The following is a 60,948-nucleotide window of genomic DNA, read 5'->3' on the forward strand; positions in this document are numbered from 1 at the left end:
AAATTTTAAGTAAATATGTTGAAAACTGCTTAAAAATAGGATATTGTTTAAGGACATACATACATCCTTAGGACTAGATTGTAGAGATGCTTCGCTTACAACATTGCACCTTGTTGTCCTAGGAAAAGTTAAAATAAACATGTTTAAAATGGACGTATAAACATTTTGGTAACGAATATATAGTTGCTACGCTCATAAACGGATTAGGTCTGAATAATATCAATTGTTAAAATTTCTTTCGATTTTGCTTGCAATGAATTTATTCCTCCTTGAATATAAATGCAGTTTTAACCGTCTTTAATAATTGCAAAACACACATGCCATTGAATGCATTATTGAGTTGCATCAATAATTAATGCCAAGACATCTGTATATTGTTTATTTTCATTATATTGTTATTGTAATTTAAATACAAAGATAGTACATGCATTGCATAAGGCAAATATTTTTTTAAAAAGTTGTAAAATTCATAATTCTTAAATTTATTTTTGAAGTTTAATACCATAACCATAATTGTGCCTTTTGTATTAACAATCTAACATTTAAATATTTCCCATTTTTACTCTTTGAAATTTTTATTCTAGATAAGAAATTAGTTTTAAAAAGTTAAGATTGTGCATCAGCAAGTTTCATGCATATTAAGAGATATAAGTTTTCCAGAATTTTAATGTAGGGAGGAGATTTGAAATCTGCATCAAAATTTAAGGATTTTTTTATAAAATTAGTTTTTTGTATAATTCTTTATCTAAAAGCGGAAATACATATTAGTTAATTAATTTTGACCAATTGGATAGGTGGATTTTAAACTACCTGCGCTCTAATTGGTTGAATGATGTACGACATCCAATCAGAGCGCTGATTTTTTAAATCCACCAATCACGGATGCCAAAATTAATTAACTTAATTTGTATTTCCGCTTTTAGATAAAGAATTATACAAAAAACGAATTTTATAAAAAAACCTTAAAATTTGATGCAGATTTCAAATCTCCTCCCTACATTAAAATTCCGGAAAACTTATATCTCTTAATGCATATTAAGAAATTTTAATGCAAGATCTTTATGGAACTTTGTAAAATCATTTGTTTTGTAACTTTTATCATTTTGTACAGCAAAAAAACTTTTAGGAGTTATAAAAATTGTTTTTATTTGCAATTTTAGCAATCTTTGCATGACATGGCTATTTGTGGTCTTGTAACTTGAATAATAAGCTTGTGTATACACTATAGTGGAAAAGTTGTGAAGGGAATTTTAATAAATATAATATATCTAGATAATCCCATTATTCCAGTGAATTTTATTTAGTATACATGCATTATAGTACACAATTAATTAAAAAAGCAATAGATTTAAGCTTTGTATAATGTATTCTTTAGATAAATTTGACTATGTGTAGACTTTGGGCACCGTCACCCTCAGAGATGTAGGGCTAACATGGCAAGATTACATCGTCAGGTTAGTTAAAAATTGGCTGGTTTGGGTACAGGGTAGCTTTACAGTGATAGGGCTGCCAACAAGAAATAGCAAAAAGAAAAATCAAAATCTCTTATTTTTAAAAAAGAAATGTGGGAGAAAAAAGTGCTCTTCAGGGACTTTAAGGGAAAGATTTTTTATCTTGTGAATTCAGAAAATTATTTGGGGAAAAAAATCTCACCCTCTACAAGCAATTACTGTTAGAAGGTAAACTCTAAAAAAAAGGGGACAATGTTTATTCGTAAAAGAAACAAGGATCTAAATATAAATATTATATGAATATTTTTAAAGAAAACCTGAACACGCCCTCGTCTAGCTAATTGTATGTAATTAAGTAATTAAACTAAAGGTAATAATATCTAAAATGTTTTTAATAATTAATATGTTATTAGCATACAAAGAAAAATACTAAATAATTGAATCTATATAAAATGAGCTTATTGTTAATTTTCAAATAGTTTCTGTGCAGCATTTGAACATTAAACAATGGGTTTCAAAGGAATTATCTTAGCTGTAAGTAATTTTGAACAAATTTTGACCCAATCCTCTCAACCTATTTCTAATTAAAACAGCGATGTCTGAATTCTATTCTCGAATGCGGCTTATTGTATTGTAGGTAACTGGGGCTTATTGTATTGTAACCATGCTGGCTGCGGCTGATTTGAAATTTTATGGCTAAGGCTAGGGGTGGCTCACATAGTGTGGCTGAATGTGGGTTAGGCTGTTCTTCATCCAAGCTGCCCAGCTTTCCAAATTCCATAAGTTGTGTTTAAGCTGTTTTATTGAGTTTTTCAGCAGATACAGCCGCTAAAAGGCCACTATATTGAGCGGCTTAAACTGATTAAGTAATTTAAAAAAAAAAAATTGATATAAACATATTTTTACAAAATAAATATAATAAAACAAAAAATAATCAGATTTTAGTAAAATATTGTAAAAATTGAAATTTTGGCGTTGCTACAAAAGGTCTACCCCAATTTTAGATCTAATCCTACAAAAGGTCTACTATAAAGAAGGTCTACCCCTACAAAAGGTCTACTATACAAAAGGTTTACCCCTTCAAAAGGTCTCTTTTGTAGCAACGCCGAAATTTGTAAAGGAAGATATTACAATTGAAATATACAAACCCTAATTTTATTTCCTTTCTTTGTGCATTTGTTCTTGAGTCTTAAGTTTGCCAGTGTGATATTTTGTGTACTTATATAATTTAGGTTAATTGGACGACAAGGATAGTATTTTTTATCAAATCTTATTATAATTCTTTCTTTCATAATTTACATCCTTAGCAATATTAATCTGATTAAAAACAAAACATTAATTGTTTAAAATTTTAGGAACGTTACAGGAAGAATCCCACAGCCCAATGAAATGGATTACTGCGTATCTTATTCTTAAATTATGTTTTAAAAAATTGTAGACGGAAGTAAAATGTTTAATTTATTTTTATTACTTATGAATTGGAATAAATATTTTGGCTAATCAGGTCTTCTTTCATTTAATCACTCTATCTCATTTCGGAGGGGTGAAGTGCTAGCCCTTCCGGCTAATGATTTTATCGCACCGTTATTAACCATTAATTAAAAACATTGATAACGGTAGAAAATCAGTAAATGTTATAGAAGTGCATAATTTGCAAGTTACTAAATTAACTATCCTTAAAATAGTTTTAAACACTCAAATCAATCCTATTTTCATTAAATTCTTTACTAAGATCATGAAAATTCAGCTTTCAATAAATATTAGTTAATGCTAGGATTTAAACATTTATTCTATTTAGAACAATTTTTTTATAATTTTTCGTCAGTACCAATTGGCAATTTTATAATAATATTTTCTCACCACCCCCCCCCCCCCCCAACAATCTACCAATTTGCCTCCATCTTCTAAGCCTCCTTGAGTCCTGGTTCAAAGTTAAATCGTAGATATCATGGTGACTGACTAGCATTGTGGCGCTGCCAGTTTTGTTGTGGCTGCATTTTATGCTTCAACTCCAACTATCAATGGATATAGAATACATGGATATATTGACAGAGAAGAATTAGCATCAATTTAGATTGCTAATATGAACCTCATTTATTGTTATTTCCTTAATCCAGTAGGAAGGGAGGGGATGCGGTAAAGGGGGTGGATGGGAGTATCATTATTTTAGCCAGCTGTAAGTATTACTTCATTACATGAAAATCTAGTGCAACATCCAAGAAATTATATATAAATTCCAATATCTTACGGGCCAAAAAAAATAACAATAACTGATGACCATTTTTCAAGGAAAAAAACTTACACACAATATTTATTACATTAGAATATAAAAATAAAATCACGAAACTAATCAAAATATTGAGTAGAAAATTAAATATAAAAATGTTGTACATATAAAATAGTCCGCCATTACAAAATTAAATACATCATTGATGATTAAAAGTCCGCCAAGACATGAAATATAATCAAGTATTCAATAGTTCCAATTGAGAAATTCACTGATCAATCAAAGAAACCTAAAAAAGATAAATATGATCAACAATGTAAAAACAAAATCTATTTTTTATTAAAAAATTTAGATATAAATTAAACTTAATGTAATAAATATTACCTTTAACTTTCTCCAGTTAGATGCATGCATGGTATTAGCTGATGAGGGAAGAAGATAGGGGCTGGGTAAGGGATCGTCCTTGTTCATTGGTAGATAAGTTACCCTAAAATTACGTGTAAATATTGGATTTTTCTTAATCCTATTATTTAAAGTAGTAAATGTTGTTTGTCTGTAGCTTAATTTTTCAAAAACTACTGAACTGAATGAGTTATCAATTTTTAAAGGCAACTTCACATGGTTTAGGATAATTTGATTTTTTAAAAATTTAAACCTTGGGATGGGTTTAGGCTATATTTCTGCCTATCCTTTCCTTTTGAGTACTGTGACCCTATATGCTAGGGGTACCGCTTATCTTGAAATTAATCTTAAATGGAATGGAAGGGGTGGGGAGTTAATTTACTAGCTACTACATGAGATTTTTACAAATTTTTGTGAAGTTTCCCTAGATCTAAGAGCATTGCATCTACACAATAATTTACTTTATCCGTCTGTACCTACCTTGAAATTATTTGCTTGATGGATGATGGAATAGTTTCTTCATTAGAGACCAACTTTACTATTATTACGTTCCCCGCCTCATTCTATAACAATATATTAAAGAAATCAGTGGCGCAGCTCTAATTTAGACTAGAGGCTACACTCATATAGGCCTCTATATTTTTTCGCCGCTTTATGGGATAAGTTATGTTTTTTGCGATTTCTCTTGGAAGGGTGGTGGTACCCTCCCCCAAAATAGCTATGAAGCTTCCCATGACTTATGAAAAGCTACCCTGTAAAGGAGAACCATATTGGATCATTGGTTAGTGAGATACTTCGGTACACACAGATAGAGATTCTGTTACTTTATTATAAGGATGAAAAAAAGATTGATTGTATTTGTAAAAATTAAATAAATTAGATTTAGATTAAAAACAATTTTTTATACTTTCTTAACACACTTTAAAATATAGCTCAGATGGCAATTTTAGTCGGATAATTGTGCTTAATATTAGGTCTAGTAAGTATAAGTAGAGATATGCAAGTTTTTAACTCCTCCAAAAAAATAGAACCTTAATATAAATCATACCATAAGTCTGTGCTGAGTAAGCTGGGATTCGAACATACACCATGAACTGAAAAGAATTAATTAAAAAATAAACAATATTTTATTCAATATTTCTTTCCCTGTCTGCCTAATATATTAAAAAAAACTGGGTTTCTTATTTTCTTGGTCTACGCTATGAAGCTCTTCATAGTGCCTTCAAAATGAATAACGTCATACAATACAAATGACAAATGAGGCCAAAACACAGACTTCATTACCAATGGCAGTCCAGTACACATTATAATTGACCAATGTTAGACCAGTATGACGTCATTTCTATAGGCACTTTAAAAAGCTTCCTTTGCTATATAACGTTTTTTCTCACTCTGTAACTATGAAAGTACTAAACTGTTGTTTTATATCCTTCCAATTCTTGGTCACTTTTATGAAACTCTTGTTTTGGCATATTTTACTTGACTTTTCATGACCATTTTGATAAATCTTATTGTACAAAGTATTCAATTTAACTTTTTGGATTAATATATCACTATCCACTGAACCGATTTGATTCTCAATTTTCAAGAAGATTAACAAATATTGGGACGGTTTAACGCTATCTTGTTTTTCTATATTAGTCTTGGGGTGGTTTAGGCAATTTTTATAAACCCCTTCTATGCTAGGGGCGCAGCAGTTTGTATGATGTAATTACTTTATTTGTTACTAGCGGCTACGCCCCTAGAGGCCTCTAGGGGCACTTGAGGAGGAGAAAGTCGAAGTTGATAATTTAATTTCTTATTTTAGATTTCAAAAGAAAAAGTAAAAAAAAAATTTAAGGGGGCGAAATTTTTTTTTTGTGGGGGGGAATGCCCCCCCCCCTCCTTATTTTTAATTATAGTTTTGAAAAAAAAATTTTGGGGGGGGAGGGATGATTTTTCATTTTTGGGGGGGTTGGGGGTGTCCCACCCCCCAAGAAAATAGTTATAAACCTTCCCGGGACCTATGAGAAGCTACCCTGTTAAGGAGAACCCGATCGGTTCAGCGGTTAGCGAGATCCTTTGGTACACACAAACATCCTGTTACTTTAGTATAAGGATTTATAATACCTGTTCATATAAGATTTAGTTAGCACAATAATAACTTTTCTTGATGAATCAATAGCTTCAACAATATTTTCCACTATTGTATTTCCAACCTACATAAAAATTATGACCAGAAGAAGCGCACAAATAGCAAATAGGAAATCAATTTAGAGCGTTTATACGAGCATGGGCAGTTGTGCTGTTAGCCAATCCCTGATGGTCAAAAGATAAATCAATCTACCAAAAACCATTTTCTTCTTCTAAATTTGGGTACCTTTCCAAGCACCTTGATACATACTCCGCGTCTTATAATTGCGATGTAAAGCATCCATTCGCCTGATGAGTATTAGATTACACAATAGACAACAATGAACAAACTCTTAGATTGTAAAGCCTTGTCTGGAAGTCCTAAGTGTGCATGGTAATGAGTTGCTTTCTGTTGATATAACGCGCCTGACATAGCAGCAGTATGTAGCATTTTGAATGACTCTTGTACGTCGCAGTGTGGTCCAGAATCAAAACCGACACCTCCCAGAAATACAGCCGACACGTTACTAATTACGCTAATGGCGCAGGTTTAACTAAATGTGTTGTTACCTTAAAATCTCTTTGGTGAATACAGAGTCTTAATCTTGGTTCAGATTCCTCCAGAAATGTTACAAGCTTCTCATTTACCCAATTTTCTAGAAAAAAAAGGATAACAAGATCCATAAAGATTAAAGACGAAAGATTTTAATTATTACGCAACTTAGACATTAGGCAAAAGAATTACTCATAAAATCTAGTATAATGGTAATGGAATTATTTACTTTCCTAAATATAAAAAGTACTATCAAATATTTTCGCTTCAGAGGTTCGCTTTATGGATGTTTAAATTCTCATTTGTTTTTTACCATCATTTTTGCTGTATGAAATGAAAGCATCGTATAAGAATGGCTCTTTTCTTTGGATCTCTTTGTTCTTCTGTTTGTAACAGATATAGTAATATCTGAAAATAAAAATAAATGAGGATTTGTGGTGATTTAGTAGCAGATATACACTTTAATTATAATACCCTTACATACATCCGAGATCAAAGTAAAAGAATAGAGGGGGCACAGAAACCCAAGAAGCGGGGATCTCAACCCGACTTTGTATTGGGTCTTTAAAATCAGCTAATAGCGTCGAAAATATAACACAGTCGAGTCCCAAATGGCAATTTGCTAACAGAATAAATCGTCTCCGCCAATTTGGGATAGGTAGTTGTCTGGATCATACATCTATACTTATACATTTATTCGTCCAAGTATAATTCAAGCATTGATAGATGTCCAAGCTTTAATTCACACTTGCCCTTTAAATATTTTAAAGTCCGATATGTAAATTGCACAATATTTATCAATTCGGCATTGATTAGGACTTATCTTAGGACTTAGGAATTGAAGAAATAGGAAAGTAAACTATCTGCACCTCTACTACTAAAATTGGCAAACACCTATTAATAACGACATACATAGTGCATACACACAGACATAAACATTTTTAGAGTAGCTTCGCTAATGAAAAAGCTTTTACCTTAGATACCATCTATTTCTGTAAACCAGCAAGGATATTAACCCAGCAACTAAAAAATAAAAAACAAACACCATGTTAAAGTCAAAGATACATTAATAAATTCCTGTATATAATACATGTATATAGAGATAGGACAATGAACGATAATTTAAACTTTTCCTAGCTTTAAATTTCTCTTTTTATGGCTGGTAAATCTTCATAGCCTTTCTTAATTTTCTGTGTTATGTCACTATTTTAGTACTATGAAACAGAGAGAAAAGAATTGACTACAAATTTGAAATGGTGATTTTATTGAAACCTTTTTTTAACTACCAAACCCCTCCAACAACCCAAATTTTAATTTCTGAAAAAGTTTACTTCTAACGTCAACTTGGAGCTATTACCCAACTGGGACTATGAGGTACTATCCCTTTGAATCTTCTCTAACCTTTACTTAACCTAACTTAATTTTTTTATATGCCTTAATATTTTGTTTTTCTTCATAAGTTTCGTTTATGGTACATATGCAATTTGAGGAAAACTGCCATTGAAATAATTGTATAAGAGTATCTTGGTAGAAAGAACTGAATAAATAGTTACATTACAGACAGAAAGAAGGACAGACGGAATACAAACACATATAGAGAAGCTTTGCTAATTTAAATCTATATTGAAAAATATTGAGAAAAATTAAGTTTAATATTACCTAAGAAAGCTGTCCCACTGGACAGTGTTATTTCCAAAACAGGATGCGATGTTTTCGGTGGTTTTCCATCCCAACCTTCAACTAATATTTTCACATAAATAGTTAGCTTGCTAGATATGTATAAAGTTAGTATGTGTATATAAAAATAGTGGTTACGCCCTAACGGCTTCAAAGGATACTGGATTAAATGAATTAGGGGGGGACGGGTAGTCTATACTCCAGAGGTGGATTCTTTTAAAAAAAATAGGGTCCCTGCATCGTTGGCGTGGCAAAACTGTTTTTGTAAAAAATAATCCAAAATTACATAAAAATCTTCATAAATTAAACAAAATCTTATGTTAATGGCTCTTCTATGACTGTATTTAATTTTTGTAGATTTTTTATTTAATTTTAGATTATTTTTTCCAAAAACAATTTTGCCACGCCAACGATGCAGCGACCCTATTTTTTTTTAAAGAATCCACCTCTGGAGTATTTTTCGCAAAAAATATTTTGCCTCACCAGCGATCAGCGACCCTATTTTTTTAAAAGAATCCAACCTTAGTTTTAATCTTAGTCTTAAAAAGAAAAAATATTTTTTTTGGGGGGTGGGGGAGGGGGATTATTCTTTGAATGGTGATGCGCTCCCCCAAAATAGTATTATTCTGTTAATAATAAATAGATAGGTAATATTTAAGGAGATAAAGAGTGTTTAGAATTCGAGTATATCACATTTTCCCTTAATTCTATACAAAATGATTTATAAAGAAGATATTGTTAATCTAAGGATTAAAAATAAGAAAAAATTGCAACTATCAAAAATGGTAGCTGAGAAAATAACGTTTATTCTTTTCAGTTTCTGTAGAAATTCAAATTTTTAAAAATATTACTTACTTATATCTTCGCCATTCGAGGCAAATGTTTTGAAAGTTTTCAACTAAAACAATAAAGATTTGATTAGTTAATAACTAAATTAGTCCATGAAATGATTAAACTTTGTTGTTAATACTGAAGTAGTTAGTTTAAACTCCCTCAAAATCGATTAACACCACCCAACCCCCTTGCTCACTATTGTATATAAAACTACGGAAGGGGGTCAACTTCATAGTCAACTTAGATCTCCAAGAAGACAGACGGACATTCGGATGAACTCAAATCATTAGGGTGGCATGGGACACTAGACTATGAACTTTCCAGGTACCCGAAGTTTTAAAGACACGATCTCTCATTAATTGGTTTCAAAACTTTTAGTAATCTTAGCAAATCTTGGTCGGTTAGTTTTAAAAAACAGTTGGGATCAAGTGCAGTTCACGGTAAAATGTTCCTGGTAATGAATATATCCATAAATCTATGAATTTTTAAAGCTGCTAGCTGCCAATTAAAACATTGGACTTACCTCGCCAGTACCAGTGACTGCACAAGAATAGCCTGTCCCATTATTATAGCCAACAATATGAACTTTGGTGTATAGTTGGGCATATTTCACAAACTTGTAAACCATGTCATTACACTCGAATATATTTTCAGATAAATCCAGTAATGTTAGGCTGGTGCTGTTAAAGAAATCCCTAAAAAAGATCATTTTAAGTCGTTTTTAACAAAGTATTTTTTTGTTAAAAATTACTTCTTTACATTTTTTCGACCTCAATTGGTTAATTTTTATCATGATTATAAGATACCAAAAGAGAAATCAGATTTTTAAGGTTTAAGGTTTGTTCGGCGGTCTCCTCAAATTGATTTATCCTATAGAGTACAAACTTTTGGAGGTATAGGAACCCTTGCAAGAGACATAAAGAAAAAATACTCCTCCCTCATAGCTCTTGATAGGCAAAATCATATAAAATTTCCTTGTCTTGCCAAAGATATTCTTCAATTTGGACTAATAAATAAAATATTACAATATAAAAAATTCAGGTAATACCAACAACAAAATCATTTTTTTTTATTATCACGAACCCTATACATCGTAAAACACATAGTAAAATTGACGCCCTTTTCATCTGGACCCCAAATATTATTCAAGAATCATTTTCCTTGTTGGCTTTACCTTATTTCTGAAAATAAGCTAAACTACTTAAACTTACATTATCATAGCTCTTGTTAGAGCAAAATTCATTCCATTTCTCGTCATCCTGACTGTCTCTAATTCTGGCAAACAGTTAAACAAACTCTCATTCCAAGATCTATGTTATAAACAAATTATAGAGTTTCTTTAATATGGAAATTATTTTTAATTAAACGTAAATATTAAATTTTCCATTAAAGCTTCGAAACCGATTGACATCCGCTGGATTAGAACCGATTCTCAGCCATACTGAAAAATCATGCAAATAATTGTATTTAAGACGTTAAAACCAGTTTTGTTAGCCTGGGGTCTTCGGCTCCTAGGGAATATCAAAACTGCTTTAAATCTTATATAGAAGGTGTATTAACTTTTTTGTTTTTTATTTAAGATAGCTAGCCGGTGCTTTTAGTAAGTAGTAGATGTAAAATTTTTCATAGAATTCAAATATTATTTTTAAAGTAATTTAAGTTTTTAAAAAAAAATAATTAAGTCGGTTTTAAGGTACTAAAACGCAACAAAATAAAAGAAGAAATTGGCCAGTATGAACAAAAATAGTAAGATCTTTAATTTGACACCTTACTTTTAAAATTCTGTTGAGTATTTATTGAAAAAATCTAATTTTTTAACCTCGGTTTAATAAAAACTTTAAACCTTAATATTTTTCAAACAGACATAAAAACATGGGTTTATATATACCTTTAGAATCAGAAAAATATTACGAATCCATTCTAAGCAAAATTGAAAAAAAGTAAAAACTTAAAAAAATAAAAATGGCCTAAAATATTATATTTTTACAGGCAACACTTAATTGTAACTATTAAACTAGCCAATCAAAAATCTCTAAAATTGACGAATCAAGAAGCTTCTTCTCAAAACTTAACCAATACAATTGACAAAAAAAGGATAATGTTCAAACAATATATACAATAGATACTACAATAAAAATAGTGATACTAACATAACATGTATAGAATGAAAAATTATGAACAAGTATGCTTCAGTCTGTTTATAAACTTCAAAAAAATGCAGTTAAAAATGCATTATTGTTTCTTGTGTTTAAAAAATATCTGTTACAGTGTATGTACATTTGTTTAGGTTTTGTTCAGGTTTTGTTCAAGTGAACCCTTTAAAGCCGAAAATTATTTTTTTTATTATAGTTTTATAAAACTTTTTCAATATTGCTTAGAATAGATTCGTAATATTTTTCTGATTCTAAAGGTATATATGAACCCATATTTGTTATGTCTGTTTGAGAAAATATTTAGGTTTAAAATTTTTATTAAACCGAGGTTAAAAAAATAGATTTTTTCAATAATTACTCAACAGAATTTTAAAAGTAAGGTGTCAAATTAAAGATCTTACTATTTTTGTTCATACTGGCCATTTTCTTCTTTTAATTTGTTGCGTTTTAGTACCTTAAAACCGACTTAATTATTTTTTTAAAAAACTTAAATTACTTTAAAAATAAGAGGTCTACAAAAAAACCGATTACATATCTGAATTCTATGAAAAATTTTACATCTACTTCTTACTAAAAGCACCGGCTAGCTATCTTAAATAAAAAGCAAAAAAGTTAATACACCTTCTTTTCATTTAAATATCTGCGGAAAGCTACATCTGCACGGCTACCAGGTCCACTGTCAGCTATCAAATCAGAAATTGATTTTAATTAGAGAACTGCGGAAGAACATATCTTGTTAATGCATCTTTTACCTTATTTGATTAGAACCAATTTCAAGTACTCTTAGATGTTCAAAGTACCTAAAGAAAAAATTTGATTTTAAAAATAATTTTAGAAATAATTTTAATCATACGTAGGAAAACAACTATATACCAGCAAGCATAAAATTACCCCTTCTGTAGATTACAATAAGTAGTTGAAACGTTTGAACACTCAACTTAATGAACCATCAAATCAAAATTCAATAAAAGTCTCAAAAGTTGTTGAGTCAACGAACAAGAAAACGTTATGTTGAAAACTTTGGGGGCTAGTGTAACAAACAGACTAATGTCATCTCCATCCCTGAGGATATTGGGTAGCTCTACTTAAAAAAGAATTGCAAATCTACAAAGCGAAGATCAACAAATCATAACAAACACAGAGGAAATATAAACAATAGTAAATATTTTTAAAATGAACTCCATACTATCTAGTATTGCTTGTAGAGTTGATATGGTTGAAAAATTATGCCCAACTGTTTCAGGAATCAAAATGCCAAATTTAACAGTGATAGGATGATTCCAACATTCATATAATAACGGTCAGTACTTAATCGATTTAACGAATCCTGATTATGAAAAAGCTTTGCTTTGAAAATAAAATGGCGGTTACTGACTTGATGAAATGTAGCTGAGTTCCTCCTGGTACATGTCTCAGTGCTCCAGTAATATTCAGCACTTCTGAATACATACATAGTTAGTTAGATAGATTTTCTGATGGATGGATGGATGGACAAATAAATGGATGGATGGATTAAACAGACAAAATACAGGTATAGAAATAAATTGACAGAGCATTACCAACATACAGTAACATATTTATATACAAACAGAGTGAGATAGACAAGCAGAATTGAGACAGAAAAATATATAAAGTACATATAAATAGAGAGAAATACAGGAAAGGTAATTAACCCTTAACGGTCGGGGGCGGGGGGGGGGGGCGTTGAACGCCCCCCCATCCGGTTTTTTCTATATCATTTTCTGTGTGTGAAAAATAAAGAGCCCAAACTGCTTGACTTTTTAAGTGTGGGTATGACACATAACTGAGAGTTGGAATTTTTTGAATATCTCCATCCTGGCGGGCACAGGATGCCAGCAAACCTGGCAGGGTCATCCAGGTAAAGAGCAAAACTATTTTTTTGACTTAAACAAATCATTTTAACAAACCAAAATACTAAAATATCCTCTAGTAGTACAGCCTCATATTAAATACAGATATTTAAGTTAATTTCAGGTTCCAGGTATAATCCTGCAGGTCCTGATCCTCCAGGTCTCCAGAAATCTTTAAAAGGCTCCTGTGGCCGCAATTTTTGACTTAGAGACTTCAAATTTTAAACTTAAGCCCTTCTTACAAGTCTACATAATGTATTAAAATTTCATAAAGATCCGCCGCCGTTTTCCCGCCGACTGCGGCGGCTGGCAGCTGCCAAGTACAGCTGCGGCCGCTGAAATTTATATTTTGATATTTCAAATATAAAATTTACATAAAGATAAACATTTTCTGCAAAAAAAAATTTATTCTAGCTTCAAAAAAAAAAATTACAGCCGTTTGAAATTTTTGAGTAAAAATTAACCTAAAAACAAAGGTTGTTAAATAAAAGGGTGAAGGAAGCGAAAATTGACTTTGACTTACTTAAGGTCGGAAATTCATCATAACACTGGGGACTTGCACAAAAATTTAGCCCTCTAGCTCTAATAGAAACTGAGATAAGATGGGGGAGAGTTGAACGCCCCCCCCCCCCCCCCGACTGATTAAGGTGCGGCAAGGGGCCCGACTGTAAGGGGTTAAAGAAAGATAGATTGATAGTATACCTATTTGTCTTGATGTATCCTGTATTTTGAGAAAATCATCAACTTTTACCAGAGATGTTTCTGTAAGGTCCAAGTAAACTAGTTTCCTAGGTCCCTAGGGAAAATTCATTTTAACAGAGATAGCAATACGGTAATACAAAATATTTACCTTTTAGCCAGATAGATTAAAAATAAGAAGATTTAGAAGCAGTTTTATAGTATATTTTTGAATATAAACTTGTTAATTGTCAAATTCTTTACTAAAATAAACTTGTATCTAATTATAATTTGAATTTCTTTACTTTAATGCTTTATCTGAGGAAAATAAAATTCAGTTAAAACAAAAATGCTAAATTTAGAAACTCAAAAACAGTTTGCCTCACTAAAATCAGTTAGGCTCGCTAAAAATTTAGAGATGATAATTTTGCCTCACTAAAATTATAGTGGGGCAAACTGATTTTAGTGAGGCAAGAGTGTCTTTAAGAATTCACCTCAGGTATTTAATGCACCTTGGCTGCGAAAATATCTTACCCCTTTCCACCTCCCTGAAGTACCACTAGAGGCCTCTAGGGGAGTAGCTGATAGTTTAAATAAATTTTTACTAAAAGAACTATACCTGTATAGTTGCCCATGATATTGAATTTCCAGAATGTACATAATCTTTTCAGAAAAAAAGAGAAGTTAAATTTCTTGTTCAAAATTTACAAGATTGATAACTTTAAAAATCTCATGCAAAGTTTACTTTAATTGCATAAACAACCAAACATAAAAGTTTTAAAAAACATTAAAGAAAAAAAAAATCTACAAACTACAAAAAATGAAGCAAAAAATCCTCCAATGAAAACATCCAATAATTTATACTATGATTTTAAAAAAAAATTGTCTTAACTATTTACAAATATGAATTCTAAGAAATTGAGTGAAATATGGTTATTAAATGAATATTTACATCCACTATTTAAGGGGTTGTTTATATGGGAATGTAATTTCTTACCCAGTGATAAATTTCTAAGGCTTGATAAACCAGAAAACATATCTTCTCTAGAAAAGTTTTATTAGGATATTTAAGCACACATCAAAAACAAAGATGAAAACATCCATAAAAACATAGTTTGATTTTAAATTGCCTAAATTTGCAAGCAAATCTGTTACTTACGGAGACAGACAGACGGACATATACTATTTATGGAGAAAAAAATAAGATGTTAAGTTAACAACATTTAAAATCAACTTACTCAATGTATTCAAATTGACATCTGCTAAGAGACAAACATTCTAAAATATATATGAATAGTTATGTATCACATTTATGTAAAGCAAAGTTGTCCACAAGAGCTAAGTATCGAGCTGTAGTGCTCTGGTAATTATTGAGTAAATTCAAAGTCAGATATTATTTTTATTGTTTGATTGTTAATTAGATTTTTTTATTGGTTTTGACCAAAACTGTAGGGGTTATTATGAAAAAAGTGAAATAACTGGGTTTTTTTCAACACCCTTCATAATTTGTAGTCCAACATTTCCTCCCTCAGTGGGCAGCAAACTATTTCTGTAAATAGATGTAAAAAAAATGTGGTTTATTCTACCTAGTCCTTCCAAGCCATTAAGATGGTCTGATGTTATAGATTTTATTTTGGCATTTTCAATCTTCAAACTCTCCAGCTTTGTCATGTTCCTAACAGTGAATAAATTAAGTATTTGATATTAGTAGCGATAGAAAAAATCATACTTCGAGTTCAATTTATTTTTCTATTATCTACCACACATCTTATCCTTATTAAAAAGTAACAGGATGTCTATCTGTGTGTTACAAAAAATTTCGCTAAATGCTGAACTGTTAGGGTTCTCCTTTACAGTAAAGCTTTAAATAGGAACAGAGAATGTTCATAACTATTTTGTGCAAGAGTACCAAGTAATATCGCCCCTAGAAAAAACTACACCGACAGTTTTTCTTTTTAAAACTAAATGTGAAAGTTACCAGTTAAGTCTCTAAAGTAGTATCACCTGAATAAAGCTAAAAAGTACCTTGCTATGAATAAATTCTTAGGAAACATGAATTCTTTGTTAACTCCTGGGGCACTACCAATCTAAATATTTAAATCAATGCTTAATATCATTTATATTCAAAAAATAATTTATTAATATTTTTAAAGGTAAGTAAATTTTAAAGACTTAAATCCCCTCTCAACAATAATAATTCAAGTATTTCTTTTTCTGAAACAATAATACTCTACATGTCTTGTACATAATATTTTAACCTAAGCTTTTAACCTGTAGGTATATAGATGTCAGGGATGGTAGGAGTAAAGCTATGGGAAACTCAGTCATCTGATTTGGTACCATTGAAATTGATGAAAGGGACACTGAAATAAACAAGAATGATTTCGTCTCTATGTAATGCAGCAATAACAATCAAGCAATGTTTTAATGAAAATAAAACTGATCTGAGTAATTTTCTAACTATGTAAATTTTCGTAATGGAAAACAAGGATCACATGTGCATAACAACCATGAATATGCAGGGAAAAACGGACAAAGTGAATTTCAGAGTAAATTTTCAATGATCATGAAAAAGGAAAAGAATAAGAGAATATAATAGAAAAAACGTATTACAAAAATTTCTGTTAATGTAGCAAGAACGACAGACTGATGTTTCCAGAAAGTTAAAATACTTGTTGTATACTGAATGCTCTTTGTTTAGGAATATCTTCAACAACAAAAAAAAGCAGTCTATCTTAAATAGCAGCCGAGGATATCACGTTTCCCCCAGGGCGTTACGGATCGAAGGATTGACTCACAGACAGACAAAGAGATTTAGAGAGTAGCAACAATAAGCTAATTTTTACAAAAAGCTTCAATATTTAACTTAATTTTTGAGGGTAGAGAAATAAAATTTTATGGAATTACCTAAATTATCAAATGTTGCTTGGTGGATGCTTACCACTCCAGAAAAATCCAGGTTCAGCTCTTCCAAAACAGGCATGTATGTAAATCTGTCACTTTCTACTCATGAAAAAAAAGTACTTTTAAAGTAGTGATTCAAATTTCTCCCTACCCTTCAGTTTTAAGGCATATTTTTTTTATGTGGCCAAAGTAAGAGAGCATGAATTTAAAACTTTGGATAGCTTACAGTCAAATGCCCCCATCCTTCCAGAGAATACAGAAATTTGTTTAAGTATTGATAAAAAAATGTTTATATTACCTTTTTCACCAAGCCGTGGAAAGTAATTTCCTCCTGAATTAAAGTTATGTTTTCATTTCAAAAATATTTAGGCAAAAATTTATCAAGATAAAAAGTTGATGAAAAAGTACTTTCAAAATTACCTAGATTTAGAGTAACTAATGATTTGTTTAGATATTTGAGACCTTCTGAGGGTATATCTGTCAGCTGGTTTGAACTTAATCCTGGAATTGTTTCATAATAACTGGTGCACAAAATTAGACAAAATAAAGAATTCAAAAACCCCTTTTTTTTAAAGAACATGCCTTTTGTGTTTTCCCTTGCTTTATGCAAAGTTTTTTGTCTGAAGCTAAAAATCTCGGAAATTAATGTTCAAAAGTTGTTGTACATTTTTGGGAAGCTTTATAAATGTCTTGGGGTGGCTTTAGATTATTTTAATGAATTTTTACAGCCTCCCCTAGAGTCTAGGGGCGAAGCAACTAGGAAAATAATAATTTATCACCTAGATTATTTAGATTTTTGGATAAAGTCATGGCAATGTTGATAAAATTGACTGGATCTTGTTGGAATAGTCCTGGATTTTGATGCAGGTCCAAATGTTCTAGCAGGGTAAACACTTCTAAGGATCCTGGTAACATATAATCGTGCAAGATCGTGCAAACAATTCAAATAAATATTTATTCAAGATTTGACTATTTGCATTTTCTACTATCTATAAGAATCAAACAAATTAAAAAAAATGTACCCTAAGGAATTAAAAAATATGTTTAGGAGAAAACATATATCCAACTCAAAACAAGGACAATAATTTTAAAAAATTTGTAGAATTTAAAAATGAAACTAACCTTGTTGAATACTATTGAGTTGACAATTCTGAAGGTTTAGGGACTTTATCATACTTTCCTTTAATGGGGTAAATACAAAGCTTCCCAGAATTCTAAAATATTATCTTATACAAGATTAGGTTAATGAAACTTTTTTTTCATTATCTAAAATTCATATAAGTAATATTTACCTGATAGGGTTATCAGCAAGGCTAAGGTACTCAAGGTTAGGAAGAACAGGAGGATATTCATCTTCACCTTATTTTTTCTCATTTTAGTAAACAATATTATATCTTGCAAAATTATATCAATGATTGTATCCATTGTAGTTTGACACTAAAAGCATATAAGATTTAAGATTTAAGATTTAAGATTTATTTTCCTCAAAGGTACAACATGTTTTATTAAGTATTTATCATACATTAAGTTACTATGCTTTGATTGGTTTGATTCTTCTGGTTTGTTATGTTTGATTCAAGTTTAAGAACAATTTACATAATAACTATTATTAAGTACCTAGCATGGAATTGGCCGAACTTCGTCTCCACCTAGTTGCCAGGCCAGTTCGAATAGGATGAAAATATCATTTTACAAGAAAAATTCCATGCAACATTGTACCAGATAGTTGGCATAACCTTTTAAGGGTTGTGGAGCCACTGGTGTACTTTGACGCTTGCCAAGCCGATACAATGTTATATGTGCAAACAATCTTAACAATAATGGTAATAATAATAAATACAGTATCTTGCTGTGTATTTCAGACATCCTCCTACTGTCAGTTGCAACTCCTCCAAGCATAAATTCGGAACAATTAAGGAACCAAAACCTTCGTGAGAAGTTGCTATTCCCGTTGTGATCCCTTATCAACTCTACCCAGACAGTTTCCTTTGTAACAAATTATTTTCATTATAGAGTGGGGTTTGTCCGTGTCTAAGGACATCTCCACACTAATAATTACAGGGTAACGATAAATATCGCGACAACGCTGGTCCAATACCAATAAATAAAATACTTAGAAGATGTGTCTATAGATAATAAACCGTACCTATGTGACGTATTTAGGTACCTAAGTGAACAAGGAGTAATGATTGGTTTCGATTCCTACGGAATCTGAGTTTTATTTCTTGGGAAGGGATATAAAAATCCACTAGTGTACAAAAAAATAAAAATATAGGTCATATGCGATTCCTACGGAATCTGATTTTGGTATTTTGAGGTATGTACATAAAACCATAAAGGTATGTACATAAAACCATTAAGAGTGCTAAAGGGATGATAATAAAATGGGACAAACCCTGCACTGTAACTACTTACATAAATAAGAATTAACATTTAAAGAGTAGCTTAAATAAAATATATGCATAAAAAATTATGTATATTAATATTACTTCTCAACATGGAAGATTTTCTAGAAAGTTTAAGATAAGAAAGAATCTTTAAAAGAAATAAATAAATTAGTAAATTTATTTTATCTAAAAATATGTGTTAGATATAGTGATTCTCAAAACTTAAGCTTCTTTGTTTTCATTTTCATTTTAATTTTTAGTAGCGAAGCTTCTCTATAATTCACCTTGTCCGTCCGTCAGTCCATCAGTCCGTAACGCTATGGGGGAAATGGGATTTACTCAGCTCCTGTAAAAGTTAGAATGCTGAAATTTTTTGACAACGTTCCCATCATGAAGGAGCACAATTAATTATAAAACATCGATGGCCATAGGACCACTTTTTAGCAGGTTTTAGGCTATTTTTGTGTTTTTCACATTTTTCTCCATATCTTCAGTGTTTATGGTGCGATTTTCAAAATTTTTTCAGTTATAGATATTAACATTAAATTTCCAGTTGTTTAAAGAAAACAACTATGAAGGTTAGACTGCCTTTAAGCAGGTTTTAGGCTATTTTTTGTATTTTTCACATTTTTCTCCATATCATTGGTGTTTATGGTCCGATTTCCAAAATTTTTTAGTTATAGATATCAAAATTAAATTTCCTGTCCTTTAAAGAAAACAACTATGACAGCCAGACTGCCTTTCAGCAGGTTTTAGGCTATTTTTGTATTTTTCACATTTTTCTCCATATCTTTGGTGTTTATGGTACAATTTTCAAAATTTTTCCAGTTATACATATCAAAATTAAATTTCCTGTTGTTTAAAGCAAACAACCATGACGGTTAGACTTCCTTTTTGCAGGTTTTTGGCTATTTTTTAATTTTTCTATATCGTTGATGTATATAGTCCGATTTTCCAAATTTATTAAGTTAAGGATTTAAAAATTAAATTTCCTGTCGTTTTAAGAAAACAAGAATGGCGGTCAGACTGTCTTTTAGCAGGTTTTTGCTATTTTTATATGTTTTACATATTTCCCCATATCTTTGGTGTTTTTGGTCCAATTTTAAAACTTTTTTCGGATATCAGTATCAAAATAATTTTTCCCATTGTTATGAGCATCTTTTATGTAATTTACTTTGACCATCATCATTATACAAAATAAAACATGGTTTCTTGTTTATTTTCTCCAATAAATCAATTAATGAATACACTTTAAAGGGCGAATATAGGTTCGATATGATATGAGCTTATATCAAAGGTGCCATTACAAACTTTTAGAATATCTATGCCAAATTTAAAAATTCAAAAAAATCCTTAAGTAGATTTTGCAATTTTCTGATTCAATTGAACATATAATAAATGAGATTGCTGACAAAATCGTTTATTTTAGCCCTTTACAAGACTTTTTTTTGACTATTTTGCTTAAGTTTGATAGACTATTACATTGGCACGCACCTTAAAAGATAATTTAAATGTTTATTATTTTAGATTAAATACTATTTTATTTCATTTTTAAAAAGCATAAAAATAATTTGCGTAGAAGGGCGTCAGGACTATTGACTAGGGTAAATAATACGTCTTAAAGTTTATTTTCTGTACAGAGATCTTTGATTAATTCATGATGATATAAACAACCCTTAATTACGCATTTTAAACACACACACACACGGCCACAAAAAAACAGGGATTTGAAATCATTCTTCCTCCAATAAAATTTTATTGATTATTTTTTTTTTTTTTTTTACATTATTTGATGTTTTTTTAACTTTTAAATATTTTACTTTATATATTTTGTATGAAGGTAGAAGGAGGGTATATTTACCCCTGATTAATTCCCGAAACCTTTTTCTCATTTATTTGTACTGCAAAATAACAACAGTATTTAGGCAAACTCTACTCGCATCCTGTTGTGAATATTGGTATTTGAATATGTTAGGGAACCACTCCTCTGACGTCACAAATTAGCCCAACTTGGCTAGGTTTTTAGCTATAACGGCCTTATCCAATGGAATATCTTTATTTGCTTGAGTTATTCATAATGTATATACTTGCACCTTTGATATAAGCTCATATCATATCCAACCTATATTCGCCCTTTAAATATACGTATATGATTTTTTTGTGCTTCGCTACTTATGGATGTTGTCATCCTTGTTTACTTATTGTATATTTTTATTTTATATTAAAATAATTCAAAAGCTAAAACTAAATAGGTGATATTTCTTTAGAATTTTGAGGAATAAAACCAATAAAATATCTATTTATTGATGAATATTTTTTTATTCAATGTTTATGAATGAAATATAGAAATTTACTGATGTAATAATATTTTTTTCAATATGCCAATAATCCATTTGTATTCAAAAGACCTAACTAACCTTTAATCATATTATCATTAAAAACTAGGGTTAAATCAAACTTTGAAAATATTTTTCGATAAAAACTAAGGAAAGATGTAATAGTTAGATGGGCTAAGTGAATGACCAAGTGATTGTGCAAAAAATAAAATTTAGAAAAGGGGTTTTGTATTTTATTGTAAAATGTAATAAGCTATGCAATATGGATAAAAAATATTAAATCACTTTATCCCTAACTGCTTAAGTAAGTATTAAAAGCCTTTATTGAGTTAAGTTATTTTGAAACCATACAATCATAATGACCTCTTTTACGTATAAATAAAATAAAGTTTCATAAATACTGAAGATGAACTATCAAACATTAACAAGAAAATTGTTCCAAATTTTAGCCTTTGGGATATTTTTATACCAAATGCAAAATTCATTCCGTAAATACTCAGAAGGACCAATAGTTCAGCAAACATCATTTCAAAATATTGATAAGGTAACTCCACCCATTGTCTATGCCTGCCAGGATAGACAATTCAACTTCAAAACGGCAAAGAGTTATGGATACAGTTTGATATATTCATTTCTAACTGGAGTTTTAGATGGCAAAGAAGAGATTTCTTGGAAGGGAAAATATGGAAATAAAACCTTTGCAGAACTTCAAAAAGAATTGTTTGAATCTGATTACAGCAATGCCAGTGCAGTCACAATACAATGGAATGGTGGACATCAAACTAAAGTTACACAAGAATATGAAATGATATTTGTCCCATCATATGGCTATTGCATGAAGTTGAAGCAGTTCAAGAATGGAATACTTGTAAGGTCAACAAAACAAACAATAGTCTTGCTTGTAGACCCATCCAAAAGAAATGACATTCGTGTAATAGAGATGGATAATGCTAAACAAGAATTTGGACCTTCTGGATTTGGACAAGATAGTTTTAGTTCCTCTGCATACTTGATGAAAATAAGTCTACATGATAAGAGTATTAATGATGGTGTAACTTGTACTGACTACAAGCACAGAGGTGGAAGTTATGGACAGTGTATGGAACAAGCTTTAAAAGACAAATTTTCAGAGGGATATGGCTGCTTGCCACCTTGGCTTCCAAGAGCAACAGGAGAAGTCTGTGAGCAAGACAAAGATGTCAAGGTCAATGACATGAAGTCTATAACCAACATCTCCCCAGAAATCTTAAAGCTTATAGAGGGTTTAGATTTGGACATGTTCAATGAGTGTTTACCACCCTGCCACACAATGAAAGTAGAAATGAGAGAGATGAAGCATACTTCTGGTTACATTGAGGGATTTGTTAAGTACAGCGTAGAAGATGAAGTAACAGTGTTCACTGATGTATATGCTTATGATATATTTGATCTAGTTGTAGATTTAGGCAGTGCAATTGGTTTGTGGCTGGGACTCTGTGCTCTAAGCATCTTCGATTCTTTGATGACTTTATTTTTAAGATTTTGTAAACTTGAAAAATCATAATTGTCAACTGATACATATATCGCATGTATATTATCTGAATATGTAAAATTATAATTTTTAAAATTTTTAATTGCTAAGTTTAGTAGGTAATTCATCACATTTCATGAGTTTGTTTGGGAAAAAAAATCCGCAACTTATAAAAGCAACAAGGATGCAAATATTTGCAATTTTTTACTAATTGGACTTTTTCAAATAATGAAAATGGTACAATATTTTGGTAATAATATAAATGCTTTAGTAGTTAGTTCAATATGTCGTTATACTATGTGTTTTTTCTTCGTAAAATATTAAATGTAATATGATTAAAATTTAATTATGATTCGTAAATTTATGTGTATTTTATGATTATCTATACAATAGAATATTTTTTAAATCTTAATGTTTTCTGCTTGTTTTTATCTTTAGTTATAAATGTATGAATACAAAACATTGTTGATTTCTTTTTATGGAAACTAAGATGATTACATCTAATAGCAGAATAGATAAGCTCAACATACAGGGAAACATTGAAAGAAAAGAAAACAGAAAATTTTAAAAAGAAAGAGAAAAAAAGAAATAATCAAAAAAATGTGTACATTATAGCCTTAAATAAAATTAACAGGATCTGTGTGTATTAAAGGATCTCACTAACCACTGAACCTCTATGGTCCTTCTTTATAGTGTAGCTTCTAATAGTTCCTGGGAAGATTTATAACTATTTTAGGGGAGGGTACCACCTCCCTCTCAAGAGAAATCGCCCCTAGAAAAAATTAGAAATTTTTTTTACTTTTTCTTTTTATAACTAAAATTGAAAGTTTGGTGGATCGACTTCCCCCTCTCATCAAATGCCACTAGAGGCATCTAATAGCGTATATTTTATAGAGACAAAAGAGAGATGCGCTCGTGACGTCTATTTCAAGCATTCTTACCATCCAGGATTAAGCGATGGATGAAGAAAATTAATTTATTCAAATAAAACCAATTTTTTACAGTGCAAATGTAACAGTTTCTTATAGTTTGCCAATTTTCTGGTATTCGTTTGCTTGTAATTTAGATTGCATTGGTCTTTTTATATTTTTTTCCACAAAATTAATAATTTAAGTTGAAGAATCTTTTCACACTAAAATTTTAAAATAAGTATTTTCATATCTCCCTATTAAAAATTTATATATTTTGATTAAACTAAGAAAACTAGGAAACTATTGTTATTGAATAGGCTGCTTTAAAAACTATAATTTTAAAGTAAATTATTCTTCATTTGGTGCAAAGTTTGAATAGGCTGCTTTAAAAACTATAATTTCAAAGTAAATTGTTATTTATTTGGTGCAAAATGTTCCAAATTACAATGCATATTCCACCAATTTGTTTTGATGATATATAATTCATGCCAAGAATTGACTAACAACATGTTTGTACTTAATCAGTTATTCATTAAAACTTGTTCTGAATGGTAAAAAACAGAGGCATGCAGAAGGGGTGTGTGTTTGACCCCTAGCAAAATTATAAGGCTTGGATACACCACCCTAGGGGACCACCTTGACATGGGAGTTCATCCTGATGATACACCCTTCTAAAACATTTTATAATTTACCAATAAAAGGGAGCTCATTTAACTTTTGCATATGTGATTATGTAGGGGGGGGGGGGGGTTGATTTTGGTTTAAAAGGTGTGTCAAATTTTTCAGTTGCGCTTCACACACACCCCTGATAAAACCCTGAGCACGTCAGTGGTACAAAATATATAAAGGGATAGTTGCATTAAAGTACATTTAACAAGTTTGATTGCAGGAAAAAGTTAAAAGAATACCATCTAACATATTATATATAATTTTGTGCTGGAATAAACAGCAATCAAATAAGCACCACCAAAATAGTCATCATGCTGTTTTTGTGAAAGCAGTACAGTAATTTATGTCGCATATATACAAAAAATACCATTATTAAGTCTTGCTATTTTTAAAACTACCAGGTAGAAAATTAAAATATAAGTTCTATAAATGCAGTTTAAACTATTGAACATATGCAGTTCACTAAATTAAAGTTTAAATGCACTTTGTGCAACTATCCCTTTATTCGTTTAGTATAATACTAGCGGCTACGCCCCTAGAGGCCTCTAGTGGCACTTTAAATGTTTTTGTTTGTTAAAGTTTACTATAATTTATTATATTACGGATACCTCTTAATGTTACGTTGAAGTCTCCCAGATTTTAAGAAAATTTTCAATTTTTTGTCATTTCTTTTGAGAGGGTGGTAGTACCCTCCCCCAAAATAGTTAAAAACCTTCCCAGGACATATGAGAATCTACCCTGTTAAGGAAAACCCGATCGGTTCAGCGGTTAGTGAGATCCTTCGGTACTGACACACAGACAGACAAACATCCTGTTACTTTAGTATATACTAGCGGCTACGCCCCTAGAGGCCTCTAGTGGCACTTTAAATGTTTGTGTTTGATAAAGTTAATTTTTTATGTACGATACCACCTTATTTGACGCTGAAGCCTCCCAGATTTTAAGAAAATTTTCAATTTTTTTGTCATTTCTTTTGGGAGGGTGGTAGTACCCTCCCCCAAAATAGTTAAAAACCTTCCCAGGACATATGAGAATCTACCCTGTTAAGGAGAACCCGATCGGTTTAGAGGTTAGCGAGATCCTTCGGTACACACAGACAAACATCCTGTTACTTTAGTATAAGGATAACATCTTACATCTTAAAAGTTTAGTTATAAAAATAAAATTTCAGAAAATAAAGGAATTTTCAAAATGATCAAGATAAAAGTATTAAGAACAACATTTCAAATAATTGCATTTGGTATTTTTGTCTACCAAATGAAAACCTCCATAAGAAAATACTTTGACCGACCAACCATGAAGCAAACATCTATCAAATCATTTGAAGAAATTGAAGGTCCTGTGTTGTTTGTATGTGGTGAAGGACAGTACAAGCATGAAAAAGCAAAACAGAGTGGATATGATTACATGACAACTACTCTGACTGGAAAATTGACCAATTCTGGAAATATTACTTGGAAAGGAAAGTTTGGAAATATAACAGACTTTCAGCATGATTTCTTTCATTATGATCCCAACAATAACAATGCTACTATAGTAAAATTTGATGACAAAGGTCCTTCAACAGAAAAACTGAAAAATTATGAGGAAGTGTTCACACTTCCCTATGGTGTTTGTAAAAAATTCGACAACATGATTGACAAAATGAACATCAACTCAGTTCACCCAACCATCTTGCTACATGTAGATCCATCAAAAACAAATAGGATCAGAGTCATTGAGATTGACAATGCCAAGTTCGAGTTTGGACCCAATGGAAATAATACCTTTGATGCTACTCAATATTTGCTTCAAGTAAGAATCTATGATCAGAGTATTCAGGATGGTATAACATGCACAAACTACAAGAGTAAGAAAACTAATTATGGAGAGTGTATTGAAAATGCTATGAAAAAAGAAATTATAGAAACTTTTAACTGCCTGCCACCTTGGTTTCCTAATGCTACAGGCTCAATGTGCGAAAAAGACAAAGATGTACAAATTGAAAAGAAACATTTTGCCTCCTTGACTACAGAAATTACATCACTTATAAAGGGATTAGACATGGAAATCTTGAGCACCTGTTTGCCACCTTGCATCACACTAAGCATCACAGTTAAAAAACTATTACATGCTTACAAAAGAGATTATGGATATGTAGGCTTGAACATTGCTAAAAAAGTAACTGTGCACACAGATGTATTTGCTTATGACGTCTTCAGCCTGATAGTGGATCTTGGAAGTGCACTTGGGTTGTGGCTTGGTCTTAGTGTTGTCAGCATACTAGACATCACACTTGCATTGGCACAATATGGTTTAGAATTCAAAAATAACCTATAGATATAAGAGTACTAAAAAAATTCAAATTTGAGAAAATAATATATTTTTGAATTGAAAACAACAAAAAATAACTTAACTTTATGATTTGGTTTCATAATGTCTAATTGATATTTAATAAAATATTTGGCATGAAAATATTTTGATATTAGGTGAAGAAAGAAAAAAGGTTAATTAGGTATATTTTTTAACAATACAAACTATCTTAGGTATTTTAACAAGTTAAAAAATGTAAATTACAGCACATTGATTTTAATTAAAATCAAATAATTCATGCTTTATAAATTTCATTACATTATTTTAAACTTAACTGCAGTTATTAATAAATTCAAGACACTTGCATTTTATGGATGACTAGTGAACTAGTTGTTTTATTAATAAGAATAGAAAGTCTTACCTAGACTGCTAATGTTATTGTTTTCCAGGACAAGATGAATAAGCTGGTTATTTTCAGCAAAAATACTGAATATATTCATCTCAAAGTCCCAACTTGTTATTTCTGAGTTTCCACTAAATATAAAGATATTAGTTTGCAATTTGCTAATACTCATTTGAGGTTTATAAAAAGAGTGAATTAAAAAATCAAGTTTTATATTTTTTTAAATTGGAGCAGTAGCAATAGGTCACCAAAGCACAGAAGTCTAACTGTGCATGATAATGAGTTGCGCCTGTTTTGGCCATGGCATATCCCCTTCTAATTATTAATTGCGCACACCTGACATAGCAGCAGTAGGAACCATTTTTATCGTCTTTAGTTATTACTCAGTGTTAAGCCAAGAATCGAACCTGTCACCTCCCCGACGATGAGCGGATGCGCTACATGTTTAGCCACGGTCGCAGGTAGTATTTGTATTCCATACCTGAGGTAAAGGTATTTGATGGCTGTGGCACCTTTAGAGAAATGTCTACTAACATTTTGAACTTTTCTGTTGTCAATAATTTCAACTTGAGTTATGGTTGAGGAAGAAGCTTCAAGGGCGAATTCAGGAATCTGAATAGATCCAGATAATTTGGATTATAGTTATTTAGTTATTGTTTTTCACCTATTTTTTATCATTTCTTCTTCTATTTACACTTAGTGAGACTATCAACATAAATCTTTGCCCTATGAAAGAACAAGATACCCAAATGATATTACTAAATGACTTCCTTCTAAGATCTTTTATAAAAAACCAGATTTAAAAGTTTTAAAATTTTATACCTGCTCTATTTTGGTAGATTTAATAACAACAAAAGTTACATCAGGGGGCAGGGATACTGGGAAATCTAAATATATATTCTAGATCTCGCTAACCGATTATATCTATATTTAGGTGCAGGGAGAGTTTTCATCTATTTTGGGAGGATTTTAAGTCATTGTTTGATTAACTGTTATTTGAATGTCCAAATCCTGTTAAATCTTGTAACTTTACCTGTCATAGAGGTACAATCACATATCAAGCTCGAATTTATGTAATAGGTACATCCTGAAATAAAAAGGGTCTTAAGATTCATCATCTTACAATTCTAGTGACTTCCACAAAATCATCCTCTTTATTCTAAAATCAAATTTATTTTAAAAATTGATAATGTTTTAAATATCTTAATATCTCAATATTTTTTCAAGTTGAAATTAAACTATTATATTATAGGAGATATTTTTTTTGTAGATTTTTACACAGCTTTATGCTATTACTACTAATTATAAACTCACCATTTTCAAGCATTACAGGAACATTCAATTTGGAATCATGAATATAGGCAGGCTTTTCTGGAAACTTATCTCTAAGCTTCCTTTCAAATAATCTTGCATCTTGAAAGTTGTGGAATTGTACATCAAGGTTTTGTGACAAAACATCTTGATGGTTGCTGTCAAATGCGCTTTTTAAATCATAAAAACTTGCTGCGTTGGTTGAATATGTCCACAGGGCTAGCACACTTAACCTGACAGAATTAAGAAAATAAAATGGTTTTAAAATAGATATGACACGTAATTAAACTATGTGTGTTGTGTATGGTTTTAAAAATAGTAGCTCGGATAGCCTTTGAGGATTGGATACACCATGAGATCTTATGTTAGTAATTTCCTGAACAAGACATTACTAATTTATGACCATGATTAAATATACAATACAACGTCTTTCAGATAACACTTTCTTTGATTTCACGATCTTTATCTGGAAGTCTTAACTGTGCATGGTAATGAGTAACGCCTGTTTTTGCCCAAGGCATTCCCCATACTCTAACTATTTATGTCGAGCATCTGACATAGCAGCAGTAGGAACCATTTTTAGAAGTCTTTAGTCACTTTCCTAACAGGATGTGCTACATCTTAGGCCATAGTTGTGGTTATTTTATGGTTTTAACCACTCTATTTTTGTAAGTTAGGTAGGTCAAACAAACATTAAGAATATATTAGAGTCAGAACTAAATGAGCAGAATGTGAAGTTTAAACAACATTTGTTGCAAAGTTGGTGAAATACTGAGAAATATTAGTTAAAGGACACACTTACGTTTGTAGTACTGGATTACAGAGATGCTTCGCTTATAACATAGTACCTTGTTGTCCCATAAATCATTATTCCAAGAAGTTTAAAAATGCCGTAGGCAACAGTAAATGCTATCCGTTACGAACAGACCCTAATAACAGAAAAGCTTCGCTTTTTAAAAAAACAACTATAAACTCACAATATTAACTTCATTTCTAACGGTTACATTTTGAAGCGTATTTGCACTTAGCTTAATTGTGAGCTAACTAAAGTATAAATATTCATGGGGTTAGAAACAGAAAATATAATAGATAAAAGAGAATGTATGGATGAATGAATATTTAAAAAAATTACTTTTTGTTAATTGTTATCTTTATCCTAATATATTCAGTGGTATTTTTTTGTTTGCCCTTGAAGATCTCGTTAACCTTTTCCGTTTTAGGCAATATTTATTATAGCTAACTAGATGGTTTTTGATCATTTTTCTTTCCCCATTCTGTCCTTAAATACAGAGCCCCTAGATGCTTCATGTAAAGACTTGATTTATAGATATGCTTCGCTTATATGAATATAAGAATTTTCTTACCAGAAATGATTATTGAGTTGCTTATCCTTAATTTACTAATATATACATGAATCTTCTAGTCAAGTTTGAAAACAATAGGACAATTCTATCTAGCAAATATTAACGAAAAACTACCAGATATGGGCGGACTGACCGACCCTAAATGAAGAAAAGCTTCGCGTTTAAAATCATTTATGTATATTAATAATTACAGTTTATAGTTTTTAATAAAAAATAATTCTCTAATTTTACTATCTCTATTAGGAAAACCACAAAAGTTATCAGTATTAAAAATGCGATTACGCAGTTAAACATTGATTGACAAATTTACTTAGAAATATAAAACATGAAAAAGATTCATATTTAAGGTCAATTCTATTTTATAATAAAAAAGGTTTATAGCCGCTTTTGGGTTGCTGATAGCTAAAAAGTTCGTTTCTGCTAAAGATTTTCTAACATTAAGGCGGATATAGTTTTTAGAAGAACTGTCGCCATTTTTGCGCAATTCGCTTTTAGTTGCTAAAAAAGTGCGACTAGTAATCCCTGGAAGATTTTTAAAATACGCAGTAATAATTTCATAGTTTTTGGCGTATTTTAAAGATTAAATCGCACTTAAATACAAAGTAGTAAAGTTTTTCTTGTCTGTAGATTAAGATGCCTACAAATACTTAGAGATCTCCATCAAATAATCAGATATCCGTAATTTAATATAACGAATGCTATTTTATTTTAAGATTAAAGTCTGGTTTAAAAAATGTCTTACCTTACCTCTTTTAGAAACAGAGTCCCTAATTTATAGGGGCGCAGCCACTGTTTTTTAAATTAGGCAGTTTGTTTGTGCCTTAAGATCTTGCTAACCGCTAAAATGAAGCCTCTCCTTTACAGAGAGGGCTTACGAGTCCCCGAAAAGGGTGCCTCCAATCTCATAAGTGAAATAGCCTCTATAAAAAAATCACCCCCATTACATAAGGTTTTATTTTTTAAAGATTCATCATAACAAGAGATGAATCATTTCTCCACTTACAGACCCAATTATAGAGTAGCTGATAAAAAATTAATTGTTTTCAAATGGATTAACTTAACTTGTGCCTTTATCATTCATTTTGACCATAAACAAATATAAGTATTTATAATCAAGTCAAAATAAACAAGAATGGCAACATCCATAAAAGAGAAGCTCTGAAATGGTAGGACAAACGAGTGTGTCAGAACTGAATAATCAGAATATAAATGTATGAAAGTCAAAACAAAATTTTAAGTAAATTTGTTGAAAACTGCTTAAATACAGGATAGTTTTTAATGACATACTTACATTTTTAGGACTTGATTATAGAGATGCTTCACTTATAACATTGTACTTTACTGACCAAGGAATCAGCATTTAAAAAAACCAAGATCAACCAAATAACTTTTTCACATAAAAACAAGCTATTAAAAAAGTTTAAAATCAACATGTTTAAGATGGACATTCAAACATTCTAGAAACGATTAGAGTTGCTACGCTTTCTAAATCATACCTTAATAATACAGGAATCACTATGCAAAGTTTAAAATCAAGAAGACAATTCTAACATGCTTAAATTAACAAAAAGAGCTAACCGTTCAGGACGGACCGAACCTAATTTTAGTAAAGCTTTGCCTTTAACAAGTCCTTAATTCATAAAATAAACAAGGAAGAAAGCATCCACAGAAGAAAGCAGATATTGACCAGTCGACAAATGTACCTATCAATTTAATTACCTCAATAGTACCTATCAATTACCGGGCGAGGCTGCTGTCCATGACACATTAACGTCAGGTCCAACAACCAAAAATAACTGTGGGGGAGCAAAGAATCTGCTATTCAGTTCAAACACCTCAGGCATTAGGTTAAGTAACATCAACAGACAACCAACTATTTGATGGCACAACTTTTGTCTGGAAGTCCTAAGTTTGCTGCATAGTAACGAGTAGCACCTAATCTGTCTATTAACCCTTAATAGTCGGGCCCCTTGCCGCACCTTAATTGGTCGGGGGGGGGGGGGGGGGGGGAGGCGTTCAGAGCTAGAGGGCAAGTCCCCTGTTTGATAATAGATTTCCGACCTTTTATAAGTCAGTCAATTTTCGCTTCCTTTACCCTTTTATTTAACAACCTTTGATTTTAGGTACTTTTTTACTTAAATAAGTTCAAACGGCTGTAATTTTCTTAGTTTTAAAGCTAGAAGAAAATTTTTTTCCCAGAAAATGTTTATCTTTATTTAAATTTTTTATTAAAAATATCAAATATAAATTTCAGGGGCCGCAGCTGTACTTGACGCTGCCAGCCTCCGCAGTCGGCGGCGGATGTAAATTCAAATTCGTTATGTAGGGTAAAGCGGGGCGATCTCGGTTTTGAGGTGAAGTCGGTATTTTTTTGACCACCTTCATTAAATGACATTTTTCTCCATGTTCTAATCGACTGACAGAAAAAAAACACAAAATTTGTTCCTTATTAAATTGCCTACAAAAAAGTATAAAATGAAATTTTTGTGAGATGAATTTTTAGGGTACTTATTGGGTCTTAAAGTCGGACGACAAAAAATTTTTTTTTCGATTTTTTTGCTTCGGTCGGAAAAACGGTAAGTTGGACAAAAACTGGTAAGAGCTAGAGCTTAGACGTCTTCAGGGGACTTATTAAGAATCTAATAGGCTATCCATTTCCGTTTAAAACTTTAAAAAAGCTTGTATAGTTTTTTCTTAAATCGACTAAAAGTGAAGCGGGGCGAATTCGGTTTATTCACTTTTTATACTAACTTTTTCAATTTTATATAAAAAAGTGAAATTTTCGAGAAAAAAAGTCAAATTTCTCGTACTTAGAAAAAATTTATTTTTTTTTGTAGAAAAAATTGTCCGATCTTCATAATTTTTTTTGTGAATGCTCTTTATTACATTTAGCAACTTTAACCTTTAGGGCATAAAGTAATTAAATCACTATGTCATAGGTTTTTTGAAGCTGGAAAATCGACCACAGATTTTGCCAAACTTTTCTCTTTTTTTCAACTTGATTTGTTTAGGAAATTTTGCTAATAGAACTAATTTTTTTTTGGCCAAATCTATTCAAAATTGCCTGAATTTTAAGGATCAGGCCTTTAAAGTCATAAAAAGTTATTTTTTCTAGTAGTATTTTTATGTTTTTTATCAAAAAAATTTTCGAAAAAAAAAGTCAAATTTCGCGTACTTCGGAAAAATTATTTTTTTTGGTAGAAAAAATTGACCTATCTTAATAAAAATTTTTGTGCATACTCTTTATTACATTTAGCAACTTTTACCTTTTGGGCATGCTGTAATAAAATCAATACGTCATCGATTTTTTGAAGCTTGAAAATGCCCTACCGACTTCGCCTCAAGGCGGGGCGAAGTCGGTGCCGTTTTAGAGATCAATTTTGACAAACTTCCCAATGTCCTAGGTTTACGTCCCTTTAGGACCTGATCGACTTTTCCGAGATCTTTCTACTGGTCTTGGTCCCATTTAAAAAAAATAATTTTTACGATTTGCAGGTTCAAAAAACCGAAAAAAAGACCGAGTTCGCCCCGCTTTACCCTAGACATGTAAGAAAAGCTTAAGTTTAAAATTTGAAGTCTTTAGGTCAAAAATTGCGGCCACAGGAGCCTTTTAAAGATTTCTGGAGACCTGCAGGATCATACCTGGAATCTGAAATTGACTTGAACACCTGTATTTCATATAAGGATGTACTAGTAGAGGATACTTTAGTATTTTGATAAGATAAAATGCTTTGTTTCAGTCAAAAAAAAATTTGCTCTTTACCTGGATGACCCTGCCAGGTTTGCTGGCATCCTGTGCCCGCCAGGATAGAGATAATCAAAAAATTCCAACTCTAAGTTATGTGTCATACAAAAACATAAAAAGTCACGCAGATTGGGCTCTTTATCTTTCACACAAAAAATAGGATACAAAAAAACAGAGGGGGAGGGCGTTCAATGACCCCCCCCCCCACCCCGACCGTTAAGGGTTAATGTCGCGCATCTGATACAGCAGCAGAAATAACCATTCTAACCGTCTTAATTCAACATCAAAGATAAATTCAATAAGTTGGAGACATTCAGACCTGCCCTATTTGTAGAAGATGATTGCATTTAAAAATAATCTAATAATTTCAGAACATTGACTTTATTATTGATTGAATGAAAAAACAACACATTTAAACAAATTATTATAATTAAGAAGAAAAAAATTAATCATATTTTTCTTTCACAAATTATTTTACTAAAATAACCACAAAAAAATTATGGGAGTTGGATGTTTCTCAACGTGTATAACCAAATCTAAATTGTAAATAAAGATTCAAAAGTAGAACCTTCTTACTTTTAATCTCATTTAGGTAAAGATGTTAAAATGACCACATTTTAAATTTCGGCATACACAAAGAAAAACAGCCACCTCACAAATAAATTGTTTATTAATTTATGATTTTGTAACACACTACCTACATGAAATTATTTTACTAAACACTTACAAAAGTAGAAAATAAAAAAATGTTAATCATAAAAAATCAGCCATTTTATTCAAATTATTACTGCATAGAATGCCTAAAATATTTATTGAAATAAGATTAGGAATAATGAATATGAAAAAATCTAAATTTAACTAGGTATTAATTAGGTAAAGATTTTTGATGAACATATAAATTTTTTAATGAGATGATTTTTCAATTGCTTACTTAAGTAGGTTTCTATCATAAAGTTTAATTGAAAAATAATTATACTAGGTATGTATTTTAACAAAAATGGTGGATTTGAAGGATTTTTTTGGTGGATTTTTTGTTTCTCTTGGTTATGAATATGCAGTAATTCTTTGAATAGTTAACATTTTTCTTCCAGATGCCTAAACAGAAAGATGGATCATTGTGTATATTAATCTTTTATAACAGAAATGAAAACCACCTTTATTAAAATATAAAAAACTATTAAAATATGTGAAAAAAAAAAACAAGGATGACAACATCCATAAAAGCGAAGCACTGAAACGGTAGGACAAACGGACATCAAACACTAGTATAGTATCTGAACTGAAAAATCGGAACATAAATGTATAAATGTCGAATCAAAATTGTAGTTAAATTTGTTGAAAAACTGCTTAAAAACAGGATAATGTTTATGGACATACTTACATTTTTGGACTTGATTATAGAGTTGCTTCGCTTATAATATTGTTCTTTGTTGTCCCAGGAATCAATATACCAAAAATCAGATCAAACGGATAATTAAAACACTTGAAAATTTGTTGTTAAAAAAGGTAGAAAAATCGACATTCGACATGGACATGGACGTACGGACATTCTGGTAATGATTATAGAGTTGCTACGCTTTCTAAATCGTACCCAACTACTACAGGAATCATCATGCAAAGTTTGAAATGGATAGGACAATTCTAACATGCCTAAATTAACGAATAAAAGCTATCTATCTCGGACGGACGGACGTACGGACGGACCGACCCTAATTATAGAAAAGCTTCGCTTTTAAATTAAAAACTTTTAAAGGATAAGTATTTTTTTCCGAATTGTCATGAAATGTTTTGTCAAGTTCTAATGTATATGTTAAATGCATTGTAAATGTTTGATTTATGTACTTTTGCCTATTACAGCATTTGATTACGTTTTTTTTTGACTGTTGATCTCAACAAAACATTTGATGATACTTTGTCAAAAATGATTTACATATTATTAATTTCTTTTGAATAAAACTATACCTAGTGAAATTTTTGTTGCTGATATAACTGTATTAAACAAACCTAGTATTCTTACTAAAACAATACTCAAGTTAACTGCTGAAAGGTGTTTAAAATCACTAGTTCTTGTTTGTACATAGTCCACTTTTAGCATGTTGTTTACCTGTTGAAATATAAGATGGGTCAGTCGGTTTGGTGGCTTGATATTGCGGCTACTTCCCACCACTGCCGCCAGCGGCAGCCGCCTCTGCCTTCTTCTGCTGCTTTAGTCGCATTATTTCTGCATCCCTAAATTAAAAATTTGAAACAAGATTTAATTTACTTTACTTTACCTAGGCAAGGGGAAAAATTTGTCATAAAAGGAAGGGGGGCGGATGTGAAACTTCTTGTAACCCCACCTAAAACACAAATGAGCTCAACAAATAAAAGAGTTCCAGCAATGATAATTTGCATGTGGTAGTTCCTTTAATGGGGTATCTATGATGTCGAACTGTAAAGAAATGGCGACATAACAGCCGCTCTCTCCGAAAACCGCCGTTCTGTACAAAATTCTTAATGCATCTCTGAACCAAATAACATGCAAGATGTCAAACGCCCTTCAAACAACTAATCGATTGCACTAACTTTGTCTGGAAGTCCTAACTGTGCAAGGTAATGAGTTGTGCCTCTTTAGGGCCAAACCAATCATACCATCTCTTTGTATTAATATCGAGCAATTGAAAAGCAGCAGTAGTAACACTAACCATTAATAACGACTTTGGTTAGGCTACAGTGTTGGAACAAGATTCGAACCCATCACCTAGCCAACCATGGTTTATTTATTACCTGGCCATACGCTGTTCCTTGGTCAGACCTTTGTTGGCATCCTGCTCGTTTGCTGACTTGGCCTTTCCTGTACACAGAATATATATTAACATAATAAATAATTTGCAAACACTGACTTTGCAGGTTTTAGTCCATTTTCAAGGGATTATGTTGATTCTTTAAAGTTAAATTGTTTCAGAAAATAGCTTAAATCCTTCCCAAATACTTTTATTTATTTTACTTTAAAATATGAGTTTCATTAAGTGTTTAAAATGAGTTTGGATGATTGAAATACTGCCGTAGATCAAGTTTGAATTAAGTAGATATAATGAAAAATATAAAAAAAAGTCAGCATACACAAATTAGTTTTGGTTATTTCACTAAAATATTCAGGGCGACCACTCCAAAACAAAAAAAATATAGTATTTTTATAGTATATTTTTTAAATCCATATAGTATATATAGTATATTTTTTAAAACTCGTATAGTATGATATAGTATCGGACTAATAATTATTAAGTAATACATAGTATATACATCATCAATAATAACTCAAAGCATAGCTGTTATCAAAGCAATTTCACATATAAGGGGCTTACTCTGTGATTATTAGGCTAGGTATTAATGTGAGACTATAGGTTATTTAGGATAAAAGTTTACTTTTGGTTAGTATTTCACATATATTTAATCATTTTTTGGATAGGTCTCAGGTTCAGGTGCTGCAGGCTATCTGGAAGGTGGTTTCTGGACAAGTAAAAAAATTTAAATATCTGTTTGAAGAGTTAGAGATCAACATATAAAACAAAATATGCATCTTTTTGGATGTTATTAACATAAATGAAGAAAAAATTAAAATAGGCCTCCAAGTTCTGGTATTGCAGGCTTCCAGGTCCACTCTGGACAGGTTAGATATTTTTTTATTTGAAGAGTTAGAGGCCAACTAATAAAACAGAATATGCATCTTTTTGAATGCTATTAACATATCTGAAGAAAAAATTGAAATCGGCCTCCAACTTCTGGTCTTGTAGGCCTCCATGTCCACTCTGGACAGGTAAAAAATTCAAATTTCTTATTTGAGGAGTTAGAGGTCAACTTATAAAAAAGAATAAGCATCTTTTTAGATTACATTACATAACTGAAGAAAAAAATTAAAATCGACCTCTAAGTTCTGGTCCTGCTGACTCTGGACAGGTAAAAATCAAACTTCCCTCAATTAAACAGTTAATGGTATATTTGTTAAACAAAACGAGCTTATATTTGGATTTTCTTTATATATTTGAAGGAAAAAATAAAATTGGCCTTCAGGTTTAGGAGCTGCAGGCCTCCAGGTGGACTCTGTACACGAATAAAATAAAAATTTTAAATTTAGGGAGTTAGAGGTTTATTAAACAACAAAAGCATCTTTATAGATGCTATTTATATGTTTAAAGAAAAAATGACAACCGACCTCCAGGTTTTGATGCTGCAGGCCTCCAGGTGGACTCTGGAAAAGGTAAAAATCAAAATTTCTTATTTATGTAGTTAGAGGTTAGTTTTAAAACACCATAAGCATCTTTTTAGATGTTATTTACATATCGAAAGAAAAAATACAATTGACCTCCAGGTCCAGGTGCTGCAGGCTTCCATGTAGACTCTGTCCAGAGAAAACCTGGAGGCCTGAACTTGAACTCTTCAAATAAGAAATTTGAGTCTTTTACCTGTCCTGAATGAACCTGAACTTGGATCCCGATATGTTAATATTATCCAAGTAAATACATATTCTGTTTTATAAGTTGACCTCTAACTCTTAAAATAAGAAATTTGATTTTTACCTGTCCAAAGTGGACCTGGAGGCCAGCAGGACTTGACCCTGGGGGCTAATTTTCAATTTTTTTTCAGATATGTTAATAACATCCAAAAAGATGCATAATCTGTTTTATAGGTTGACCTCTAACTCTTCAAACAAAAAATTTGAATTTTTACCAGTCCTGAGTGGACCTGATAGCCTGCAGGACCAGAATTTGGTGGCCAATTTTAATTTGTTTCTTCAGATATGTTAATAACATCCTGAAAGATGCATATTCTGTTTAATAAGTTGATCTCTGAATTTTACAATTTTTTTTATCTGTCCAGAAACCACCTTTTAGCCTGCAGCACCTGAACCTTGAAACTTATCCAAAAAAATTATTAAATATAAGTGAACTAATACTTAAAAGTAAACTTTTATCTCAAATAACCTATAGTGTCACATTGATAACTAGCCTAATAATCACGGAGTGGGCGAAAGTGGTAAAATTTCCCCCTCACCCTTAAGTTAATTCTATGAAAAATAACTGATATTTAAATCATAATCACAAACAAACATATATTTTAAAGGATTTTCTTCATTTCTTACCCTACTGTACCTAGAGCTTTATGACTTTTAGTCGTATCACAGTATCTTTTGAGCCCCCCGCAGGGGCTAGAAATAGGAGAAGGCCTACTGTGAAAATAAGACAAAACGCTTCTTTAGAGGCGTTGTCACAAAACTGACAATATTCGTTTTTGTTATGTAAATGTAATATTATATAGTATATATAGTAAATTTTGGTCAAGTAAAGGTAATAATATATTTATTATATATAGTAAATTTAGGTCATATAGTATGATATAGTATCCAAATTCATCCTATATAGTATAAATAGTATATATAGTATGCAGTGGTCGCCCTGAATATTGGCACCTTAGAAATTTTTTTAACATATTAATAGCAAGAGTTTGCTGAACCCTAATTTTTAGAAACTCCTCCTTCATACGACACCTTTATCTTTCTTTGCTGCTTTCTCCCTGGCCAGATCTCGCTGATTTCCCCGGGCCATTATTTTTATTATGAAATGGTTGGAAGAATATTAATCTTCCAATGACAGGTGACTTTGGGTTTTAGTTTTAATAGATTTTCATTGCTTCAACATTCAGAAAATAATGTTAAGTACTGGGATAGGTAGACGATTTTGGCTAATTCACTGCAACATAACTCTTTACTGTTACATTATGCTCATTTATTATATAAAAGTATGACACCTGCCATATTCGCACTAGTATTAATGATAAATAATCTTATTATATAAAGTAGTAGTAAGATTTTGTCTGAAGCTTAAGATTTCAATAACTATTGAACTAGGATCCTTGGATGGTTTTAGGCTATTTTTTTAATAATTTCTTACACCTTTGATACAAAGCCCCTAAATATATTGGGCATAGCCGCTAGTTACAGAATATTCAATTCATGGTTGTTTATGATCCCTTTACATGATAACACTATATAGTCTGAACAACATTAGAGTAAAACACTCGAAGGGGAAAGGGTTAAATAACTGTATGTCACTCCCAATAACCTTGTGCTGACTCTCAATTATGTCTTTGAAAATCAACCAATAGTGTCGGGAATATCAACACAACCTGCATTCTTCTTAGCCGCCTTCTCTCTGGCTAGATCTCTCTGATTTCCGCGGGTCATTTTTACCAAGAAATTTCACGAAGCAACCGCCACAACAAATCTGAAAATTTTCAAAATTTTGAGTACAGAATAACAGGTTTGTGCAGTCTATGAGTTTAGATTAATAACTTTGAAATTGTCAATAATAAATTTGCAATTATATAAAGGAGATGTTTGCTGACATAATCGTTACTTTGACAAAGGAAGTAGGAGTTACAAAAAATCATTCCCAACCTCCATCAGAATTTTTTAAAATAAATAGGTTCTTGACATTTACTGCAAATAAAAATAATACTGAAAGTTTCAAAGCTTATGATTTAATTATTTCCAAAAATAATCAACTAATTCAACAGATATTTAAACAATAAATTTGTGGGCTTTTATATTGCATCAATATATAATCTTTTAAATCTTTGAGAAATAATAAAAATTATCCCTAAAAACTCACGGCAAACATTGCAGTTTAATTTATTTTTAGAGTCTGATAAAAAAAGGAGACAATAGAGATTAAAGTTTCAAATAATCGTTAATGTCCTAACCCTGGCTACATAAAATATATATCACAGTTTAAGATTAATTTATATGAAAAAAATGCAAATAGAAGATTGTCCATGCAAGGCTTTCATCTAAATTCCTGTTTTAGCGTCCAAATTCCTGTACCGTCCACTTCGCGCCGAAATTCACAGATTTGCTTGAGGAAAGCCTAAAAAAGAAATTTTGATTAGTTGATTATCAAAATCATATCTATAAATTATGTTTTAGTTTTAACATGTAATGTTATTGATCACTAAATATGACTTCCAATATAAATATAAAATCCAATCCAATTCTTTTGACAGCGTTATTGATGGAAGTAATTGTCCTTAAAAGTGTCATTTACCTTAAATAGTGGACTTCTTTGACTTGGCAATGAGCCTTTAAATTTTGCCAGGAGTTCTGTGGTTCGAGCCTCGCCATTGGTTGACGTTTGAAATGCAATAAAATTCCTAAATAAATAGAAAATTAAAAAGGTAGATAGGTATTATTGACAAGGAAAAAACAATTTCATTCAATAAGTTTTATATAGTCCCTTAAGAAATCATAACAAAGTATGGCTAATAAAACAGTAATCCTTACATAAAAGTATCAGGATATGTGTCTGTCTGTCTGTACCGAAGGATCTCGCTAACCGTTGAACTGAGAAAAAAAGTAACCTTATGTCTGTAAGTAACTCAACATCCTCTTTGTTGGCATTCGACTCCCCTGTTTGCTCCTAAAAAAAACAATTATGATCAAATTAACTATTGAAATAAATAGGCTAGGTCCACATGAAGATACAGTATTTTATGGTTAGGGCTAGCTACTTGGAATATTGATAACCTAAAACATTAGATCCTAAAGTTTTAATTAAATTGAATCATCTAATAAAAATAAATTTTATGAACCTTACAAGAAGCGTCCTTATCAATTTAAGACCCCATATCCGGATATTAAATGCTCTAATAACTAATGTCTAGCAGAAAACATTAGTACCTTAACTCTTTGACTGTACAACTTTTAAATCAATGTCTGGAAGGCTAACAACTTTTTGACCTGGTTTTGGCATAAATAAAATACTACCTGGAAAAAGATATTCTCGCCATTGGAGTTGTTTGAAGGACGCTCCACAGAAGAAACAATCTTATTTCTGTTCTTCATTCTGGCAAGTAGGTCGCTGGAAGCAAGTGGCTTGTTCCCAACTTTGATAGTAATTTTGCGCTTTTGTCCGTGTTGTCCTAAAAATAAGAAAAGAATGAAAAAGTCCATAATTTGGTTATCAAGTCCAAAACCAAATAATGAAAAGTAGGTAGAACAGCAAAGTTATTGAATTAATTTGTAAATCATGAAAGAACTGCAGTGAATTTGAACACTTAAAAAAGACTTGATAGTTTTTGAGCTGATAATTCTTTAAACCCTTAAAAATGATCCTTTACATAAATGTACAAGTATAGGTGTATGTTGTATATATCAGACAACTACCTGGTCCTAGTGGTTTAGACCCTTTTCGTCTGCTAGCAAATTGCTTTAGATTTTAAAATAGTGACTTGGCTATGTTCCTTTTTCCAATGCTATTAGCTTATTTTAAAGACCCAATACAAAATCTGGAAAGGGTTCCTGCTCTCTGAACAGAGTTGCATAATGCATATAGCTCATGCCATGCCCCTTCTGTTCTTTTACTTTTATGTCCTATATAATACAGTATACAACAATAACCATCAATAAAAGATGTAATGTACCGACATAAAAAGTTATTGAGATACATATATAAACAATATAAAAGAATATCTTTGCAAGGTTTTTGAATAGCATTTCTCAAATAGTGGATTGCCATACAGGGGTATTTAAACATTATAGAGTAAATTTGTTACTTAAATGCTCTAACACAAAAATTATACCTGTCCAGTTAGGAATTCCACTCTCAGCCCTTTGACACTGAGCTCTACTTGCTCTCAGGGCAGCCATAGCTTCATCAGCCGCACGTTTAGCCTCAGATTCAATGATGGCATAGTCTGCTGTGGCAGTGTCCATGATTACGTCATGTTGAACGGCACTGTGGACGCCCGACTTCTTGAATAGCTTTGCTAGCACATAATTATCCTTAATTAGAAAAAAGTTACATGACTTAAAACTAAATATTAAAAAATATCATTTGTTTGATAATATAATATAAGATTTAGGTAGGGCGGACTATATTATCAAAAACAAGAAGGCATTATAAAAACAAAATAGCAAATAATCAGCTGATATGTTTAGAAATCAAAATAGCTGTTGTAGCTTATTCTGCTATAAAATAAAAGATAGAAAACATTAACCTGAATGGTTTGAAAAACAACATGGTGGAAAATTAGCTCTTAAGGAATGTTTTCAATCAAGTGATAATATGTTTTAAAACAAGACGGTGGATCAACAGCTGATTTTTCGTCTTGACAGAAAATTACCTGATTTTTAGAAGCTGCGGGATCTTGTTCCTGTTGGTCTGCTGGCACAGCAGGTGCTTGGTACTTTCTTTTCTTAACCAACATACGTACACGTTCTCCTTCAAATTTGGCGCCTTTTTCATCCCTTAAAAAAATGAATAACACTCATTAAAAATATTGAGTTTAATGGATAGTTTGATAATCTGAAAAATTTCTTAATATTTAAACAAAATGGAATTTATATTTTTTCATTAAAAGGGTAGGTAGTTGTTCCACAAAATATTTATATTTTATAAGTAGTAAATTTAAAGTAAAATAAAACAGATTTGTTGTGATTTATACCTACTTTCATTTTTCTCAAAGGTAACTTCAGCGATGATAAATAAAACATTTTTAGGTTTATTTATAAATTGCCTTTAAACTCAATAAGGATTATTTTAAGGTTCACAATTTTAACTCAGTAAATGCACTTCATTAAAAAATCTCTTTAAATTTTTCCTATTTGACCAAAGGTAAAGGTTGGTTGGTGCATGCATATCTCATCAAAGCAGAACCAAAATCATAAAGTAAAAATGATAAAATATAGAAAATATAAAGCCATCTTTTCAAATTACCTTTTACTCTTTTTGCTTTTCTTTCTGTTAGAATCATCTGACATATCATCATCACTTTTCCTTCTCTCTTTCTTTCTTTTTTCTCCTCTTTCTGTTTATGTGACAGATAAAGATTAAAGTATTAGAATAAAGCATTTTACAAGTCACTCTGTTGTTATGTCAAGCACTTATCATGAGTCTAATAACAGGCGCTATAAAAGGGTTGGTGCTAAATTTATTTTTAGCATAATATACAGGCTTCAGAGTCATGGGGTCACTTCTCTCTTGGATTGAGGAGTAGGGCAATGGTTAAATCTCCAAATTAAAATCCTACATTAGGGAAAAGGAAGACCTTAGTTACAAACTGTCAATAATCTCCCCAAAAGTTTTCTAGGGGCAATTTCTCTTAAAAGGGTGGTGTTACCCTCCCCCAAAACAGTTATAAACCTTCCCAGGACCTATGAACAGCTACATTGTAAAGGAGAACCATATCGGTTAAGCGGTTAGCTAAATCCTTCTATACACACAGGCAGATCATATACAGACAGACATCCTGTTACTTTTATACAAGGATAATCTTAATTTTGTCCCTGTGTCTTGATTTTCTAACAATTCTCCCTCCTCAGGGGATTCGTAGAACAGATCTTTAGTGCCTTCACTACGTTCAAACTTCTTCACTTCCTTCCTGAAATTTTAAAATATCAATTAATAAAAAACAAGGACGTTTTAGGGCGAGGGGAGGCCAGTGGGGGTAAACAAATGTTTGAAAATATATTAAGATTTACCCCCCCCCCCCTTCCCCATATTGGGATCAATATACCATGATAAGTTTGTACCAAGGAAGTCAACAATTGTATACATATAGGAAAATTTTGTTTATCACAATTGGGGATACATTATCACAGGGGGGTATATTCTGCACAATTAATTTTTTTCCCCTGCTGCAATTTTTTATATTTTTTCCCCCTCCTTTTTTTTTCCAGCAAGAAAGGGGGTAAAATGGAAAAATATTTTCAGAACTCTTTATTTTATTCATATTATACCCCTTCCACATATTTTTTATTTTTTTTCACCAAAGAGGGGAGAAAACTAGAAAAAATGCTTTCAGTCCTCTTAATTTTTACATTTTTTCCCAAGGGTATATATTCTGCACAAGATTTTTTTTTTCCCTGTCTACAAAATTCTTTATTTTTTCCCCTCCTAGTTTTTTCTCACTAAGAAGGGGGGAAAATGGAAAAATATTTAAAGAACTCAATATTCTATTTATTTTATCCCTCCTACCACACATATTTTTAGTTTTTTTTCACCAAGGAGAGGGGGGGGGATGGAAAGAATGTTTTCAGTTTTCTTAATTTTTACATTTTTTTCCCCCTCCAACCACTTATTTTTTATTCCCCCCCCCCCCCTGAGCAGGGGATCCCATGTAGAATATACACCCCTGTTTTTCTCCCCCCAACCACATTTTTAAAATTTTTTACCCCCCCCCCCCCCTCAGCCGGGTCAATATACACTCCTGCATAATCAATAGTTTTAACCTATCACTAATTTAAAATCCCTGCTTTATTTGTGAAGCCCATGGTTTAGAGACGGAGGACGTTTATTAACTCCCCCACAAAAATAAAATTGATTCGCAAAATAAAGAGTTACTTCGCTTTAAAAAAAATTCTTTACGCTACCTTTTCACTGCTATGGGATCCGTATCGCCATATTTGTCCAGCAATTTCTGCTTCTTATCAGACTTAGGTCGGCGATTTTTCGGAGTGACTTTGACGTCAGTTCCGGTGCCGGCGAAAATAGCCGACGTTTCCGTTTTATCGTCGTTGGTTTCGTTGAGGGTGAACAGCTCAAATAGGTCTTGCGATTTGAAAAATCTTCGTTGTTTTGGATCCTGTAATTATGATTTACTTTGTGAATTTGTCTATTATAAAAATAATGTGAAAAAAATGTTTAATTTATTAAAGAAAAATAGACCGTTTTCTCAAGTACCTCTCAGTTTCCCTAACATAAGTATTTCTTAATTCTTGAAAGCAATTTAAACGGTGTTTCCCTTAAAGTGCCTATTGAACACTGAAATCCCATTACAAATAAGGGGGATAGGAATAGTTTTTTACTCTTAGGGGGGCCTTATACATTCGGGGCTCAATTATACCGAATAATATCCTTACCTAACCATACCTTACCTACAATAATAAACAATCAAACGGAAAAACTTAACCACCCCCCCCCCCACACACATAATTTCAATTAATTTCAAAATAAGCGGGGTGGGTTCTATGATTGCCTTTTGGGAAATTGCAAGTTGAACTTCTTCAGCTGTTCAAATATCTTAAGCAACTAACACTTTCCAAATCATCTTTCTTATTTCTGTTATAAATTGACTTTTTAAACCAATCCCAAAGTTGATTTGAATCATTCAATGTTTGTGGGCAATTTTGTTGTACCTTTAGAACCCTGTTGATTAGAAACTGTTTGTAGATTTGTCGATGGTAGATTTTTTCTTCAATCGTTCCACTTGTCATTAATCTATAAACAAAGATCTGTAAAATTTGTGCATTTTTTTAGAGTATTTTGGGAGGATTTTTAAAACTAATTTGCTTCAACTATTTCAATGGTCAAAAATAAATACAATATTTCTAATAAAGACAGTTAAGGTCATAATGGTAGCAAACCTTTATTAAAAGTACTTTCAACAGTTGTAAATCTATGTCAACCATAACCTTCAAAATTAGTAACTACTGTTGCCTCATAACAATATATATTTCAAAGAACAAATCTTCACTATCAATCGCATCTCTTAATGAAGTGAATAAAGCAAATTTAGCTTTGTCAGTTTAGTTTTATTAGGAGACAGTGATGTAATTAAAAGCCCTAGTAATAGAGGAGCTTTGCTAATAAATTCGACCGAGATTTAATATATAATTTTACCTGTAAATGGTAACATTTCTTTTCTGCCCAATTCTCCAGGCACGCTCTCTAGCCTAAGTCAGGATTAAGGTATAACCAACAAGCGAAATAAAATAAAAATAATATTTTGGGAGCAGATGGAGATATCGTCAATTCTACTGTGTTGCCCCCCCCCCCCCCCAACGACAGCTAAAAAACACGAATAGGTTGCGTGATTTTTTCCCGAATTAATTCGTTGTTGGTAAAAGCTGAGCCTATAAATTCAGCATTACATTACAGGAAAAAATAATTTGAAGCCATTAATTTAAAAAAGAATAATATATATAATTTTTAGTTACCATATTAAACTTATTATCAAGGATAAAACATCCACAAGTAGTGAAGCATAACAAAAATCATGAATGGACTAACGGAAAGAGTAGGTTAAAGAGCAGATAATTAGTAGCAATAACATAGGAAAAAATAAGATAACAGAAAATCACAAAACCTCTAAAATAAATATTACAAATATTTTGTAGCTTGACCTACAAACCGACAACAGAATGGATGTTGTCTATTGAACATGTCAGATGTACTACAAAAATATACCTGGGTGTCTGTGCTTGGATTCCAGTCAGGATCAAAAATAACAACTCTGTCTGCGCCACATAGATTTACTCCAAGCCCTCCGACCTAAGCAGATACAAAGTGATGTTATTGGATAAAGTTTACGTATTTTATTTATTAGGGGTTATATATAATGCTAAGACATCTCTAGGCTAACATAATCGCTGAATTAAAAGAGGGAGAAGACTTAAAAAAACAAAACCAACAAGTACCTAAATTTTGAAAAAAAAAATACCTAGCCTAAAAACATTCAAGAGCTTTATGAAGTTTCCCTAAAGTTGTTGAGAACTCATTCGCATATGAGTGGTTAGCAAGATTTTAACGGACTTAACTTCCTTATAAATTAGGATAATATGATTAATCGACAAAGGTAATATTAATATTTACTAGACATAAACACTGAACTTCACTTACCTTAGTGGTCAAAATGAATAGGAATATATCCGGAGATTCGTTATACTTGTTGATTAACGCCTGTCTGCTTCCAACATTTGTAGTTCCGTCCAGCTTCAGATAGCTGTAATTATTTTCTTTAGCGTATAGCTCAAGGATATGCAACATTTTCCTAAAAATAAATTACCCATCAATGCTATCAATGATGTACAAGTGTGGGGGTTAAGGGGTAAAGTTTGTTTTCCCCCTTCTAAATTTCAACCCCATGACAAATTTAATTTTAAGGGTTTGTATGAGTGGTTAGTATCCCTAAATGTTAATTTTGAACCTGTAATAAAATATTAGAAGATTGGTTAAAAACGCCCCCCGAATATTGAAATAAAAGCTTGTACGTCCTTCTTTCCATTAAGTTTATAATCTTAAGATTTAAAACTTTGATTTCTAAACAACTGGTCCTTAAAATCAGATATAAATAGAAATAGAAGAGAAGAAGAATATTCTGAACCCTTTTTTCGTCAAATCTATGAGAGAACATTCCTAGCAGACAAAAGTATTGTTTACTTTCGACTCAAGCTGATGTGGATTCTTAAAAAATGATAGACTCGCTATTCGATAGTGAGGCAAAATTATTTTTGTGAAAAATCATCCAAAAGCACATTAAAAATCTACAAAAATTAAACAAAATCATATGTTAATAACCCTCTTAAGATTTTATTTCATTTTTGTAAATTTTTTTATTCGATTTTGGAGGATTTTTCACAAAAATAATTTTGCCTCACCAGCGAGTTGCCAGCCTAACTTTTTTTTAAAGAATCCAACTTTGTTTCAAGCTTTCAAATTGTAAACGAAATTTTTGGGCAATTAATTCTGATTCCGCAAAGCTTTCTACTAAGAAAATATACTGTTAACAGCTGACTTTTATGTATGTATGAAATGAAAAAAACATGCCTTCGTAGGAAAATGTGTACATAATTTCAACCAATGAGATCCAATGTAAATTCCGATGCGATTCTCCTATTGGCTCAATCAGACATTCCCTCTCTTTCTTAGTACCTTTATTCAGATATATTACCTAATAAAAAGGTGTTTTTATTAAATTCTTGTTATACTTTGAGGTTTAGTTTATTTTATACCAGCAAATGAATAAAACGATCAGATTATTGTTTTAAACTTTAAACTAATTGTCATAGATCCTTGACAAACCGTCTAATAACGTAGAAAAGCTTCGCTTTTAACAAGAACAAAACCAACCTAGACTGCGTGAAGAGAAGAACTCTATGACCCTGTTTCTTCCAGATTTTAAGCAGAGAATGTACCACAATCATTTTACCACTTCGTTCATAATGACCGTAGCCGTGCTCATCATCCTGATAATATAACAAGATTAGCTTCTACGACAACTTACAACAAATTAAAAATACAGGGGTGCATATTCTGCATAGAATCCCCGGTTAAGGGGGGGAAGGGGGGAAGAAAAAATTAAGTGTACTAAAAACTTCAGCTGATACTAAAATAATCAAAAATTTAACCAAAAACACCAAAGATATGGGAAAATATTGGAAAAGTCAGCAAAAAACTACTTGTCCTCTCATATACAAACACAAAAATCCCTTATAAGAAAATGCAATATTTTGCAGCAATGGAAAAAAAGAATCATGTAAAAATTTGAAGCATTTTTAAGGTTAAGATACAAATTTTCAAATCATTAGGTATATTTGAAAACTATTTGTTTACTAGAAAGAAATAGATTTTTTTCGGATATTGAAACACACACATAAAGACCCTGTAACTTACTTAGGTATAAGCATTCCTAATACCTGGCTGTTATAAAGAAAGATATCTGGATGATTACATATCTTTCTCAGTGCTATTAGTCCAACAAAAACCCTGAAAAAATAAGTACAGTGATTGGATTATGGACGATCAATTAATATTAAAAGTATTTAAAAATGGAAAATTGTTTGCCGAAGTAAATGTATGGAAAATTAAACTTCTTTCTTATCAAAATATTTAGTTTTTGTAGTTGGAGGGTTTACCTATCTATTAGAATTTACTTGGGATAGATTAAATATACAAGATGACCTTTTTTCTGTATTAACAAATGATTCTAATATCTATTCTAATATACAATATCTCTACTCTTTTATTTTTAGGGCAGCTAATCTACAACATACCGCATCCGCCCGTCCAGTATAGACTTGATTTCTGGTGATTCTATGTAGCCACGATACAATGCGCGTTGTTCGTCTGTCATCTTACAGAAAAGAACCTAAACAAATTGTTTATCTAATACATTATAATTGAAATAAATTTTTAACCACTGATAGGGATAACACTCCTTATGCTGCTTTGCAGATTAAAATTATAGGCAAATTTTTACCAATAAAGATTATTTTAAGTCAATTAAGTCTTGTTTTTAAACCTACGAATAAGAAAAATTGTTTATAAAGCTTCGTGCACCAGTGCAGTATAACTTATAGTCAAATGTCCCCTACCTACTTGTTTTAAATTTTTGACAAGTTATATATTACAGAAACTGTTACTTTCTTGCTAATGCTAATGTTAGGAATTGAAATGTGACACACCATTTGATTATCAAATGCAATATGTTAGGTGCACAAAAAATAACACATTCAGCCAAATATCATTTTTGAACAGGAATTTGTCAACACACACATATAAAACACAAATACAAACATCCTACTACTTTATAGATATTGGTTATGCTTTGTTGAATATGGATTGAGACTATCAGAACACAGACGTATGAACACATTCAATTTATGACTAACTATTTATAAGTAGCTACGATAAAAAACACAAAAAAAAACGTTTTTGAAGACCAATGTTTTAGGGGTTCAAAGAGCCATAAAAATAACGAGAGAGCCTACGTTTTTCTTTCGAATTTGGTGGGAGATGTAAAATTTATGCATAATTGATTGAATGATTAGCCATAGTTCCTTAAGGCTTGGACCTAAGTCGCCATGAAGTAGGTATGCATAATATTAATAAGAATTCATAGTATACCTGTTCATTTTTCTCAGGCAGGTTGATATGATCCTTTACATCTGCTTTCATTCGTCGCAATAAATACGGGTTGATTGTGTCCTTGAAAAAACCTTCTATAAAAGCCTTGCTGATATATAAAACAAGGATGACAACATCCATAAGTAGCGAAGCACAAAAAATCATGGAATTGACAAACAAATTGAGTTATAGATGTTCAGTTCTCATACCAGTGAAAAAAAAGAGAGGGAATACGCAAAATTTTGATATCTGTTGAAGCATGACCGACAGACATACTGTCAAAACAATGTACAGATTAGATGTCATAGGAATCAGCTTTCTATCAATCTTTAATAGCAGCCGAGAATATCACAGTCTCCCAACAGTAAAAATAATCTAATAATCATAAACAGACAAGATTTAATATCCACTAAAAATAATTCCTAAAAATTGTCAAAGTTCTTTAGAGGCTAGTAAGAAAAATTGATACAAATCACTACTGTAGATGAAATTTTTGATGGAAAAGTTTGGACACTGCTAGTTTGAACTATCCAATCAAAATTTATTAACAAGAGAAAGGTTAGTCTGTTCTACAGTAATAATTTGCATTCCTGATAATTTAATTATGAATATAATTTGATAATACAAATTAAAATAATTTACCTTTAAAACGGTAGCACATTTAAATGCAGTAGCGACTTGAACTTCTGTTGCGTTAGCAAAACCACCCTGTTGGTTTTAACATTAACAGAGTTAAAATTGAAGCATGAATTATTCTGCTTTGTTTTGTTTCTGATATTATTATACATGTATAAATTAAGTATCTTGGTGTCTCTCTGTCTGTGTGTAGCGAAGGATCTTGCAAACCGCTGAACAGATATGTTTCTTATTTTATAAGGTGCTTCTCATAGGTCCAGAGTAATATATAACTATTTTGGGATTAACCCCCCCCCCCCCCCCCCCCGAAGAAAATTATTCTTTACCTCTTTCTGATTAAAACTAAAAAGTTGAATGGAAGTTTAGCTCTCCTCCATCTTTCCCTAAAGTGCACCTAGAGGCCTCTAGATTCATAGCCACTTGTATATAAAAACAACATATAACCAAATTGTCCTTAACATCCTCACAAATATTTCTAAAAACAAGACACTAAAATTTTCTGTTGATTTCCTGGGTGATGGGGGCACTGAATTGTTGAATAAATGTGGGTAAAGTTCCTAACTTGCTGGGGTACACAAAATCAAATAAACTCCATAACTCCTGAAAATAAATAACATGAAAAGCCAACATGTCATCACCAAGTTTTTTTGATAAGGTTGCTAAATATTTTTTTGTGGTGGGAGAAAACTACATTTTGGTGAATGCAATGTCAAAAATTCACAGGAATTGAAATGAAAAATCAAATGAACTATGGCGCGAAAAGATATTTATTTCTTTTGAAAGTGATTCCAATATTTTTGAGAATGGCACCCTCATCCTCAACTTATGTTAAAAATTGACGAAAAGCCTAGGTACCTTTAGATTATTTTGTAGTGGAGAACCAGAAAGAATGATTCGATGTGGGGTAGTTATTTGCTTTACAGCTAGGGTAACCTAAAAACGAGGCTCAAGTCAATGTTAAAACAATTAAAGTTTCACTCCAAAATAAGAAATGCCTACCCTATCTTGTAGTATCAAAAGAAAAAAGGGATTGATTTTTTTCTATCTTTAGTTTATGTAAAATAAATAAGCACTGCGTCCTTAAATCTTAAATCAATATAATACATAATATTAGACTAACAATTCTTAATAAGTTTCTCATTTTCAGCCTTACTACCCTGCGTAATTATGACAGATATTCATTAAAAAGGTTAATAGGTGTCTTAAAAAACGAATAGGAGGTGTCCTACCTGTGCATCTGGATTTCTTATCTTGTGCCCTTCATCAAGAATACAGTAGCCCCAATTTAGTTCAGATAATAACTCCTATTGGCAACTAAGTTGGAAAATGTAGAAATCTTATGAAAATAACATGAAAAACTTATTTTTTTATCTCTAAATCACAGAGACTATTCTTAAATATGTGAAGATATATAATTTCTCTAAATTGATATTAAATACACGGATATTTTGACAGTGAAATATTTATCGTTAATTTAGGATGCTAATATAGTCCTCAGATATTGGTCAATATTTTCCTATATGGAAAAGGGAGAGCATGGAGATATCATTGTATTAGCCAGCTGGGATAAACATTCTATGAGTGTCTTATTCATTCAACTAAATAACTATTTTTTTTTTTACAAACATTAGCAATCTTGTATTTAAATCCGCCAATAAACACAATACAATAATTTTACTTCACAAAGTTATAGATTAGTTGAAATGTGAATAAATCTAATAAACTCCAACTTAACATTCCTTGTAAGTGATGACAGACTGGTAGGACATCACTAGAATGCCATTGTGAAAATTTATGGAGCGAATCAGGTGTGTGCGGGATCCTGAAATTTTAACAAGATTATTTTTTATTAAAACCTACCTAAGTATTTTGAGTTGATAAAAGGCAACTGTCCCTTCATGTAGAGAAGCAAGGGTTTAAAGGGGCAAGACAATTGCCGATAAATTGATATAGAACCTCAATAATGATACACAAAATAAACCCTTCTGTAAATTAAAATTAATGGTAGAAACGTGAGAACACTCATCTTGATAAATAAAACAATCAAAATTTACGAACTCCCCAGGTTGTTAAGCAATCGACTAAGAAAATGTTTATTATAAAATTTAAGAAACTAGTGTAATAAACAGCCTATTGTCCCCTCTCTTTCTCTCCTATAGAAATAGGTGTAAATTATCTTAACCATAATTATCTTTTAAATGTAGCTTTTCTATACCTGTGTATGTACCAGAAGCATGGAGCATACCAACCCTGAATGGGGGCCACCAGGTGTGCAGTTCATGCACCCAATTCTGTAGCAGGGTTGTCGGAGCCACAATCATAGTGGCACCTTGCCCACTCTTAGATTTGGTGTAGGACAGCGAGGCTAGGAAAGCAATAACCTTAACAGAAATTAGTTAGAGATAAGGGGTTTGGTCAATAAATAATAAAATAATTTCCTTTGGCTAATATCATGCTTGTTAAATTTAAGTTTATCTAGATATTAAATTGCGGAAAAAATTAAGATTTTAAATTTGGAGGACAGATTTCGCATTTTCACCCCTTATTAATTTTAACATCTCCAATCCCCATTAAGAGATATAAGTTTTCCGGAATTTTAATGTAGGGAGTAGATTTGAAATCTGCATCAAATTTTAAGGATTTTTTATAAAATTCGTTTTTTGTAAAATTCTTTATCTAAAAGCGAAAATACATTTTAAGTTAATTAATTTTGACCAATAGGATAGGTGGATTTTAAACTACCTGCACTCTAATTGGTTGAATGATGTACGACATCCAATCAGAGCGCAGATTTTTTAAATCCACCAATCACAGATGCCAAAATTAATTAACTTAATTTGTATTTCCGCTTTTAGATAAAGAATTATACAAAAAACGAATTTTATAAAAAATCCTTAAAATTTGATGCAGATTTCAAATCTACTCCCTACATTACAATTCCGGAAAACTTATATCTCTTAATCCCCATGTCAAAACCATGTGCTAATGTTACCCTTTGATTGAACAATCTTTGTCTGGAAGTTGACATTGAACATTCCATTATACAATACGCTATTCGCAGCTGCGCCAAATTAGCCTTAAACCATCACACGACCTAAGTGAAGCTTTCATAAAATGGAGAACTCAACTGACATGTATTCAAAAATTAAGCTACAGTCAAAAAAAACCTTGCTACTTTATAATAGGATATTTTAAAGTAACGCAAAAGCCAAAAAATTGCTATAAATGCACCAGAAAACTAGAGTAGGCTCATCGAGCTGTACTAGCGAAAGCATTCAAGCTGTACCTGAACAGTTTTACCAAGGCCCATTTCATCTCCCAAAATTCCGCCAACTTTCTGCTGATGCAACTCGTACATCCATTGTACTCCAACCTGCAAAAAAAAGCTATAATTGAAAAAACTAAACTATAATTAGAACGTTGGGCAGTTTATTACACTAGTCCCCGAAGTTAAATAATAACGTTTTCTCAATCGTTGACTAACAACTTTTGGAATACTCATTGAGTTTTGAATGGATAGCTTATAAAGTTGAGTATCCAACAGTTTCAATCACTAATTTAAATCTATAGAAGGAGTAATTTTGTTTATCATCATTAGGAATGCACATCAAATTATCATCGGCCATTGTCTTATTCCTATAGATCCCTGACTTTTCATTCATCATTTGAGCAAAAATAGAATGAGCTCTTACAGAAATTGACTAAAGAGAGATGAATTGAATGCAATATCTTTGTCAAGATTACATAAGTGCTTAAATGGAACGAAATATTAAAATCAATTGTGCATTAACTGCTCTATTTTATCAAAAAGTCTTAAATAAGGGAGATACAATTAAATGTATAAACTCCAGTGAACAAAATAAATAATTTTGAGACAAACCTTCTGATAGTTGTAAAGCTTACTCCATAAAACTGTTGGTACTCTTAGGCCTAAATAAAAATATTATTATTCGTAGTTTTAAAATTTTTGAATGGATTTTGCTTTAAAAAAGATTTACTTAGGTATTTAAGGGGGGGGGGGGGGTTTAATGCAACCATCTCGTAATCAGTGAGCAAATGACACTTAGAATTCGAATTTCGACCTGAACTTTTGCATGAGTAATCCTTGGTAGGTCTATTTTCCCTAAATCGAACAAAAAGTTGGAAAAGTAACGGCTAGCGGCTCAGCCGTTTAGCCGTTTTTTGCCTATTTTCAGGGTAAATCCATCAATTACGTAGGAATCGACTTTTTAAAACATATTTTTGGTTTAATTCATGTTAAATGATAGCAATAACCAATTTTAAAACTTCTAGTACCAACAGCTACCGTCTAGAACCGTTTGATAGCGTTTTGGAGTAGAGAAGAGTATTATGTTGAGAGAGGTTTCGTGACTAATTTGCAGTATAAATATAAAAAAGATGGCAAAATAGCTGAGCCGCCAGCCGTTAGCCGTTACTTTTCCAACTTTTTGTTCGATTTCGGGAAAATAGACCTACCAAGGATTACTCATGCAAAAGTTCAGATCGAAATTCGAATTCTAAGTGCCATTTAATCACTGATTACGAGATGGTTGCATTAACCCCCCCCCCCTTATGTTCATTTTAATGTGTTGGATAACTTCAACACTAAATCTAGTCATTTTGATATCACTGAACCTTACATAACGATTCCTGTTACAATAAAACTTAATTTGATGATGTAAATTTAGTCAACATACATATAATAAAGTAGAATTATCCTGCCATATTAAAAAACCTAATAGAAAGTAGGAAAAAAACTTTTAGTTTGAGTAACTAGGTAATATTTTCATAATCTTTAATAAAAGTTGAAGATTTCTTTTTAGCACTGATATTTTAAAGCGAAGCTTTTCTTTAATTAGGGTTGGTCCGTCCGTCCGTACGTCACATATAGCTCTTTACGTTAATTTAGGCATGTTAGAATTGTCCTATCGATTTCAAACTTTGCCTGATGATTCCTATAAAAGTTAGGTACGGGTTAGAAAGCAAAGCAACTCTATAATCGTTACCAGAAAGTCCTTACGTTCATTTTAAAAATGTTGATTTTTAACTTTTTTAACATCAAATTTTTATGTGATAAAATTATCCGATTGATCTGATTTTTGGAATAATGATTCCTAGGACAACAAAGTACATTGATATAAGCGAATCATATGTATAAACAAGTCCATGTAAGTATGTCCTTAAACAATATCCTGTATTTAAGCATTTTTTCAACAGATTTACTTACAATTTTGTTCCGTTCGACTTTTATACATTATATTTTGATTATTTAGTTAATGTTCGTTTGTCCTAACGTTTCAGAGCTTCGCTTTTATGGATGTTGTCATCCTTGTTTTATCTAGCTTTGCTCTAAAGGTTGCTGTTAGTGGTATATATACCTGCTTTTAGTTGTTCAAACTTGCCATCCATTTCTTTTTCCTCGCTGCTCCTTTTCTTTTCCCATCTTTTCAGCCTACAACAAGGACAAATTACTACTAGAGTAACGCAACAAGATTTAAAAAAAAACATTATAATGTAAAGCGGTAAAGATGTACCTAATATTGAATCTTAATAACTTAATCTAAGTTTTAATAGATAATAAAAAGGTAATCTTTATTTAACAAAAAATACACTCTTGTTGGTGTGTTAAAATTTTTGTTGGAAAGCGAAATTGTAAAACAATAACTATTATTGAACAACAGACAATTTAAGGGAGAAAAACCTACCCTAAATGAAGAGTAACTTAATTAGAGATTATGAATGTTTTATTTTATAAGTAAGTGTAAATAAAAGAATGTGGGATATTTTCTTATTTGTACCTATCTGTTTAATTATTTGGCTATGCTTATAGGGAATCTTTCAGGTTTTAAGCTATTATTCAAAGTTGTCAACAACCCAATAAGAAATAATCAAAACGCTATTGCATTATACCTTTCAATATAAATCTCTTTATCACCATCATCCAGAACTTTCTTAAACTTTTTCGCGGATTTTTTTTCTTCATCCGAATCAGTTTCATAGTTAATATTCTCTTCAGTCTCACTTTCTTCCTCAAGGTCATCATTAAATTCAAGGCCTCTTTGGTTTTCTTTATCACTTCTAAAAAAATTAATATTATAAAAATATGACAATTGACCAGGACAATTATGACCATTGGAAGCAAGTTTGAAAAAACATTATTTTTAATTTAGCAAAGCATAAAAAATGGATTGACAAATGGACAAGGTGAATCAAGCAATTGTTCTGTGATCATAAAAGAAGATAAGAAGAAAAAGAACATAGGAGTAAAAGATATTACCTAAGAAATATAGAAATTACGAAATCTTTATAAAAAATATCAATTTTAAATTTTTTTCATGACCCATGGACTGGTAGACAAAGATGGATCAAAAAACGTCAGTAATGTCCTAGATGGATTATATTTATAAATAAGCCATGCTTATAATAAAGACTATTTGACAATACTTAATACCTTGGGTCATAATCGCTGTCACCATCACTATCCTCAATTGCCTTGATCCTCTTCCTTTTATGTTCTTTCCTGGCTGGCTTCCTGACAGAGGAGGTTCCTGGCGTGCTAGAATCCTTCTTCATTCTTGACATGTATGCGTGGATTTTTGCTCCGTCTTCAAAGCCCTAAAAATTTTTTCAAGTATAATATAACACCGTAGAAACTACATTATTGTCATTGGAAGTGCGTCTATGTATACCTTAAATTCATGCAATTATGGCAAAACAATTAACATTAGCTAAGAATGGCACCCCACCACATATAAATTTTTCATGGACCAATAAGAAGCATAAGAAGGAACCATATCTGCCCAGCGGATAGCAAGACACACAAACATCCTGTCTACTATGTAATGATGTAAAGAAACTTACTACTTCATAGATGTATTCAAACCTTTTAGGGTGTATCTCTCAATAAATAAATACTTGGATTACAAATGGACACAAAAATACTATCACACTTGCTTTACCTGCGTGGATTCTAAACTGGAGCCAAAAGCGGTGATATTCCCCAACTTGACTTGTTCTTCTGTGGAATTCTCGGCAATTTGGCCCATAATGTTTTTTCTAGCAGAGGTAGACGGTTCAGTTTCAGTCGAATCATCAGCATTGATAAGTTGATCAATCAAATTTTTTTCTTCTTCCGCTAATTCATCAATTTTGCTGTTCAACTTTTCCTAAATACAAAAATTATTAGTATTAGGTAGTAAAAAGTGCTACAAAAATATGAAGAAAAAAGGTAAATCCTAATTTCAATGAAAATTTTTAATTTTAATACTACCTTTTACACAAATCATTAGAATCATAGTTAAGGTGATTTCCCTAAAATTAAATCTTGGCCTCTTAACACCATCCAATCCAAATCTTTTTTTATAATAGTTAAAAAATGTGGAGGAATATCACAATTCAAATTAAAGGGGGGGGGGGAGCGGAGGGTGGTCATGTTATATAGAAAAAAACATTACTAAACCTGTTCCGATAGGAGGGCTTGGATCTTTCTTTTATGACGCCCATGAAGATTTGCTTTGTAAATTTGGTCTAGTTCTTCCTCTTTCTTGTTCTATGGTTATTGTATTGTTAATTTTTTTATTTTAGAAATTTTTCTGCTAAAAGATTTAGTAACATGTTTGCAAAGGTGAAATATAAATGCAATATACATACATCATTCATTCATGAGTATTTGCTTTTACCAATTTTGGTTATGTATTATGAGATAGCCTGATCGCACCGAAATTTAGTTTCTATGTGAACTGTATATAGCGTACTTTAGTTACAGACAAACTATATTATTGTATTGATCTCTGGTGATTAGAAACCCAATTACATGTTTAAATCAAATTCCACCTTCAGACATTTGTTTCAATCATTTACTAGTATTATTTCCCCCACACCCCCTTGTTACCCAATTTAAAAAAAAAAATTAGGACATAAAATCCTCTCTAACACCCCCCCCCCCCCTCCCCACTATGGAATATTATTTTCAATCAGGATTCATAATATGTTACAATAAAGCTTAGTATGATTTTAATACTTTTAAAGATATCGTTTGGGTCAAATAATAGCAAAGAAACAAAACGTAGAAATTAACAAATTGATTCAATTCCTTGCGTTTAATGAGAATATCAAGTTCTTTTGCAATGGTAGCCAAATCGCTTTTCAACTCAATTTTTCGTGTAATTTTATCCTCCAAAACATCATGATCATGTTGAACCACACCGAGGTCTGAGAGGAATAATGTGTCGTCCTCTGGAGGTAAAGCATTCGGAGTAACAACAAAAGTATCTGTTGGAATATTGCTTTTGTTGATTGAATCTGATGTTCCTTCATTTTCGACAAAGGCTGTGCTTGGGCCTTCTCCTGGGTCTAAGGGGTTACCCATTTTGTCTGAAAATTATATTAAACTCAGAGCCTGTAAGCAAAAATAAAAATATATTTGTGTATAAATATACAAATTTGATCTTAGGTTATATTGACAAACCTAATGGCGATCCCTCTTTCTAAATTCTCATTTCCTTCTCCAAAGTAGATAAATATATCCGTCCTATGTGCTCATAACTAGCGGTTACGCTCCTGGGGTATTTAAATAAGAGGGGGGGGGGGGGCGCATATACTTACAGGTTAGAATTACAAGGGAAAAGTAGTTTAAATTAAAAAGAGTTTTATTTAGAGAATTAATTTTTACTTAGAGGGTGCGATTACCCTTTCCCAAAATGTTTAAAACAATAAAACCCTATCTATGACATATAAGAAGCTTCACCAAAAAGGAGAGCCACATCAGTCAAGAGGTTAGCAAGATATCTTACTGATTTCACAAGCCTTTTCATTACGCAATTTATAGAAATTTTTAGTGCTGCGCAGGAAACCGAAAAATGCCGCGAATTATTTTAGAAACTTTCTTGGCTTTTAGTAAAAAAAGAAAACAAATGAAATTCACCGTCAAAAAAAGGTTAAAAATTTTTTAATTAATTTACTATAAGCCCCAAAGAAAAAGGTGGACAAATACTTCCGTATAATTTCCCCCCTTTGATTGTACAAACAAATTTCGGATCCCAAATTTCTCTTTTCTATACTCACTTTTATGTGCTTTTGCTACGAAATTGTGGAATTATGTGGTAAAGTTCGATTTCCAAAAATGTTGACCAAACGTATCATTTGTAGCTAATGAAGATTGTTTTTTTTTTTTAATTATGCTTGGTCTATAAGTTTTGGACCTAGCTGTGTTTTACCTATCTGTTTCAAACGGCTGTACATCTTTTCTTAACATTATTTGCAAATGAAAAAAAAAGAAATCAGGGCGAATAATAATTTTTAATTAGAAAGAAAAAATGCAAGGAACATTAAAAATTAGTAGGAAAATTAGTCCTGAGAAATTAAGTCTCAAAAAGCGAAATGGAATCGAGGGAAGGGGGAAAAGAGAAGGGAAGGGATAAAAACAGGGATGTCTTGTCATTTTTATTTTCAAAATATTAAATAACTATAAAAAAAATATTATGGTGTAAAGTTTTTCATTTTACCTTTATATTTTCAAAAAATTAATGTTTTTACTTTTTAGTAAAAGAAAATTTCTAATTGTATAATTAATAATACTTTTGACTTGGCTGCGCTGTTCTTCAATCAATCAGTTTAATATTTATATTTGCAAGGTTAATTGGACATTAAAAGTTAAATGTTCAAATTCAACAAGTTTTATGATGTTTGTTATGTTTAATGTTATTTTGTGTAATAATTTGACCCCTAGCTTATTGTTTTTGTATGTAAAACTTTTAAAATTAGAAAGTAATGTATATCCCATTAATTATATAAAATAATAAGGTTTTTTGTCTGAAGCTTAAGATCTCCATAACTCGAGTTTTCGATAATGTGGAAGAGAGGTCC

General features: G+C 31.4%; 4 protein-coding genes across 6 annotated transcripts in view; 1 reads left to right on the plus strand and 3 right to left on the minus strand.

Annotated features, from left to right (window-relative positions):
- LOC145332795 (uncharacterized) overlaps nt 1-2,951 on the plus strand; it is a 10,811-nt gene extending 7,860 nt beyond the window's left edge. Inside the window, exon 5 of the mRNA XM_080177853.1 lies at nt 2,807-2,951. The gene's annotated coding sequence lies outside the window, so the exon portion shown is untranslated. The remainder of the gene's footprint in view (nt 1-2,806) is intronic.
- Nucleotides 2,952-3,729: 778 nt separating this feature from the next.
- LOC145332772 (toll-like receptor 2 type-2) lies at nt 3,730-29,759 on the minus strand. Its single transcript, XM_080177828.1, has 33 exons — nt 29,659-29,759; nt 28,685-28,914; nt 28,404-28,457; nt 28,193-28,257; nt 27,852-27,982; nt 27,389-27,501; nt 18,155-18,221; nt 17,985-18,076; nt 17,642-17,767; nt 17,283-17,363; nt 17,161-17,193; nt 16,866-16,961; nt 16,230-16,321; nt 15,984-16,045; nt 15,545-15,633; nt 15,197-15,236; nt 14,956-15,002; nt 14,578-14,621; nt 13,983-14,076; nt 12,785-12,848; nt 12,162-12,209; nt 10,468-10,566; nt 9,780-9,951; nt 9,278-9,320; nt 8,405-8,485; nt 7,720-7,768; nt 7,059-7,153; nt 6,763-6,848; nt 6,190-6,278; nt 5,129-5,174; nt 4,561-4,643; nt 4,063-4,165; nt 3,730-3,967 (listed from the first exon to the last, which is right to left on the minus strand). Exons 1-33 carry the CDS (start codon nt 29,670-29,672, stop codon nt 3,947-3,949), a joined length of 2,649 nt encoding a protein of 882 aa, XP_080033954.1. The 5' UTR covers nt 29,673-29,759; the 3' UTR covers nt 3,730-3,946.
- Nucleotides 29,760-34,837: 5,078 nt separating this feature from the next.
- LOC145332252 (putative SERF-like protein) lies at nt 34,838-40,104 on the minus strand. 2 transcript variants are annotated; one of them, XM_080177202.1, is made up of 4 exons: nt 39,953-40,104; nt 36,557-36,623; nt 35,895-36,019; nt 34,838-34,885 (listed from the first exon to the last, which is right to left on the minus strand). In XM_080177202.1, the coding sequence occupies exons 1-3, from the start codon at nt 40,008-40,010 to the stop codon at nt 35,944-35,946; spliced, it is 201 nt and encodes a 66-aa protein (XP_080033328.1). In that variant the 5' UTR covers nt 40,011-40,104; the 3' UTR covers nt 34,838-34,885; nt 35,895-35,943. The 2 variants fall into 2 exon arrangements, with proteins under 2 accessions (XP_080033328.1, XP_080033327.1); XM_080177201.1 differs by having other exon boundaries at nt 39,315-40,052.
- Nucleotides 40,105-40,299: 195 nt separating this feature from the next.
- LOC145332251 (DNA excision repair protein ERCC-6-like) lies at nt 40,300-59,483 on the minus strand. Of its 2 annotated transcripts, none has more exons than XM_080177200.1 (31): nt 59,177-59,483; nt 58,544-58,633; nt 58,044-58,250; nt 57,536-57,699; nt 56,995-57,162; nt 56,463-56,536; nt 54,965-55,014; nt 54,371-54,457; nt 53,300-53,465; nt 52,822-52,906; nt 52,314-52,386; nt 51,940-52,017; nt 51,599-51,684; nt 51,091-51,160; nt 50,449-50,529; nt 49,596-49,690; nt 49,239-49,308; nt 48,673-48,788; nt 47,443-47,593; nt 47,011-47,094; nt 46,444-46,496; nt 45,960-46,041; nt 45,195-45,406; nt 44,109-44,203; nt 43,540-43,630; nt 42,947-43,070; nt 42,404-42,605; nt 41,589-41,743; nt 41,183-41,241; nt 40,870-40,975; nt 40,300-40,692 (listed from the first exon to the last, which is right to left on the minus strand). In XM_080177200.1, the coding sequence occupies exons 1-31, from the start codon at nt 59,450-59,452 to the stop codon at nt 40,612-40,614; spliced, it is 3,531 nt and encodes a 1,176-aa protein (XP_080033326.1). In that variant the 5' UTR covers nt 59,453-59,483; the 3' UTR covers nt 40,300-40,611. The 2 variants fall into 2 exon arrangements, with proteins under 2 accessions (XP_080033326.1, XP_080033325.1); XM_080177199.1 differs by having other exon boundaries at nt 51,091-51,155; nt 51,594-51,684.
- Between the last annotated feature and the right edge of the window lie 1,465 nt (nt 59,484-60,948).

The sequence above is a fragment of the Acartia tonsa genome, chromosome 11 (genome assembly GCF_053477335.1).
Source record: "Acartia tonsa isolate MP-2025a chromosome 11, ASM5347733v1, whole genome shotgun sequence".
In the NCBI taxonomy this organism is placed as follows: domain Eukaryota; kingdom Metazoa; phylum Arthropoda; class Copepoda; order Calanoida; family Acartiidae; genus Acartia; species Acartia tonsa.

What these genes read in the sequence shown, in the direction of transcription:
- LOC145332772 (XM_080177828.1), bottom strand. An exon ending in TCCACGGCTTGGTGAAAAAG is followed by an intron (nt 16,962 to 17,160) that starts GTAATATAAACA and finishes TTTCATGAGTAG; the next exon opens with AAAGTGACAGATTTACATAC. An exon ending in ACTAAATCTTATATGAACAG is followed by an intron (nt 5,175 to 6,189) that starts GTATTATAAATC and finishes AATTCTTTTCAG; the next exon opens with TTCATGGTGTATGTTCGAAT.
- LOC145332252 (XM_080177202.1), bottom strand. Translation starts at nt 40,010, where the DNA reads ATGACCCGCGGAAATCAGAGAGATCTAGCCAGAGAGAAGGCGGCTAAG. An exon ending in GGCGGCTAAGAAGAATGCAG is followed by an intron (nt 36,624 to 39,952) that starts GTTGTGTTGATA and finishes TTCTGTGTACAG; the next exon opens with GAAAGGCCAAGTCAGCAAAC. An exon ending in AAGGAACAGCGTATGGCCAG is followed by an intron (nt 36,020 to 36,556) that starts GTAATAAATAAA and finishes TTTTTAATTTAG; the next exon opens with GGATGCAGAAATAATGCGAC.
- LOC145332251 (XM_080177200.1), bottom strand. Translation starts at nt 59,452, where the DNA reads ATGGGTAACCCCTTAGACCCAGGAGAAGGCCCAAGCACAGCCTTTGTC. An exon ending in AGCTTTACAACTATCAGAAG is followed by an intron (nt 54,458 to 54,964) that starts GTTTGTCTCAAA and finishes TTTTTTTTGCAG; the next exon opens with GTTGGAGTACAATGGATGTA. An exon ending in TGCCTGAGAAAAATGAACAG is followed by an intron (nt 49,691 to 50,448) that starts GTATACTATGAA and finishes CAATTTGTTTAG; the next exon opens with GTTCTTTTCTGTAAGATGAC.